This window comes from Gymnodraco acuticeps, unplaced genomic scaffold, assembly GCF_902827175.1.
Source record: "Gymnodraco acuticeps unplaced genomic scaffold, fGymAcu1.1, whole genome shotgun sequence".
NCBI classification, from domain to species: Eukaryota; Metazoa; Chordata; class Actinopteri; order Perciformes; family Bathydraconidae; genus Gymnodraco; species Gymnodraco acuticeps.
In genome coordinates this window covers 1,429,287-1,485,399 of record NW_022990652.1, presented here as the reverse complement: position 1 = coordinate 1,485,399, position 56,113 = coordinate 1,429,287, and the positions used below count along the sequence as shown (strand labels likewise).

The window sequence follows — 56,113 nt, the reverse complement described above, 5'->3', positions numbered from 1 at the left end:
TTACAGATTTGTGAACAATATTTGAGAGAAATGGTTATTTTGTGTATATAGAAAATGTTTGAGATCTTTGAGTTCATCTCATGAAAAATGGGAGCAAAAACAAAAGTGTTGCGTTTATATTTTTGTTCAGTGTATGAATGAATGAAGATCAAAGAGGACCATCAATCATATCCACCATGGTAAAACAAAAGGCTCATAAATAAGTTATCTCAAGCAAACAAGAGGGCAAAATCCTGATGCCAACTCCTTATTAACATTTCTATATTAGTGATCCAAAGCATCCTGACTGGAATGCAAACATAACACACTGGCATGGGCATATTCCGAGCACAAGTGATACAGATGAGCCCAAAGGATCATAATAGCCAGTGCCTACCCATCTGTTCACCCTGCTGCCGTCTAGTGATCCAGCCTCGTACCACTGGAATACAGAGCAGCTCCTGATTTGAACTCGATGACCTCCGCTGAACACCACCATGAATAAATGACTTTTCTCTTAGACGTCACCTCTACGTGTTATACATATTCAAGGTTTCATACTGTTCTGCAATTACATTTTCTATAGTAGTTCTCTGCACGTTTAACTGTAAATCTTCCTTAGAAATATAATTATCTTTCCTTTTTCTTGTTCTTTTATATCTTCCTGTCCTACTACGTTTATATACTTTGTTCTAAGTCATTGTCTGTTTTATTAAATGTTGCAGATACTTTTAGGCCAACCTTGAAGTGTTAATGATACCATTACACTTTGCCAAGAAAGCAGATCATCTTCACATTCCTATGATTTATTTAACCTTAAATGCAAGTCCCAAATTAAAAATACAAATTGTTATACGTCAAAATATCCAATGTAGCATGACTCAGGACGCATGATGAAGTTTAGCAGTTGTATCTATGTTGTCTTTTGAAGACACTATAACATGCAAAAGAGGGGTATTTACTGACATTTACTATGTCATTTAATAAGAATGTTAACATCCATTTAAGCTTGAGACTACCAGACCATTTAGCAGGCTTCTAACCATAAACCCAACATACAAATTATTTTTCACTTATGGACATGGCAGAGGTCTCTGCTCCCTGCCCTTCTTGAATAACATGTTTTCATTCATTATCTGTGTGTGTGGCTTGGAGGGGATTGAATAATTGTGCATTCTTTTATTGTTTGATGACTCAAAATCGGAAAACATTACATTTGCCATCTTTATAATTGTAAACTTCATATTTGCCACATTAGACTGGTAAGGTGACAGGCATAACTCTAAACTGCTGGGATTAGCAAAAGGTCAGTAAAGTAATAAAGTAGTATTTCAGTTAAACATGTTTCAAATACAGACAGTTAATAGCCCTTTGTGATGGCCTTTTGCTCAAGTGGATGGAGCAGAAAACATGGCGTCATGATATAACTGCTGCATCGTCAAGTGCGATTGCACAGATAAAACATTCCACAGAGGGCAAAGGGCTCTGAAAAACCTTACCCATGCAATCACGGTATAAATGTCAAGAGATTTGTAGCCAATCAGAAGTAATTGTGGAGCACATATGAGCCAAGTGAGTGTTTAAGCTTACATTAAGAGTTCAGAAGCTGCTCTTGGAGCACCATGCCACTGGACCTTTCACCTGCCTACAATTAAAATTAAAAAATAAACTCAAAGCTCCAAAAGGTCACCCAGTCACTAAAAGGCTTTGTCAGACAAAGGGGTGGACAGAAACTAAAGATTGTGCTTTGAAGCTTCAAAGGCTTTGATTGCTGGAGACTTTTACTTTACTCGGTTTAGAATCCCCATTTACTATTTCTGCAGTAACTATTCTTCCTGGGGTCCGAATAGAAGACAAGAAATCTAAATATCTCAACAGTACATGATTATATCAAATAATAGATATGGTTAAATATATTAAAGTATGTATTCTACTTGTATAAAGCTAGCTCTTCATCCTTTAGTCCACCCAATCGCTACCCCTTACATAAACTCTTCAGAGAAACAGCCTCAACTCACCTAGAAGCAATGTGTTAAGCTTTCTGGTATTGTTCTACAGATACAAATATTGTAGTAACATCAGTGTACAAAGGCATGCATGCATTTGTTAATACACATGGCAGATCGTTTGTAAATATGGAATACAGGAGAGGCCCTAGACAGCTGCCCTGAGGAACCCTCGCATTCCAGTTTATTTGTTTCATATTTGACAGGATAAGAATCATTCCAAACATTGTTGTCTCTTTGATCAATACAATTTCATTCAATTGATTTTTAACAATTTAAATTAACCAGGTAGTCCCTTATGTACTATATATACAAAGCTACACTGAATCCTCAGCGTAGCCGTACCGTAAATTAAGAAAAACACAACACAGGTAGAACGACACAGATACAAAGCAGAAGAGGAAGAGATAAAAGACACACATAATTGAGAAGAGTGTGTGTGGGAGAGAAATCATTTATATGAGGATGTTATGTAATTGTTTCATAACAGATTTGATGATGTGGTTCTTGACCGGGCTAGTTGCTGCATTAAATGCTGAGTCAAAAGTGAAAGCTGCACTGTGAAATAATCCAAGATTGTCCCACCCAAACAGCCTCACAAATGACTTGGATGATATGAAATACTTTTTTAAGCTCCAAGAGGCAGCCTTCCTGTCAGATGGGATTTCCAGCTTATGATCCGCTCTGTATGCCTCAGAAAAGGCCTAGTAGACTTTCAGAGAGCGGAGACAACAGTTGAAAAGGGGTGACATTTAAAGTTGACTTGACAGTTTGATTATAGGCCATGTATTTAAAACAGCAGCACATAAAACAGTGGAAGCAGTGTCACCACTTTTGTGTCAATTGTCTTGCTCTGTTCTTTAACATAACATATATTTTTTAAATAAACCCTTACTGACTGTATACATAATAAGACACACATACAGAGCAATAGTATTTTGGGGTAAGAACATTTTAACATTCAATCTTTAACCTGAATTTACTGAGGATATTGACTTGAGACTGGTTTCACGGATGTGTCAGTGGAACTATCCATACAACAAAAGTTCCAGTTATTTAAAACTTCTATTAGACCACAGCACATTTCTACAAGATGCAATTTATATATCAGGCTTTAAGCAAGCAGTGTGAAATGTTCATTTCCTGCTGAGTAATAAATGTCTAGGGCTTTGGATGTGACAGGTAAATAAATACTAGTGAAGTTACGTACTGCGCCAAGGCTTCTGAGTGTGGTTAGAGTAATCCAGGATGTTTTTGGTGAAGCGTGTATCGAGGCTTGTATCGAACCTTTTGCGAATCAATTGGCTGGAAAGCTTCATAAGGCTTCATCTCGCCATCACTACCATACAGGCCGTCGGTGGGTATCCTTACTAAATGTTCCCCCTGATAGCCAAGCTTATTGCTAACCAATCCCTGTAAATAAATGCTTAATGAAGTTGCAGACCACCATCAATGATTCTACTATGCGTTGCCTTTGTCAAGGTTAAAGTCAATAAAATGTGCCTTCTGGACAATAGAGCCTCTGTGTTGTTTTACGTGCTCAACCCCCTCTCAAAAAACGTGATTAGTTGAGCATTTATTTGAAAATAGATGTAAATAAATATATTTTTAAGGAAAATACAACAAATGCCCCCAGTGTTTCCCATTCATTTCAAATACCAACAGTAAATCGATCCATCTTTAATTAGTTGACGTGAAAAAGGTGGACCCAAGACTAAAGGCTACAAAAACTGGAAGTAATAACTTTATATTCAAGGTTTGTGGAGGCAACAGTTATCAGAACAAAGCCAAGGATCAAACAAAGACTGAAATGTAACCAGCAGGACTTAAATACAAACACATCTGATGAGGGGATGAAGTGCAGGTGGAGATAAGGGAGAAGAAGCTCAGATGAGGGGTATAAGGTGATAAGACAGGAGAGCAGGCACGAAGCTGATTGGCTGTGAAAAACTCTGGGAGTAAGGCGGGACTAACGAGACTGATTGGAAACAGATGTGTAGATGAAAAAGGTATCAAGGAGCATATAGAAATGGTGGTAGGACAGGATCAACAAACACACACACACACACACACAAACATACACACACACACACACACACACTGAGCCTTCTAAAAAATAAAACGTAATATTTTCTATCCTGTAGTTCTTCTTTTTTCCAGTGTGAACAAATTATTAACCATTTCCCCAAAATTAGCTATGGATCTGGAGCTAAACCTCATAGTTAACTATTTTACCGTGATCCTGGAGTTCTATAGCCAACGCTGTGCTCTGGAACCCATTTCATGTTGGTTAAAATGCTTAGAAGGGTTCAAAATAAGTAGCATGGACCAAAACCTGTTTCATGTTGTTGGGAAAATAGGGAAGATAATGAAATGTAAGCACTTGAATTAAACATGGTTTTATTCAGTGTTTGACAGAGGAACAATTTCATGAATTCAAGAGCGTCAAGTGTGTTGCCTGCACAGATGTGAGCCTGTAAGAGTGCCAAGGCAACAAGTGCTGGTTTGTGAGTCATCGCCCGCCCATGTGTAATCATCCAGAGGAGCACAGAAAGGTTATCTGGCGTGTCCTACAGAGAGCATATCAGGGCTAGCTGTTGGCTGAGGTGCTGTTGGCGGCTGCTGTGTGTTGTCTTTTCTCAGCAGGGGAGGAGTGATGGTAAACAACTGTGACGGTGGGTCATGGCTCTGCGGAAGCGTGCCAGAAAGCAAAATGTCAGCACATCTGTCACATCACGGAGTTCATCAACCGGTCCGTTGGCCAATCTAGGATTTCTAATGAGGCTTTGAGAACTCTCCAAGTTTGGGCTTTAGGGTTATGTTTCGGCTTTGGAGTGAGATTCTATCAAAGTGTGAATTCAAGTGATAAATATTGAAAATCGCATTTGAAAACGATGTCTTGCACATAGCTTTTGCCCAAGCCACGATCTTCTCATAAACCTACAAAGTTGTTTTATGACCTGGACCAAACCAAGTAGTTCTTTAGCCTACACATATTATGCAAATTGTCTCAATGACTAAACATAACCAGGTAGTTTAAATCAAAAAACATTGCCAAGTTTCTTGATTGTCTAAATATAAATGAGTAGTTTCATTGCCAAAACATAATCATGTAGTTTGTTAGCCTTAACATGACCAAGTACTTTAACTGCCTTAACACAATACGTTTTTCAAGCCTTTACAAAGATTTCACTTTCACAACGATAAATAGAACAGTGTTATGTGTTGTTTTGGGAGTCAGTGTCAATTTATTTATTCTAATAGATAGGTGGAATGTTAATGGGGGCTCTATTCACAACCATTAAAAACCCAGAAAAGACAGCTTTTGAAGTAATAAAGTAATCCAAGACAGGGTTAACGCACTCCCACCTCAGTTCTTGTTCTACCATTACCAACTGTTTATCAACATGCCTTACCATCTTGCCAATACATTTTTAGATCCACCTCCACATGCAAGCAAAAAACATCACATCCCACCAGCCAGGCTGACCTCATTCTTAAAGCCCACTCTCTTCTGCTGTCGTGCCCCAAGCACAGCCGTCTGGTTTGTTAATGGCCGTCTACCATTCCTTGCTCTCGCAACCTAAGAGCCCTTGTTAAAGTTCATACTCTAAAAACATGCACATATACATTTTTATCAAACATGAACTGACCTCTTGATTGCTTATGTCATAAAAGTGCTTTTTTATCCCAGATAAGAAGCCATCTGAGGTGAAATAAACAATATAAGCTGGCTATTACTAAGCATAAAGGCTGTGGAGGGAAACATTACACCTCTATAATTGAACAGCTGTCGTGGTATAACATTTGCGCACTGCAATCGACTGTGACCATGCCCATCATTTGGGTCTGTGTTTGCTCTGACACATCGATAATAGGGCCTTGTGAAATTTAGTTTCTTCTGTTTTCAAATGGTCCAGTGGAATCCAACGGCCATGCAGTGCACATATCTCTGCTGGACACATTTTAATGTAGCTCCTCATTATGTGCCAGAATCAAACTGTGCCTGGAGGTTGTTGGAGTGCCGTTTGGGGGGTGAACATCATTAGTTGAATACAATCTGTGGCAAAGTTTGAGGAATAGAGAATCGGAGCAGTTAGTAAGTGAATGGTGAGGGAACAAAAAAAAGATAAAAAATACATTGCTGCCGCTCAACACGACTCTGCAAGCTGAAAACACAGTCCACACGTTCCCAATAAGCTGTTAAGAGAAAATGCTGGTGGCTAAGCATTTAAATAGAGCAACAGCTACGTGTCGTGTGCAGTCTTGCACTTGACTTAGGATCAGATTTAGCTTCCTGACATAAGACTAAATAATGTGCTTCATCATCTTGTCTCTAGAGAGTGTGATATTTCAGGAACTCATCGAAAGCAAAGTGTGGCCTTATAACCTTATAAGGCATTGTTACAGCTGGACCTCCACAGTTTAAAGGCCACGTAGAGACCTTTTATGTGAATGGCAACATGCTAAATGTCAAGACTGACGCAAAGCTGTTGTTTTTTCTTTGTCCATCTGCAGCCTTAATTAGGATAAAAGTACTATCGGTAGCTCAAATAAATCATTAATGAGTGGCATGACATTCAGAACTACAGACCCTAATTTCAAATAATTGTTCAACATTACTATACAATTGTGTACAATGTTTTAGCCCTACATAACACACAATAACCTATAATATGTACAGTATGGGTATAAATGGATATTTACAGGCATACCATTATCTTAATTTGTCTATGTTCTTCATCCTATGCCAACATTTTCTTAGCAGAATTGACACATTTCCTGACTGATTTTTGTGGCTGCATGGAGATTACATTAAGAAAGTGTGCCAATATATCATATACATTTGTTTGGATGCTATTTCTAACAATGGCATTATTTTCTTTGAAGTATCTATATTAGAAATGAAGGCTTTTATCTTCACCAAACACAAAGAGCTGTACATCATCACTCTACTTATCCCATGCATCCACCTAGTGGCCAATATATGCAGTTACATGTCAGTGCTACAGCCTTTCAAATATAATCATCATTAAAATACTACAGCCAGATAGCTTAGCTGTTTAAACAAAATCAAGTGCATATGGTGAACAAATATATTGTGTGAGAATTCAGAAGTCACATGTTAAAGTGTATCATGTTTATTTATTGTCAATCCACTGCGCCTGCGCACACCAGGGGGAGGGGTTAGGGTTATTCAGTGTGACATATGTTTTGTTTTCTATCCATAATAAAATGGGACAGTTAAGCTAACAAGGATACTCTCGAAAAGCTTCTCAGGTAAAAAGCTCACCGAATACGAGTATTTATCATTGTGCATTCGTTGTTTTCGTTTGTCAAATGAGAATTAGGCCTATGTCGCAGCTAGTATCAGCAGCTTGTATGTTTGCGTTAGCAGGACGTCCAGCCGCTGCAGAACACACTGAGGCTAGCTGCTAGCTGTTGTTAGCTTTAGTAAACAACACGGTACCTCCTATTGCCTCAGATATGAGTCAAACTAAACAACCTACCGTTTAGTAGTTACTTGCTAATAAAGCTATTATTCCCAACCAGGTAGTAACGTTTTCTTTAATATAAGGTTTAAAGATGAGCAAGTGTAACGTTAGCCATCCGGGGGTCCCTACCTCTAGGGGCTAACGTCAACATCATTTTGCGTTGCATGTTCAATTGAAATGCAGTCCACCAAAGCACTATACAGGTAGATAATAATAGTAATTTAAAGGCTGCATAATACAACATGTGGTTATATATTATCGTCTCACTCACTAAGGTTGTTATTACACCATTACTAGTGGTGTAAACAGTACTCACAGATTATATCAGCAGTGGAAAATAGCCTTCATCAACAGGAAGGCAGTTAAAGCAAAGCCGTTACATATTCTTAAATTTGACTATTGCCTCAATGTTAAACCTTTAATTGACTTAACGCCACTATATAAGGGCAAAAGAACATTACAGGAGGAACTAAAAAAGGATAATTAAAGGCAGAACTGTCTTTGATTGTACTAAATTGTACATATGCACCTTATAAAGTGGCCACTAAGTGTATACTGTATGCATACAGTGTTTGAGCCAGATTAAGACACTGAACTCCATTTAGGCTCACATTTAACTGATTTCATGTAGTGACACATTGATCACATGTTAACCTATAACTGAACAAAATATATCTCAACAAGTGTGTGTAAATATCCTGTTGCTGTTAAACAGTGCACCTTCCAGTGAGTTTTCAATGTCACCTACTTGGTGTCGGTATGAAACTGAATTCCACTGACTTGAAACGTCCTGGAAATAGGTAATCCATTACTTTAAAAAACATGTCTGCCTCTTTTTTTGTCAAGGTCATGTTACCATCGCTTAGTACCGCAGCTGGTAGTGCAGCAAGACGTTTTACATGGAGCTGAAACACATAGAATACACATATAAGCAATATAAGAATAATAAAGCCAATTCCCAGTAGGAGTCGATTGTGAGATATGTTTTTTTTTCTCAAAAAAGGTTTTTAGTATAGAGATATATGTCTAAAGTGTAAATCACTTCAAACTTATTCTCTGTCTTATTTATCTTTTATGTATATCATTCTATGCGGAAAATAAATGATATGTGAGGATAACCTTGAGCCTTACACAACCAAACAAAAACACATTTCCACACTACTTTTCAGTTTCCTGTTATTTATAAAGCCCCATCCTGCAAACAAGTGTTAAAGGTAGCTGTCAGATGATGTAGGGGAGTAAAAAGGGCCACGTCTCTGAAGTGGAGTAAATCATAAGCCTGTCAAGTCCATTTGACATGGTTCCGACCCACTGCTGCTTGTAATTTGCTATCCACTCATTTGACTGAACCTATTCTGCTGTTCCACATTGTAAATCACTCTAAATAGTGCCCACGGTGTAAAACACTTTTTATCTTTCTTATGTGAGTGATGAGGTCTTAAAAATAAGCGTTTGTAGCTGGTTCTCCAGCAGCAGCTATGAATGATTAATAACCTTATTTTAAAAAAGAATGTGTTCTCTGTTTCTTCCCCACACAGTGACCTTGCTCCAGCCTCCTAGAAGACACATCGCCATGGGGAATACAAGCAGCGAGAGGGCGGCCATGGGCCATGGGGAGAAGCGGAGGGACAGCCGGGGAAACAAGGAGGGAGGCGGGCCAAAGATCCTGATGGACAGCCCGGAAGACGCAGATATTTTTCATGGTGAAGATATGAAAGTAAGTTGTTTGAATAACCTGTTGTGAGGATTTTAGAAAAGGTCATATAGCGGCGCAGTGTTGCCGTGTTTTTGTAAACGAAGCCGGAAGTTAGCATTGCAAGAAAACAACAAAAAGCCAATAGGAGTTTGGACTATTGCAGAAAATAAGATCTATGGCAAACACACATTTATGAGTCTTACACATTTTGTTCAGCAGGAAAATCTTCACATATGAACACCTCTTGTATAGTTGTTAAAGTATAAATGCAATAGCCAGAAGAAAAGAGCTATAGTAATGATATTAAAGTCACCACCGCTAAGATAAAGGCATGTAATGTTCAGCGTTATTACAGTTAGTAAAAATCTCATTTGGTCACTTTTTAGCATCCGCCTTTTTTAAGACACTTAAAGGCTTCAGGTAAAAAATCTTGTATTTAACTACTTTCATGCATCTGATAAAAAACATTGTTAAAAAACACGTTGACTTCAATACATGGGAACCCGGAAGTATACCAATGCTAACTCAGGTCCAGGCTAAGAACTCATTCCTGCACCACTCTATTAACAATGGTGGTTTTATGGGTATTTTAGGCTCCGTTAGAGAAAGAGGAGTTCCTCGCATGGCAGCAAGACTTAGAAGCAGATGACAAAGGGCCAACTTTAGACCGACCGACAGTGTTTCGCTGGACCGGAGACGGCAGGGAGGTGTACATCTCTGGATCCTTCAACAACTGGGCCAACAAGATTCCCCTCATCAGAAGGTGAGGGGGCGTCATAAACTCCATAGTGTAGTGTACTTGGGATGTGGTTGAAATATGTTTTACATTTCCTTTATTGTAGTCTATATTCATTACTAGTTAATCAATGGAAAGATCTTTACAGTTTTTAAAATACAGGCTAGCTCAGATTTTGTTGGTGCCCAAAATAGCACATTGTATTGTTACTAGATTAAGTTTGTTGTATTAATAGCGCCTTTATAGTGGTTGATGTTTTAAAGAGAAGTACTGTGTTACCTCACTAAATGTTCCCTCCTGTCATCTGTGTCAAAGTCAGAACACCTTTGTGACTATTGTTGATCTACCTGAAGGGGAGCATCAGTACAAGTTTTATGTGGATGGCCAGTGGACCCACGACCCGACCGAGGTCAGCATTACATAAGAAACTATAATGGACTTGGTGATCATTTTTACAGTCATCAAATAAGAAATTGCGGAGTAGGAGACAGTTAAAATGCCCTGCTTATTTATCTGCTATTGTTCAATGTTAACATGTTATTTGCATGTAAACATGTTTTTATTAAACTAGTTTTTCATCATAGAAATGATATTGTGTCTGGTCGTTGTGTTTCCTCACAGCCTGTTGTAACCAGTCAGCTTGGGACAGTGAACAACCTCATCCAGGTGAAGAAAACAGACTTTGAGGTGTTCGAAGCTCTAATGGTGGACTCGCAGAAATGCTCCGACATGTCAGGTGAGTGCTGAAAAAAACACGTTGAAATTATTAACTGGGTATTACAGAAAAAAGGATATGTATTTCTTTCTAGATCTATTCTATCATTCAAGAATATATTTTAAATGGTCATAGTGCTTATAGCTATTGTTTATGATTTGTAGGCTGGAAAATCTATGCAGCATCGCAATAGTTATTTTAGAACAGCCCTACCAGCCACTATAAAAAAAGGCCCTTTGATACAGTGGATCATGCCTTACTGTCACAAAGACTCTTTCATATCGATCTTTCGGATAGTTGGTTTGAGAACTATCGGGCAGAAGGTATCACTTCTACATCTCTTCATGTACCCAAGGGTGTGCCACAGGGATCGGTTTTAGGGCCATTGTTATTTATTATTCATATAAAGAGTCTTAATAACATTATTTGAAATGCAAATTGTCATTTTTATGCTGATGGTACAGTAATTTACTGTTCTGTATCATCCCCAGCTCCAGACTGCTTTTAACATTGTACAATCTAACCTATAACTAAACCTCATAGTTAACTATTTTACCATGATCCTGGAGTTCTATAGAGATTACACGTTTTCTAATAGGAGTGTGGAAATGTTTGAAAGTTAATATCTTCGGTCTCATTTAAACTTTTCCCCCCTCATTAGACCTCTCCAGCTCTCCTCCCGGGCCCTACCATCAGGACGCGTATGTTCCTAAACAGGAAGAGAAGTTTAAGTCTCCACCCATACTCCCCCCCCACCTGCTGCAGGTCATCCTCAACAAAGACACTGGCATTTCTGTGAGTAACTGTTAAAATAAAGAAGCTTATTCCACTCCGGTACTTTTAGAAATACGTATTCTCTATTTTGTGCTGTTACTGTCAAATCCGTTTAGATCTATAATCTTCAAATATGAACCTTTCCTTTGTTGTTTGCCAAAAAATGATAACAAAAAGCATCTATGGCAATTATTATTATTATGATTACATTTAATTTAGCTGAGTCTTTAATTCATTATAATAAGTGCAATCAGTAGCTCTATAAGGCTTATATAGCTTTTTTATTATGAACTATTAGCTCTCTTTTGTTTGTGCTCTTACTGGTACATCCTTAAAAAATAGATGTACTTGAATGTAATAAAAAAGATCATAGACAATTGCTAAGCATCAGTGTTTATACTTGAGCCACAGGCTACAACAACCAGTATTCAATTCAAAAATAAACAAAAATCTGCGACATCTACAACATCAGAAAAATATCTACAGAATATCAAATAAATGCAAAAATAGCAAACATACATTTGACAAGTGTATACTATGAAAATCACTCATAAAGATGAACAAATATGTTTTCCTTTGTTTTTTCTCATATCCAGTGTGACCCTGCATTGCTCCCAGAACCCAACCATGTCATGCTGAATCACCTCTACGCTCTCTCCATTAAGGTACGTTATTACAAAAAGATATTGCTATCTTCCAGCATTATGTGACTGTTCAAATGTGGCACCACCTTCTGCGGTGACTCAGCTTTGCTAGCGTTTTTTATTTTTGGATTGGAAACTGTGAGCGGCTGCAGCTGTTTGCTTACACAGCAGATTGTATCCACGGCATTCCAACAATGATAACGAGTTCCTGTAAGGGGCGATGAAGGACAGATAAATTACCCTTTTTTCCACATTGTGTCAGGAAAAACAAACTGAACATGCACGTAAGGATATAAATACCAACATCACTGTCAGACTTCATGGGGGGAAAAACAAACACTTGTACCCGACCACACTAGAATCTAGTAGCGTTGGATATTCATTTTCCTCCTCCTTGTTGTTGAGATAAGTGAGTGTTCGTTAGTGTTCTTCCCACTTATGTCTGTGGTTTACAGCTCTGCACTTAGTATGATTGATACCACTCTTCCCATATTTGTCTGAAATGTAATGCATTGTTTGAATTTTCCCATGACTGCTTCTGTTACAGGATGGAGTGATGGTGCTCAGTGCGACACATCGCTACAAGAAGAAATACGTCACCACCTTATTATACAAGCCCATCTGACCGCGCTTCAAATCCTTTTAACGAGTGTAACAAAATATTAGCTCCGTAACATAGAGAGCAGGGAAATCCAGGACTTATCACCTGGATGAGAATCTCACATTTAGCTAATAAGAGGCTAACAGCTCTGAGATGATATTTTGTACACTCAGTTATTGTACACTCCAATCCTACATAATCTGCCTATATTTGTTCACTGAAAACCTTCTCTAGGTTTCTTTTCTGCTATAAGACATTTAGAGGCAGGTTGTTTGTGGTAAAGAGACAGACATGACACGAGGAGGAGTGGTAATGGTTCGAAAATGTGACTGAAAGTCCTCAATTACACGAGGTCGCTGTAGCGTTTCCCATGATTGAGACGACAAAGGTACAATCAAGAATGTGAATGTCGAGGTCAAAGAAGAATTCAATGCACTGCAGCAGTTCTCCACTGTTTATCATAGCGTTTTGTTCAGTGTTAATCATAAAGCACACAGTAGATATTTTATATCATTTGTGAAGTTTTTTTTGATGATGTGGTTTGTTTTTGACTTGCGGTGGTAAGTTAGTTTTAGACCAACACTTTTTTAATTTGTTGAGAACATTTGGTCTAATGTTTATTAGCTTTCCACTACAACAAGGTTCATTTCTAATGTAGAATATGCATACAGTGTATGTACACTTGCAGGACGACGATGTATCAGGAGAAGAATGCCAACCCTTTTTAATTTATTTAGTGGTCTTTACACTAAAAAACATCATTTTCATTCATTTTTTAAAAGTGCATTCCAGAAATCAATTGTCAGCTTTAAATCTGTCTCAGAATGTGATGAAACAGACATATAAAAGAGGGAAAAAAAGATATATTATTAGAAATAGTAGAAAAAAGACTTGATGAAGGGACCAGTATTGGATCTTGTGACAAACCGTTAGTGAAGTTAATAATGCATTTTTTATAGTTAACATGTTTGTACTGTTCATGTATTCCATGAAGTTTGAAGGTCCTGAATGTGTTTTAAGTTTAAGATAGGATTTGTAGCATCTATTTACATCCATGTATCATAAGCTACAGGCCAGTAGAGACTGACAATCTCCTTTGTTTGTTACTTCTGCTTTTGTTTGAGATCTAACATGGTGATCATTTATTAATTTCAAATGCTAGGTTTTGAAATAATTTCATATCATTTAAAAAAAGTGTTGCTTACCCTTTGAACCAAGCTGATGTGTACACTTTTGTATTAAAGATTCCGTTACAAATTCACAAGCAGTTTGTTGTGTTTTTGAACATTACAGTAGCTATTTAGGTTAATAAATAATTGACTCTACATAAGTCATGATTACAAATAAAGTATACATAGAATTAAGTAATTGTCAGACAGTTCCATGTGTAGAAGGTAATGTTTTTTATTCAGTCCACTTTTATGATGGACCAGACCAAGGTTGTTTAACACACATCATCCATAACAAATAGCATTATCCCCCAAGTGCTCAACATTAAAACAAATAACTGAAATAAAAAGATAAGACAATGAAAACACACAGTATACTAAACGGTCATTATGAAGATGTAATTGAATCTTTTCGAATTATGTTCAAAGCAGATTTTTGCCAATAAGTTGAACATTAAAATCAAGTTGTTGCCACTTAAAGCGTTTATTTGAAATATGCCTGGCAATAAAGTACTAAAACACCATGAGGTGCTTGAGTTTATTGCTAGAGTGAGTAGGGATTGGATCATAACGCAGTTGCCGATATAAAGTTAAAATGGCGATAAAAATAAAAGACAAACAATTTCAGTAGGTGTATCGCCTAGAGTCCTCTGCAAACTAATGCTCAGGTAAAAACTTCTCAACACACAGGCCTGCCTCAATTTTGTTTCAGAGTGACAAACAGATCAACCTTTTACTTCCTGTTACCTGATGATTGTGGCCAATCAGGGAAGACCTCTGGAATTAGTGACACAGGTGACATCAATCAGTCCTCGTTTGGTTCTAATTTGAAGTCTATTATGCTTGGCCTGGTTAGTAAAGTTTATTAAAAAAACAAAACATTCCCTTATTTTGGAATGGTTAACATTTTAGCAGAATAAATACCTATAAAATACATTTTTAAGGGAAAGTGTGGTCTTTCTTTTTAAATATTCATACCAACGTTGATTCAAGGAGAGTCCGTTAATTGAGTAGAGAAAATATGCTCCATCAAAGACAGTTAAAATATTCAACATTCAAATGCTTTATTGTCATATTTACTCAGCTTCAGAGTAGTTTGGCAATACAAAGCTTAAGTCCCAGGAGCTCCAACAAGCCGTTTAGGACAGAGTGAATACACATACTATACAGAGATGCTGTATGAGAAACCAATGTGAGTTTGGAAAATTGCACAATGTAAATCTATTTTAGTAGACCTCAACAATGGAATTATGGTCAGTAGACATGACCATGACATGGGACCTTTAAAGGAATGCTCCACTCATTAGATAATTAATCAAAACTTCAGTATTTAGTGAAACATTATGTTTAAACCATACCCTGAAGAAATCAGCGATATTCCCCGGTAAATAATGATTTTATAGCTCTTTTTTTATCAAAACCTGTATATTCCGTCAGGCCGCTGCCATTTTGCCCATTTTCAGTAGTCACGTGATGGCCGTGACGTCATCCATGCGTTCACTTTGTAAACACACGAAAACATGGCGAAGTTTTGAGCAATATGAAGAGATTGGAAGGGGGAATTCAGCCATACAGGTTCGAGCCTACTTAGTACTACTTAGTAGATACAATGATTTTGATTACTAGATATGTATGCATGTAGTACCACCCTTGCTAGCGATTCCCTCTCTAGTTTAGCATACTCAGCCTCGTTGTCCCTGGCCCTAGAACCACGATTTTATGGGGCCGGAAAAACTGGGGGGAAATACCCACTAGCCGGTACTACGCTATATGGAAAGGCCACCAAAGCCTGGCCTGGACGATAAAGGACGTTTAAACGGGGCTACCCGCTGCAATGGAAATGCGCCATAACATACCTTATTCTTACTCCGAGCACTACTTCTGGTCCTCCGTCGCTTCACACTTGCAGAGGGCGATTTCTCAACTGGCCGAACTGGTGTCCTGGTCGGTGATGACACCAGAAATACCGATGGTACTGCATCTCCATTAAGTAATGGTTGTTCAATAAATCCCATGTTATGTTTTATCATACTCTCAGAGTAGTCGTCCGGAAACTTGAAATGTTCGCTGCATACATGCGCCTGTGGATCTTTCGGTTCGGGCCGGCCACATTTCGCTAGCCACTGCCTCCGAACGTACTTCCTACGCTTACCTTTTGGCAACAGATGGAACCGAGCATTCCGTGGATTGTTCCTATCAGAATTGTGGCAATGTTTCGCGATACAATGAGGCATATTTGAAGAGAGTAACTACAGTAAATAACATGAACATCAACGTGTCCTCGAAACCAAACGCATGGTTTACGTCACGTCCGGTAAAATGGCGCCGCCCACAGTGTTGATGTTATTTCGGTAATTAATCAGTTTAAAATCACTGATAATGTCATCGGATTAAAAAAAAAAAAAAGAGAGACTGGCAGAGACTGGTCTGTTTTATCGGATGATAAAAAAAATTAAATGAGTGTCATGAGCATACCATTCCTTTAAGACATCAAAAGAAAAAAAATGGTGGAAGTGACACCACTTGTCAAATGCAGGAAAAAAAACGAAAAAGTAACATTAAATGAGATGTTAAAATAAATGCTTTACAGTTGAATAAATGACTACTATTATATAAATATGTGGACTGCAAACAGATGTATGTTCTACAAGCAAAACAAAAGTATATATATTCTTATAACAGTTCCACATTTAAAGTTACATTGTGATAGTGGCTCATAAATAAAAATAGAAGACTACCTGATGTGAATTCACAGATGTGCGGGGACACTTTCTCCTGCCTCTGTACAGTACATGTACTTCTGAACACTCTGATCCCAGTGCTCATCATATCAGCGTTCATATCACCAACGCTTTTAACTCTGGGATTTTTCACGTCTCTGTACATATGTCAACTTGCAGACCGGTCCCATGATTATCTCTATATTGGACATTAGGGTACACGCTGCTTGCTGTGTAAAATAAGACATTCAGTGACATAATAATGTTAACACATGTTTGAACAGGATTTCTCAACATTTCCTGAGCTATGACACCATGTTTAAGCTACAACCAGCTTGGAGTGGTTATGTGAATTTAAGCATTTCAGATAGCTAAAACCTTAACTAATGATATTAACTTTGAATGCTAGTTTTTTTTAGTATTACAATCTAATAATGAAAACTGTATTTAAATACTTAAAAGTAGAAGTACCCAATGCAGAGAAATGGCCTCTGTGAATAAACATTATTACTAATAAATGCATGTCTATAAGGGATTTTATATTTGATTTGGCATTGGTTGAGGCTGGGCTCATTTTAACAATGTATTTCCACTCATTTTGCACAAAGAACTGCAACCAATGTTAACCTGAATTAAGGCTTAGTCTGTAGATTTCAATGTTTATCAAATGTACAATAGTGAGACATTATATCATAATTAGCTACAGACCAAAGTTACAATGCATATGTATGTCTGCTTGCTTAAAGACCTACTATGGTTGCAGGAAAACAATTCAATAAATGTATTGTCAATCGGTTAATCTGCTTATTGTTTCAGCTGTTCATTTTAATAGGTTTTATACAGTGGCATGAGAGGAGAATACTAAAGTTAATGACAACCTCCAATCCTTACATTCCTTTATATTGTGCTGTACCAGTCACATCCTACCAATGACTCATCATGTAGAGGCAAAAATACCTTTTATAAAATACAGCCCTCACGAGAAGCTGTTGATATATTTCAAGCCTTTAAAACATAACTAAAACTACTATTTCCATATCTACTGTTCAGCCCTGCACATGGATCCATAAGCCCATGCTGAGGAACTCTAGTATAGGCAAATCACCAATAAACCAAACATGGCTCAGGGTTCAATAAGTGTGAGAATTGTACATGCTTTAACATATGCTGTTGGAATCCTAGAGTCCATGGCAGGGCCCCTGCGTAGATTAGGGGAGGAGACCCTATTTACTATATATACGAAGAAGGCCCAATGCAAGAGTAAGTGTTACTCTGTGACCTTCCCGCTGACTGACATGATGAATATCCTCCAGGTTCTGTTTCTCGTGGCGGCCGGCCTCTCTGTCGGTGAGTACGACTCGACATAAGCTGTTCATCTCGCGGTTGTGAATAGATGTCTCTTGAAGTTGATTATTAAGGGGTCTGCTTGTTTTACTTCAGTCACCTCAATGGACTACAAGGCCTTGAACCAGTTCAGGAGGATGATCCTGTGTGTGATGCCCGATAGCTCTCCAATTTTCGACTACACTGACTACGGTTGCTACTGTGGAAAGGGAGGCTCCGGCACACCTGTGGATGATCTGGACAGGTTATTATTCACTTTGCTTTTGAGTCAGACAACACTTACAAAAAACGAGTTGGTTCAGTCTGTTTGAATTTCATCTCGTATGATTTTTTAGGTGCTGTAAAGTGCATGACAAGTGTTACAGGGATGCTAGGCAACACTCTGAGTGCTGGCCCATCTTTGACAATCCCTACACCGAATTATACAGCTACAGCTGTGACAACATGAAGGTCTCCTGCGGCAGTGAGTACACCCAAACAATGTGAATTATCTTCTCACGTGATCTTTTAAAATTCTACATTTACTATTAAACCTGCAGAAATATGACTTCCCCCACCAATTGTATCACTATACTATATGTTATTGTCTTGGGTAATTCCAACAGGGGTCAAATATTTAAATGTCAATGAGAATACATTTTTTTAATTCAATACTTTTTTAATTATTAGTTGGCTTTTTGATAATGTTTTCTTTATTGTCCATAGGCAACAACGACGAATGTGAGATGTTCATCTGTGAGTGCGACAGGAAGGCCGCAGAGTGTTTTGGCAGAACCCCCTGGCTCCCGGAGAACGAGCACCTGCCTAGCGATCGTTGTCAGTGACCACAAACAACTGGAAAATCAGGAATTCATGCTTCATCATGAAATATCAAAATGTCAGTTTTCACAGGTCACAGATCAACTTGCTGAGGAGACTTGGCTGATTAGAAAATGATGAATATAACATTTATGCATTCACAGATGCATGTATATTGATTTCTGTATACATTTGACTTTAGTTACTTATAGACATCCATCATTACCTCAATATACTGAAATGCTGTTGTTTGTTTCTTAAATGTGAAGTTATCCTCTAATAAACACAGTTTGAGCTGCATCTCTTATTTTAAATGCTGTTTACTGATGGCCACTTATAAAAAGGGCTCTAATCAAGAGTCACCCTCTGGGTCTGAAAAGTGAAACCAAAGGGAAAGTGCCCTAAACCTGTATTCTCTCTCAAAGCCAGCAGGAGGCAACTTCTCTAGATCAGTAGTCTGATTTTATAGAAGTCTATGAGGAAATTACCCTAATTGGTATGACCTCAGTAAGCTTGTTAACAATCGCTTGTTGAAAGCCTCTTAACTGATGTTCATTGTATAAATGATGGTGCCATTGAGAGTACAATAGACAATAAAGCAATACATGCTTTTAGGGTTCGGCAGCCTTGTGTTTGACAGGTTGTTACCATGGTGCTGTCCAGTTTGGGTGCTCTCCGTGGGTCTATTTCGTCCCTACTGACCGCCAGAGGCGGTGCTTTAGCACTGGATGTGTCCATCGCGCGCATGCGCAGCTCGAGTACCAATACCAACAAAGTCACCTGTGACCCACGTGACACCGGCTATATCAGCCAGTGTCGTCAGTGGATCTGTTCCTTTCATCTTCTCGCTGCGCGAGAGTACCTTGGCTACATTTTTTGTAGCCTACAGCGTTCGTTCGGTTGGAATATTTGTTAAGGATTCTCTGCAAACAGCTGGCTGCGTGCAGCTTCGCGACTCATCCAGTCGGGGCCGCGGGTTTACCCGTCCTCCAGGAGCTGTGGCTGGCTGCGCAGAGACTTCGTTCGGACAGGTTGGTGTCGGCTTGGTTGGTGATGGCAGTGTTTTCGCTCCCTCTCCCAGCCTAGTTGTCCCGTTACTGTCTGTTTTGCTTTTTGGGCTTCAACTTTTATGGTGACGGAGGTGTTTCCGCTCCCTCTCCCAGGAGTTGCCCTTGCTGTGCTTTTGTACTTATTCTGCGAACTTCATTAGCATTGAGCTAGTTAGCAGTAGCGCTGCAGCCACTCGGCTGACGCCGTGTTAAGCACCGGAGTTTCCCGTGCTGTTTTTTCTTTAGAAGCCAGTTTCCGGTCTTAGCTTGTGTAAAGCTTCTTGATTTGGGGTGTAGCTACATCTCCTTTGTTTGTTCGGCGAGTAGCAGCACCGCTCTACTCTTCCCGTTCAGCAGGTAGGCATTCGTCTTTAATTTAACCAGTGAAGGTAGTGCTCTCGCCCCCGCTCCTGGTAGACGCCAAACTACCTTGTTTATTCCTTTAAGCAGGTAGCTGGTGAAGGTTGTGCTCTCGCACCCGCTCCCGGTTACGCTGCATCTGGCATTCGTGTTTAATTTAACCAGTGAAGGCAGTGTTCTCGCCCCCCGCTCCTGGTAGACGCTAAACTGCCTTGTTTTATTCCTTTAAGCAGGTAGCTGGTGAAGGCTGTGCTCTCGCACCCGCTCCCGGTTACGCTGCATCTGGCACTCGTGTTTAATGTAACCAGTGAAGGCAGTGTTCTCGCCCCCGCTCCTGGTAGACGCTAAACTGCCTCGTTTATTCCGTTGAGCAGGTAGCTGGTGAAGGCTGTGTTCCCCACCCGCTCCCGGTTACGCTGCATCTGGCATTTGTCTTAAATTAACCAGTGAAGGCAGTGTTCTCGCCCCCGCTCCTGGTAGACGCTAAATTGCCCGGTTCCCGTTAAGCAGGTAGCTGGTGAAGGCTGTGTTCCCGCACCTGCTCCCGGTTACGCTGCATCTGGCACTCGCCTCTAGCTCAACCAGTGAAGGCAGTGTTCTCGCCCCCGCTCCTGGTAAACTGCCTTATTTATTAACCCAGCTAGGTGAAGGCAGTGCTCTCGCTCCCTCTGCCGGTAACGTGGGTATACTTACATCCCTCTTTCTGTTTGGCGAGTAGCGGCGCGGCTCTACTCTTTCTGTGAAGCAGGTAGCTGGTGAAGGCTGTGTTCCCGCACCCGCTCCCGGCTACGCTGCGTCTGGCTACCTACAGAATGGCTCATGCATGTAGCGCCTGTATGGCTTCTCTTGAGCCCGAGGATGGCCATCTAAGGGAGGCTCTCACGGTAGGGGCTGCATGAACTGTAGCTGCATGCCCCGGGCACTCAGAATGGCTAGACTCACTGAGGTGGAACAGCTGGCGGCAGCCAACGGACACCTCTCTTGGTCACATCCTCCTCCAGATCAGTTCGGCCGTCCCCGGCGACTTGTGCACCCCCCCAATAGGAGGACTAGAAACAGGCTGTCCTCTAAAGTGGATCAGCTGGCTACCGACATGAACATAATGAAGTCGCTCCTCTTGGCCCTTCAGCCAGGGCCCGGTATAGGTGCTGCTAGTGTGCCGCCTGCCCCTCCTTCGGTTGCCGCCCCTCCTTCGGTTGCCGCACCTCTGTATGAGGATGCCTTGTCGCTAGCGGCTTCGGCTAACCTCTTCAATGAAGAGACGGAGGACGAGGTCCCGCTCGAGGAGGCTTCCCTCTCCTCTGCTCAGGGGTCTCGGCAGGGCGTGGATGACGACTCCATGGCGGTCATTATTCGTACGGCCCTGGCGCACCTGAAGATTCCGGTTCCGCAGGCCGACTTAGTTCAGGCTAGTGCCTTCTTCAGGCGTAGCCCAGCCCCTGTCCCCCTCACCGTTCCTCCTTCAGAGGAGTACCTGAGGGAGCTCCAGGCATGCTGGAGGAACACCAGGGCCCTCGGCCACGCTGGCTCCGATGCCCGGACCTTGGCTGCCATGCAGGACCCGGCGAGGGTGGGGCTGGGTGGCATGCCACCCATTGAGCCTGCCATCGCCTCCCTGATTCTGGCTCCTGACGAGGCTCTAAGGCCTGTGGTCAGGTGCCCTCAGCCTCAGTGCAGGGTCACAGATGGGCTGCTCTGTAGGGCCTACGACGCAGCAGCACGAATGGGTCGTATCGGGAACTCCCTCTCCCATCTAATGCTGGCCGTCTCCGCCTCGCTGCAGCAGGCTCCGGCCGAGCCTTCTTTGCTGGGCCTCAGTGATGCATCACTGCAGGCCTTTGCCCTAATGACTAGGGAATTGGGACGAGTTATGTCCTTTCTGGTACAGACTCGTCGCCAGGTTTGGCTGGCTCAGTCACCACTGACGGAGACATGTAGGAGAGTCCTCCGTAGCGTGCCAGGGGAGCTGTTTGGGTCAGCTGCCCTGGAGGCGCTGGAGCGCGCTGCCCAAGCTAGGCAGACCAGGCAGCAGCTCTCGGGTCTTCGCAGACCCGTGGCCACTCCCAGCAGGCCCAGGGGCCGCTCTAGCAGCCGCACTCAGCCACCGGCTTACAGGGGTGGTCTGCAGAGGTCCCAGCGGCCCACTCAACCGGCCGATGGCTTTCGTGCCCCAGGTCGCCTGGCTTCCAGGCGGCCTCGTGCTTCAGAGCCTTACCGGCGCCCCCCAGGGGCCGGGGGGCTAGGCCCTGAAGTCCCGAGGCCGGTCGTCGGCTGTTTTTCCCAGCAGCAGCTCAGCTACTGGGCTGCCTGTACTTCCGACCCTTGGGTGATTTCCACCCTAACCCAGGGCTACGAATTGCAGTTCCGACGCCGGCCCCTAGCCTTCGGCCGGGTCAGTATGACAGTTGTCAACGACCCGGCGAAGGCCTTAGCTCTGGCCCAAGAGTTGTCCATCCTCTTGGCCAAGGGCGCAATCGAGCCAGTGGACCCCCTGCTTCAGGGCGGGGGGGTTCTACTTGGCGTACTTTCTTGTGAGCAAGAAAGTTGGCGGATTCCGTCCAGTTCTGGACCTCAGAGGAATCAACAGATTCTTGAGGGTACTGCCCTTCCATATGCTAACCACAGCAGACACCCTTCGTGTTGTCACACAGGGGGAGTGGTTCACAACCGTGGACTTGAAGGACGCCTACTTCCACGTGCCAATTGCATCCCATCACCGGAAGTTCTTGAGGTTCGCCTTTCAGGGCCGACATTATCAGTTCCGGGTGCTTCCCTTTGGTCTCTACCTCTCTCCAAGGGTGTTCACCAGGGTTGTAGCGGCAGCGCTCGCTCCCCCGCAGGCACAGGGCATGAAGGTCCTGCCATATCTGGACGACTGGCTGGTTTGCGCGCCGTCCCGGGCCCAAGTGGCCCAGGATACGGCGCGCCTCTCATCCCATGTAGCCCGGTTGGGCTTAACAGTGAACGCCGGGAAGAGTTGCCTGGACCCTTCCCAACAGGTCACTTACCTCGGTCGCCATGAGGGCCTACTTGACACCTCGTCGTGTGGACGACATTTCCCACCATCTTCGCATCTTCAGACTGGGCAAGAGGGTGCCTTACATCCAGTTCCTCCGGCTCTTAGGCAGACTGACAGCTGCCTCAGCCGTTGTGCCCTTGGGCATGCTATCACTGCGCCCCATGCAGATGTGGCTGAACAACTTTCGCTTGGACGCCAAGCGGCACAGGCACAAGAGAGTCAGGGTGTCTCAGCGGTGCCTCCACTCTCTGTCCCGCTGGAGGGACAGGGCCTATCTTCTGATGGGTGTGCCTATGGGCGCCATCCCATCCCGCCGGGAGACGGTCACTGTGGATGCATGTCTCTCGGGGTGGGGTGCGGTGTGGCAGGGCAGGACTGTGCAGGGGCAGTGGTCTGCCCAGGAAGGTGCACACCATATCAATGTGCTGGAGCTGCGGGCTGTGTTGCTCGCACTCATGCACTTTTTACCCCAACTGGCGGGCAGGCATGTGCTCATTCGTTCGGACAACATGTCTGCCGTTGCCCAAATCAACCACCAGGGGGGCACCAGGTCCACACAGCTGCTCCGTGTTTCACAGAGCCTCTTGCCTTGGGCGCTCCCCCGCCTCGCCAGTCTGCAGGCAGTCTTTCTGCCAGGAGACCTGAATCAGGTCGCAGATTTCCTCTCACGGCGCAAGCCTCCACCGGGGGAGTGGAGGCTTCACCCAGAGGTGGTGGAGACAATTTGGAGCCTTTTCGGCAGGGCCGAGGTGGACCTCGTTGCCTCAGAAGAGTCGAGGCACTGCCCCCTCTGGTTCTCCTGGACGGAGGTGACCAGCCCGTTGGGTCAGGATGCCCTGGCGCACAACTGGCCGGACACTCTCCTGTATGCCTTCCCGCCGCTGCCTCTGATACTGCAGACGCTTCAGAAGGTCCTTACTCAGGGGCACAGGCTCCTTCTGGTCACCCCCCGCTGGCCGGGGAGAGTCTGGTTCCCACTGCTGCGCAGTCTCTGCTGCAGCCCACCTTGGCGTCTCCCCGACAGGAAGGACCTTCTGTCACAGCTCAAGGGTCAGATCTGGCGTGCCGACTCTCACCGCCTTCAGCTCTGGGTTTGGCCTCTGCAGGGCCCAACCCACTGTTGAGCGGCGTCACGGCATCAGTCAGGGAAACTATCCTGAATGCCAGAGCTCCATCCACTCGGGCACAGTATGAGTGCAAATGGAAGCTCTTCTCCCACTGGTGTGTGAGTAAGGCTGAGAATCCGGGGCATTGCTCCGTGGCCACCATTTTGGAGTTCCTGCAGTCCCTTCTGGAGAGTGGACGTTCTCACTCCACTTTGAAGGTGTATATGGCTGCGATCTCTGCCCGACATGTCGGAGTCGATGGCGCCACAGTGGGGCGCCACAGGTTGGTGTCCCTCTTTCTAAGAGGGGCTCTACGGCAGCGTCCCCCTAGCACCCCAAGGGCCCCGGCTTGGGACCTGCCCCTAGTGCTGAATGCCCTATCATCTCCGCCCATCGAGCCCCTGGCCCAGGTCGGGCTTAAGTGGCTGTCCCTGAAGGCAGCATTTCTGCTTGCCGTAACCTCAGGGAAGCGAGTCGGAGAGCTTCATGCCCTCTCCGTAAGCAGTACATGCCTGAGGTGGAACTCCGATGACTCGGGCGTTACCCTCTGGCCGAATGTGGCGTTCCTGCCCAAGGTGCTTCCACTAGCCCACTCCAATCGGCCTATCCAGCTGGCACGCTTTAACATTCCACAGGAGAGCGGCACACCTGAGTTGCTGTGCCCTGTGCGTGCCCTGAGGGCGTATATTGATGCTACAGCCGGTATACGGCAGTCAGAGCAGCTCTTCGTTTGCCATGGCGGCACTAAGAAGGGTCGTGCTCTCTCTAAGCAACGGCTGTCCCACTGGGTGGTTGATACCATCACACATGCCTATGGGGCCAGTGGCCGCCCCCTGCCATCAGGGGTGAGATGCCACTCTACAAGAAGCATCTCAACATCGTGGGCTGCCCTAAGAGGGGTGCCCCTGGAGACCATCTGTGCCGCGGCATCATGGGCGTCTTCTGGCACATTCTCCAGGTTCTACCGAGTCAATGTCGCCACTCCTCACCCTCTGGGTGTGGTCCTGTTGCCAAGCTCCGCTGCTTCCAGCTAGGTGAGTAAGTGCTTGGATTCTTCATGACATGGTTGGTATAGGTCATCCAGTGCTAAAGCACCGCCTCTGGCGGTCAGTAGGGACGAAATAGAACCATAGTTACGGCTGTAACTATGGTTCTATGAGTCCCGGATGACCGCCAGAGTATCCTGTCACTCAGAATTCTTGTGTGCTCGCGAGAAGATTCTGGGAACAGATCCACTGACGACACCGGCTGATATAGCCGGTGTCACGTGGGTCACAGGTGACTTTGTTGGTATTGGTACTCGAGCTGCGCATGCGCGCGATGGACACATCCAGTGCTAAAGCACCGCCTCTGGCGGTTATCCGGGGACTCATAGAACCGTAGTTACAGCCGTAACTATCGTTTCGTGTTAGAAATTTGAATTTCAGTTTGTAGTATATGAAATGTAATGGTACATTAATGGTCACCTTAACGTTTTTAGTTCACTGTTTGTTAGGTGATATTGATCCTCACTCCCATTTGACTCATCTGGTTCCAAAATAAATACACTGTCATCACCAAGATTAAGAAGAAAAATGACAAAGCAAAACATACAATATATGTTAACCTAACACTAACCCTAGAAACACAATTTACATATTTCTAAACTTTTCTGACCCACGACCCCATGTTTAGGGCGGAAGTTGAAATTAAAGTTGTCAAGTGTTTTATGAAGCAAAGCATTGATTTAAAGCATGGAGGCAGAGCAAATATATTACATAAGGGACAAGAACGTTCTCAAATAGCACATTTTTCAACCAAGATTTATTTAGAAACCTTTTTTTGAATGAGTCTTGAAGATAACAACAACTAGTATCCCTATAGGTTATACAAGCTCCCCATGGATCCCTCACCCCAAGGCCGAGCAACACTAGTTGTAGGAGCCATTTTGTGGGTGATGTTGGTGTGTCAGTTTATTTAAGTTATATGTATAGTGCAATATTATTTATGAACACTGGGTGGCGGGGTTTAGCTGCACCGGGTGTATATAAGGAGGTCATAGGTGACAGGAGAGGGGTGGACACAGTAGGAGAAGAGCATACCGATTCCACCAGCCCGGCAGATGCTCATAGAATCACTAGAACGCTAAATTAACCCTGGTATGTAAAGACGAATAAACATCATCATAAACCACAACTAAGGACCGGAAAATCATCTGTTTGTGTCTGCGTCTGGATCACTTTTCAACCCTTCTGTGAAAGTAACGGCAAAAATATATTCTTTCACACACACATACGGGTTTTGGGCCGAGGGCAACACCGTACTTCCGGTATCAACCATTTCACGCGAGGTGCATACAGAATATCATAGTCGATTGCCTTAATCAATATAGTCAACTCTAAAATACCACATATATGCATTGGCATGATAATATTATTGTGACAAGTGGGGTATTCACCTGGTGTTTCCAGAAGATAGACATAGATGCAGCCAAAATCGACCGAAGGCCACTTTTGAGGGTCGTAATTCCATACATTGTACATCCAACAACCCACACAGCTCTAGTTTACGCTGGTAACGACCTAGAGCACACCCCTCAAGTCCAGAGATGTAATCCGAAGACATGCAGCGATTTCTTCGGTCGTTAATTCAGAAAAAAAACCTAGTGCGCTCTGCCTGGCTACATAAGCTAACTGTTTATATTAGCATTCCCAGGATTTTTGCACCTCCAGAAAAATGGCGTCTTTATAAAAAAATATATGGCGCGCGTTGCATTGTGGGTAGCTGTGACGTCACTGTGTGTGAAAGAATAGGAAAAGGAAATTGCCATTACATTAAGTGGAATCGCACTTTTGAGTGAAACTGGACAATTGGATTCACTTCAAATTGGATTAAGGATCGTTTTCGGGGAAAACAAATAATTGGATTATTGCACCATCGATTTCTCATCACGGATCAGCTGCACACGGCACAATCAGCTGGAGATTGTTCCCACCTGCGAGGACCGAAGAGGCTGAGAGAGGACTGGGAAAGCGGCCGGGTATGTGCACCGTGCAGCGTGATAAGTAGATTGTAAAAGAGATATTAAGCTGTATTGGACAATGGCTTAGTAAATGGATGTGGTGCTGCAACATTGTCAGCTGTTTGAAACAGCGCGCTGTCAGCTAACGGACAATTCCTGAGAACGAAACTTAAAGGGACAGTGAACATTAATCATGTCTGTGACATCTGACGTCACGTCACAAGAAGGCGCTGTTGGGCTGCAATCTGTGAGAGAAAAAAGGATTATCACTCACACTGCCAAAGGATTGGAATTGTTTATTGCAAACTGCCAAAAAGCAAGAAACTTCAGTTACAAACAAGTAAAGAAGTTAATGGAAGTACTGAAAGAGCTTATGAGCTCAGAAGACAATGCAAAGGAAATACAGTTGAAACTGGTTGAATTTAAGAAGTTGTGTGATGAACTAAAAGAAAATCACAAATCATGAACTGACCTTCAACTGCCTGAAGAAGAAATGGGAAAGCAAAGGCAGTGGCTGCAAGAAAAGATGCATATATTTGATGGATTTATACAAGATGCAAATGTGTGGTTATCTGAGAGTGGACAGGCAATTAGACACTCTATTGTGGGAAGTGCAATAGAACAAAGTGTCAGCTCAGATGACATCGGACCTGATGACAGCATTTCAAATGCATCACACCCTCAGTCAAAATACAAACCTGGTTCATCACACGCATCATCTACCTCTTCTGCTCGAATTAAAGCCCAGGCAGAAAGGGCGGCTTTAATCGAAAGGGCGGCAGCACTGAACAGTCAACATGAGCTTGATGTAGAAGGGGAACAATTAAAACACCAGAAACAACAGTTGGAACAACAGGAAGAACAGGTGAAACGGAAAAAGGAACAACTGGATATACAAACTAAGCTGGCAGAAGCCAATGCCAGGCTAAACGTGCTCAGCATGGGATCAAGACACACCTCTAGAGCATCAGATGGGATGAGCTCTTACTACAGAAACCCTACAGCAAGATGTAACGTACAGGCCACTGAATTCTTGCCTCATCAAGCCCAAACCTCTATTCCCAGACAAAGTATACAGACACATGTGCAGGGACATGTTGACATCACACCACCTGTAATCAACAATGGTAATCAAGGTGACATCTATAACCTAATTCAGAGGCAAAATGACAACACTGCTATGCTGGCTCAACAACATCTCACTTCTACTTTACCTCCAAGAGACATTCCTGTTTATGACGGTGACCCATTGCAGTTTGAAGCTTTCATCCGTGCATTTGAAAGAGGAGTAGAGCGGAAAACTAATGATGAAAGTGACTGCCTGCATTACCTAGAGCAATACACTAGAGGACAACCACAGGACCTAGTGCGCAGCTGCCAACATCTGCCTCCAGCTCAAGGTTATCAGAGGGCAAAACAGCTGCTTAAAGAGCACTTTGGTAATGAACATAAGATCGCCACTGCATACATGAACAAAGCATTTACCTGGACAATGATCAAAGCCGAAGATGTGAAAGCACTGCAAGCCTTCTCTTTGTTCCTAAGAGGTTGTTGCAATGCAATGGAACATCTCACCTATATGGATGAAATGAATGTTGTTTCAAACATGAAACACATACTTCAGAAACTACCCTACAAATTCAGAGACAAGTGGAGGAATAGAGCATGTCAGCTACAGGAAGAGCGTGGGCATCGAGCTACATTTCCTGACCTTGTTAGCTTCATAGAGAGGCAAGTGAAGATACTGTCAGATCCTCTGTTTGGAAGCATCCAGGATGATAAACCAACTGCTCTATCAAAACTGTTATCTCTACCTTTTCAAAGGGAAAACCAAGCCTAAGGGGAAGTAGTTTTGCAACAATTATTACCTGCCCAAGAACACCAGTGCTAGAACATGTAACAACGAATGGAATGAAAATACCTCCATCAAGCCACAACTCCCTACATTTGTGTTTGTTCTGCAGAATAAGTGGTCACTCATTGGAGCAGTGTCCACACATCCTGAAGAAAACACACAGAGAAAAAATTGACTTTTTGAAAGGAAAAGGGGTGTGTTTTGGATGCCTAAAAATAGGACACATGAGCAAACACTGCCACAGTCGTTTGACATGTTATGTGTGCAATCAAAGTCATCCTGAAATACTCCACATTGAACAAAAAGGCAAAAGAGAGGAAGCAGAACACACAAAACAGAATGGGAAGCCAATGGAAAGTAATAGTGTCATCTCACCTCATACATGTGGTCACATTGGGGCCGGTGATGAAAACTCCATCTTCTCCATTGTACCAGTACAAGTAAAGAGCCACAAAGGGGACAAAGTGTTACAAACTTATGCATTTCTGGACCATGGAAGTTCATCCACCTTTTGCACAGAAAGTTTAATGAGGAGGCTAAACCTTACAGGACAAAGGACTAACATTCTCCTAAAGACAATGAATCAGAGAAAGATTGTGTCTAGTCATCATATCTCAGGTTTGGAAATATCGAGTCTGGACGAAAACAATTTCCTTCAACTATCCGATGTGTTTACACATAAAACCATGCCTGTTTCCAAGCACAATATTCCTCTACAAGAAGATCTGGAAAAATGGCCTTACTTAAAGGACATCAAAATTAATGAAATTGCTTCTGGCATTGACCTACTCATTGGGACAAATTCTCCTAAGGTATTGGAACCTTGGGAGCTGATCAATAGCCAAGGAGAAGGACCGTACGCTGTAAAGACCCTACTGGGGTGGGTCTTCTATGGTCCCCTAAAAGGAAGCAACGACAGCAGAGATGCTAATGGCCACCCTGTTGCTACTGTCAATCGGATATCCATGGTACACCTAGAGGAGCTATTGGTCAAACAATACAATCATGACTTCAATGAAAATACAAGTAAGGAAACAGAGGAAATGTCCAGAGAAGACAAACAATTCCTGAACATTATGAATCACTCTGCAAAAACCACAGATGGACACTACTGCCTAGACTTACCATTTAGACAAGAAAATCCTAGCATGCCAAATAACCGATGTGTCGCTGAGCAGCGTATCCAAGGCCTGAAACGCAAGTTTGGAAAAAATGAGAAATTTCACGATGAATACACTTCCTTTCTGACGGAAATGATCAACAACGATTATGCTGAAATGGTACCAGTAAACCAGCTAAAGCCAAGTGATAACAAGCGTTGGTATATACCTCACCATGGGGTATATCACTCGAAGAAAGGAACATTAAGGGTGGTCTTTGACTGTGGTGCTGTCTTCAAAGGAACATCACTTAACTGCCAACTGCTTCAGGGTCCACATCTAACAAACTCACTCATTGGAGTCCTTATCAGATTTAGACAAGAACCAGTTGCCTTAATGGCTGACATCAAAGCAATGTTTCATCAGGTTAAGGTGTCAAAGCCATTGACTATCTGCGATTCCTGTGGTGGCCCAACGGTGATGTGCAACGGGATCTTGCTGAATACCGGATGAAGGTACATCTTTTTGGAGCAGTATCATCACCCAGTTGTGCAAACTTCACATTGAGAAAGACTGCTGAGGACAACAAAGATAACTTTACAGCAGATGTGGTAGACACAGTTAAAAATAACTTCTACGTGGACGATTGCCTAAAATCCATGCCCTCTGAGTCAGAAGCAGTAAAAATGGTAGGAGAACTGATTGCTCTCTGTCGAAAGGGAGGATTTATGCTGTCAAAGTGGATCAGCAACAGCCGTGCAGTATTAGCATCCATTCCACAACAAAGCAGAACCAAAGAGACCAAGGACTTGGACTTGGATAGGGACAAGCTACCAATGGAAAGAGCACTGGGATTGCACTGGTGTGTTGAAACGGATGTGTTCAAGTTCAAAATTGCTGCACAAGAATGACCATATACAAGACGTGGCATCTTGTCTGTTGTCGGCTCTATATACGACCCCTTGGGATTTCTGGCACCATTCACCCTACCAGCCAAACTGATCATGCAGGAGCTTTGTAGGAAGAAACTTGGATGGGATGAAAACATACCACAAGCTTTAGTTCAACAATGGTCAGGATGGCTAGCAGACATCAATAAGATGGCAGAGTTTCAAGTGGACCGGTGCATGAAGCCAACAAGCTTTGGTCATGTCAGACATGCACAACTGCACCACTTTTCTGATGCTAGTGAAAGCGGCTACGGCACTGTTTCATATCTAAGACTGGAGAATGATAACAAAGAAGTGCATGTTTCATTCATAACAGGAAAATCCAGAGTGTCACCATTGAAACAAGTTACAATTCCCAGAATGGAACTTACAGCAGCAGTCCTGGCTGTCAAAATCGACACAATGCTGAAGAACGAATTACAGCTGCAACTGGACCAATCCGTCTTCTGGACTGATAGCACTACCGTGCTAAAATACATAAAAAACGAAAACAAACGCTTTCAAACATTTGTAGCAAACAGGATCTCTCTTATAAGGGATGCCACGGATGTATCACAATGGAGGTATATTGGAACAAAGGAAAATCCTGCAGATGAAGCCTCTAGAGGACTAAAGGCAGACCAATTCTTAAACTGTAGGAGATGGATCAAGGGACCTGAGTTTCTCTCCAAGCCAGACAGAGAATGGCCAAACTCTCATGTGGATTCAGATATCCCTGGCAATGATCCAGAAATCAAGCAGGACATCACAATGAACGTCATTGTCAAAGATTCATTGAGCCCCACAAACTCTCTGATAAACCACTTCTCATCATGGAGAAAACTGAAGACTGCTGTAGCCTGGCTTCTTAAAGTAAAAATGACACTCTTGAAGCTGAGACATAAAGAACAGCAAAGACCGATGACCCTTAAAATAAGGGAGAAGAAGAAAATAAACTACAAATTATTTAAGAATTACATGCTAACACATACACACCTTTTGTATAGCTCCTTTATTATTTATTGGTAATTGTCTTTTTTCTCATACTAAAGCCAATTAGGGGCCGGTGTGTAGGAGCCATTTTGTGGGTGATGTTGGTGTGTCAGTTTATTTAAGTTATATGTATAGTGCAATATTATTTATGAACACTGGGTGGCGGGGTTTAGCTGCACCGGGTGTATATAAGGAGGTCATAGGTGACAGGAGAGGGGTGGACACAGTAGGAGAAGAGCATACCGATTCCACCAGCCCGGCAGATGCTCATAGAATCACTAGAACGCTAAATTAACCCTGGTATGTAAAGACGAATAAACATCATCATAAACCACAACTAAGGACCGGAAAATCATCTGTTTGTGTCTGCGTCTGGATCACTTTTCAACCCTTCTGTGAAAGTAACGGCAAAAATATATAGGACATAGGAAAAGGAAATTGCCATTACACTAGTTACACAACATCAAACACAGGCACAGAGTCCAAGGTTTAGAGGGTGTGAGAATTGTACCTGCCTTCGTGTTTGAAGGCGTGAGACCCTACGTAGTACAAACAGCTGACTGAGCAGCCCCCGAGGTCCCATACTTGATATAAAAAGAGGCACTGATGTAAGACCGAGAGCTTCTCTGTGACTTACAGGATGAATACCCTACAGGTTATTTTTCTCTTGGCTGCAGGCCTCTCTGTCAGTGAGTACAACTCTACAAAAGTTGTTCCTCTTGGTGGTTGTGAACAGATAGAGCTTGTTGTTGAGTAAAACTGTGTCTTTTTGTTGCGTTTTAGCCCACTCACTGGACTACAGGGCTCTGACTCAGTTCAGGAGGATGATCCTGTGTGTGATGCCTGATAGCTGGCCTTTTTCCGACTATGCTGACTACGGCTGCTTCTGTGGAAAGGGAGGCTCCGGCACACCTGTGGATGATGTGGATAGGTCACGATTCACTCTGCGTTATACTCAAGAGATTGAAAAAACTACGTTGTCCAGTCTGTTTAATATTCAACTTGACCCATAGGTGCTGCCAAGTGCACGATCTGTGTTACAACGAAGCAATGCAACACCCTGAGTGCTGGTTCATCATCAATAACCCGTACACCCAGTTCTACAGCTACAGCTGCGACGAGCCAAACAATAAGGTCTCCTGCGGCAGTGAGTACACCAAAACAACAGGACCAAAATTACTCTCTGGTACTTTAACTTTATAGGACTGTTTGTCTGCCTTGTGGTACTCAGAATGCTCTCTGTTTCATTATCCTTAGGCGACAACAACGCTTGTGAGATGTTCATCTGCGAGTGCGACAGGAAGGCCGCAGAGTGTTTTGGCGTATCGCCTTGGAACCCTGAGCATGAGCACCTGCCCAGCGACCGCTGTCACTGAACAGAAAAAGTGATCCATTCGTTAATTTGTTGATTTCTTACTATAAATATTCACCTTATACATTTTCACGTAAAGTATATGGTGACGTATACCAATCCATTTATCCCAACCTGTGCTGATTACTGTAATTGTGTATGTAATTGTAAGGATATCCTGAAAATAAAGACACATTCATCTGGATCTCATTATAACATCACATGGTATTTAGGGCTCTATAGTCTACCTTTGGTTTTCAGCATTAAAACAGCAGTACAGTACAGTACAGCATAGACTCAGAACATTTGACATCTTTCTGTAAAAGTCCCAAAATGTTATATTGGCTTGTATATATATAACAAAATAGCATTTTTTTAAAATAGTTTTTTCACCCAATAAGCTTTTTCATTTTTTTAAGAATTCATATTTAGATACTTCAATGCCTTGTAAACTTTGATTATCTTGAACATAAGACATTGCTGTATTTTCAGATAGCATGTAGAAAGATTCTTTCCTCCAACTACTTGAGGGAACGGTTTTCTCCAAAAATATCAACAAATATACCAAAAATAATTTTTTGTTCAAAGCAGCTTTTTGCCAATAAGTTGAACATTAAAATCAAGTTGTTGCCACTTAAAGCGTTTATTTGAAATATGCCTGGCAATAAAGTACTAAAACACCATGTGGTGCTTGAGTTTATTGCTAGAGTGAGTAGGGATTGGATCATAACGCAGTTGCCGATATAAAGTTAAAATGGCGATACAAATAAACGACAAACAATTTCAGTAGGTGTATCGCCGAGAGTCCTCTGCAAACTAATGCTCAGGTAAAAACTTCTCAACACACAGGCCTGCCTCAATTTTGTTGCGGAGTCAACCTTTTACTTCCTGTTACCTGATGATTGTGGCCAATCAGGGAAGACCTCTGGAATTAGTGACACAGGTGGCATCAATCAGTCGTCGTTTGGTTATAATTTGAAGTCGATTATGCTTGGCCTCTCAAAAATACATCCATATTGTTAGTAAAGTTTATTAAAAAAAAAGAACATTCCCTCATTTTGGAATGGTTAACATTTTAGCAGAATAAATACCTATAAAATAAATTTGTAAGGGAAAGTGTGGTCTTTCTTTTTAAATATTCATACCAACGTTAATTCAAGAAGAGTCCATTAATTGAGTGGGGAAAATATGCTCCATCAAAGACAGTTAAAATATTCAAATGCTTTATTGTCTTATTTACTCAGCTTCAGAGTAGTTTGGCAATACAAAGCTTAAGTCCCAGGCTCCTCCGACAGTCCAACATACAATTTACTTAAGACATCAAAAGAAAAAAATAGTGCAAGTGGCACAATGGTGCAAGTGAAATGCAGCGACAAAAACATTAAGTAATATTAAATAAGATGTAAAAATAAATACTTTAAAGTTGAATAAATGACTATACTAATATACAGTATAAATATGTGGACTATAAACAGAAGTATGTTCTACAAGCAAAACAAAAGTATATATTCTTATAACTCATACTAAATACAGTCCCACATTTAAAGTTACATTGTGATAGTGGCTCATAAATAAAAATAGAAGACTACCTGATGTGAATTCACAGATGTGCGGGGACACTTTCTCCTGCCTCTGTAAAGTACATGTACTTCTGAACACTCTGATCCCAGTGCTCATCATATCATCAGCGTTCATATCACCAACACGTTTAACTCTGGGATTTTCCACGTCTCTGTACATATGTCAACTTGCAGACCGGTCCCATGATTATCTCTATAATGGACATTAGGGTACATGCTGCTTGCTGTGTAAAATAAGACATTCAGTGACATAATAATTGTAAGGGAAACTTATGTGTAGCAGCAATGCAGTGGGAGTCACCGACTCAGGAAACATACTAAACTAACATAGAATCATAACACCTCTATCAGCTGGAACAGGGAGACAGAACACTGAGAGCACAGCAGCCAAGGTTACGAGGTGCGTGTGCTCAGTCAGGACAGTTTGAACAGATAAACTGGGTCAAAGTTATGGGCCTTGGAAAATATTCCCCAACAATAATGTTAACACATGTTTGAACAGGATTCCTCAACATTTCCTGACCTATGACCCCATGTTTAAGCTACAACCAGCTTAGAGTGGTTATGTGAATTTAAGCATTGTAAACATTTATATTTTCCAGAGAATTAAAGCAGATCATATACCAAATTTCAGACAGCTAAAACCTTAAAGGTGGGGTAGGTAATTTTGGAGAAACCAGCTCGAGTGCGCTAGAATTTGAAAATACACAGCCGGAAAAAATCTGCCACTTCCTTCCAGAGCCCCTCCTCCAACACGAACGCGCACATGACCAATGAGGGCACGAGATAAGTTTGTGCCCAGATGGAAGGCTGACAGGCAGGTAGGCCATCCAGTTATTTTAACCGGGCCGGCTCAGATGATTGGTCGTGCTTTTTACAGTACTACGGCTTCCATAGATGACATTTTTGTATGGATATTTTGTCAAAGCACAAGATATTCATTGCTATCAGGATGTTAAGAGCATTCCATGGAATATAACAAACAGTGTATCTCGAGCCGGTTTCTCAAACTTACCTACCCCACCTTTAACTAATGATATTAACTTTGAATGCTAGTTTTTTTAAGTATTAAAATCTAATAATGAAAACTGTATTTAAATACTTAAAAGTAGAAGTACCCAATGCAGAGAAATGGCCCCTGTGAATAAACATCATTACTAATAAATGCATGTCTATAAGGGATTTTATATTTGATTTGGCATTGTTTGAGGCTGGGCTCATTTTAACAATGCATTTCCACTCATTTTGCACAAAGAACTGCAACCAATGTTAACCTGAATTAAGGCTTAGTCTGTAGATTTCAATGTTTATCAAATGTACAATAGTGAGACATTATATCATAATTAGCTACAGACCAAAGTTACAATGCATATGTATGTCTGCTTGCTTAAAGACCTACTATGTTTGCAGAAAAAATTGTTGGTTTTGCATACAGAAGAATTATCAAAATATTTGTTCAATAAATGTATTGTCAATCAGTTAATCTGCTTATTGTTTCAGCTGTTCATTTTATTAGGTTTTATACAGTGGCATGAGAGGAGAATACTAAAGTTAATGACAACCTCCAATCCTTACATTCCTTTATATTGTGCTGTACCAGTCACATCCTACCAATGACTCATCATGTAGAGACACAAATACCTTTTATAAAACATAGCCCTCACGAGAAGCTGTTGATATATTTCAAGCCTTTAAAACATAACTAAAACTCCTATTTCCATATCTACTGTTCAGCCCTGCACATGGATCCATAAGCCCATGCTGAGGAACTCTAGTATAGACAAATCACCAACAAACCAAACATGGCTCAGGGTTCAATAAGTGTGAGAATTGTGCATGCTTTAACATATGCTGTTGGAATCCTAGAGTCCATACATTGACAATCCCTACACCGAATTATACAGCTACAGCTGTGACAACAAGGTCTCCTGCGGCAGTGAGTACACCCAAACAATGTGAATTATCTTCTCACAAGATCTTTTTAAATAGTACATTTACTATTAAACCTGCAGAAATATGACTTCCCCCACCAATTGTATCACTATACTATTGTATTGGGTAATTCTAACAGGGGTCAAATATTTAGATGTCAATGAGAATACATTTTTTTAATTCAATACTTTTTTAATTAAAGGATTTTTTTGTTGGCTTTTTGATCATCTTTTCTACGAATGTGAGATGTTCATCTGTGAGTGCGACAGGAAGGCCGCAGAGTGTTTTGGCAGAACCCCCTGGCTCCCGAAGAACAAGCACCTACCTAGCGATCGTTGTCAGTGACAACAAACAACTGGAAAATCAGGAATTCATGCTTCATCATGAAATATCAAAATGTCAGTTTTCACAGGTCACAGATCAACTTGCTGAGGAGACTTGGCTGATTAGAAAATGATGAATATAACATTTATGCATTCACAGATGCATGTATATTGATTTCTGTATACATTTGACTTTAGTTACTTATAGACATCCATCATTACCTCAATATACTGAAATGCTGTTGTTTGTTTCTTAAATGTGAAGTTATCCTCTAATAAACACAGTTTGAGCTGCATCTCTTATTTTAAATGCTGTTTACTGATGGCCACTTATAAAAAGGGCTCTAATCAAGAGTCACCCTCTGGGTCTGAAAAGTGAAACCAAAGGGAAAGTGCCCTAAACCTGTATTCTCTCTCAAAGCCAGCAGGGGGCAACTTCTCTAGATCAGTAGTCTGATTTTATAGAAGTCTATGAGGAAATTACCCTAATTGGTATGACCTCAGTAAACTTGTTAACAATCGCTTGTTGAAAGCCTCTTAACTGATGTTCATTGTATAAAGGATGGTGCCATTGAGAGTACAATAGACAATAAAGCAATAAATGCTTTTAGGGTTCGGCAGCCTTGTGTTTGACAGGTCGTTACCATGGTGCTGTCCAGTTTGGGTGCTCTCCGTGGTTTCGTGTTAGACATTTGAATTTCAGTTTGTGCTCTGATTGGTCAGCTCACCCACTCTGTTCTGATTAGTCAACCACCGTTACAGCTGAACATCAGTGTTTATGTTTTACAATGGCAGTTGTTAGCAACTAGAAAATGACACCAATAATGACAAACAGATGAGAATGCTGCGTGGGGTCTGGGTGCCGTGTTGGCGGTACGTTGCGGGGCTCGCTGGTCCGCCCTGTGGGGCTCGAGGAGTGGACAGTGTGAGGTGGATTACTGGTGTTGTTTCCTGGTTGCTGCGTCACACTGTCCGCTCCGGGGGCCTTGCAGGACGGACTAATGAGCTCCGTAATGTCCCGCTAACGATGGCACTTAGTCTATATCCAGCATCCAGGGAAACACAGCGGGAAATCCACCTCACACTGTCCGCTCCGGGAGCCTCGCGGGGCTGAGCTGCTCGGGAGTCCGCCCTGGCAGAGGGTGTGCCTATTGTTCTATAGCTGTGTGACAATTGGTCCAGACTTAATGATGTCAATAGGCCCCGGAAGAAAATCTACAACGAGGCGTTCTGGGGCAGCAGAGACACGTCTTTTCTGTGTTAGAGTTTTACTCGCTAAAGGGTGTAATTTGAGGGTTTGTGACTTTGCAGACCTTTTACATGCAGACGAAGCTACATAACACACAAGGGGACGGGAAATAACCAGAAAAGCATATGATGGGACCTTTAACCCTAACCCTAGAAACACAATTTACAGGTTTCTAAACTTTTTCCGACCCACAACCCCATGTTTAGGGCAGACCATTGAAATTATAGTTGTCAAGTGTGTTATGAAGCTAAACATTGCATTTAGAGCATGGAAGCAGAGCAAATGTATTACATAAGCGACAAAAACGTTCTCACAGAGCACCTATTTTAACCAAGATTTATTTAGAAACTTTTCTTTGGATGAGTCTTGAAGATAGTACTAGTATCTAGTATCCCTAATGGTTATACAAGCTCCCCATGGATCCCTCACCCCAAGGCCGAGCAACTCTAGTTACACAACATCAAACACAGGCACAGAGTCCAAGGTTTAGAGGGTGTGAGAATTGTACCTGCCTTTGTGTTTGAAGGCATGAGACCCTGCGTAGTACAAACAGCTGACAGAGCAGCCCCCGAGGTCCCATACTTGATATAAAAAGAGGCACTGATGTAAGACCGAGAGCTTCTCTGTGACTTACAGGATGAATACCCTACAGGTTATTTTTCTCTTGGCTGCAGGCCTCTCTGTCAGTGAGTACAACTCCACAAAAGTTGTTCATCTTGGTGGTTGTGAACAGATAGAGCTTGTTGTTGAGTAAAACTGTGTCTTTTTGTTGCGTTTTAGCCCACTCACTGGACTACAGGGCTCTGACTCAGTTCAGGAGGATGATCCTGTGTGTGATGCCTGATAGCTGGCCTTTTTTCGACTACGCTGACTACGGCTGCTTCTGTGGAAAGGGAGGCTCCGGCACACCTGTGGATGATGTGGATAGGTCACGATTCACTCTGCGTTATACTCAAGACATTGAAAAAACTACGTTGTCCAGTCTGTTTAATATTCAACTTGACCCATAGGTGCTGCCAAGTGCACGATCTGTGTTACAGCGGAGCAATGCAACACCCTGAGTGCTGGTTCATCATCAATAACCCGTACACCCAGTTCTACAGCTACAGCTGCGACGAGCCAAACAATAAGGTCTCCTGCGACAGTGAGTACACCAAAACAACAGGACCAAAATGACTCTCTGGTACTTTAACTTTATAGGACTGTTTGTCTGCCTTGTGGTACTCAGAATGCTCTCTGTTTCATTATCCTTAGGTGACAACAACGCTTGTGAGATGTTCATCTGCGAGTGCGACAGGAAGGCCGCAGAGTGTTTTGGCGTATCGCCTTGGAACCCTGAGCATGAGCACCTGCCCAGCGACCGCTGTCACTGAACAGTAACAGTAATTGTGTATGTAATTGTAAGGATATCCTGAAAATAAAGACACATTCATCTGGATCTCATTATAACATCACATGGTATTTAGAGCACTATAGTCTACCTTTGGTTTTCAGCATTAAAACAGCAGTACAGCATAGACATTTGACATCTTTCTGTAAAAGTCCCAAAATGTTATATTGGCTTGTATATATAAAAAAACCAGCATTTTTTTAAATCGTTTTTTCACCCAATAAGCTTTTTCATTTTTTTAAGAATTCATATTTAGATACTTCAATGCCTTGTAAACTTTGCTGCATTTTCAGATAGCATGTAGAAAGATTCTTTCCTCCAACTACTTGAGGGAACGGTTTCTCCAAAAATATCAACAAATGTACCAACAAATATTTTATATAGGTTTGTAGAAGGGCTGGCACAATGTTATTAACCACATATAAGTTATTTCATATCATATAACATGTTTTCCGGCCTAATTTGTGAAATGAACAAAGCAGTTTTGCAGTGAACCTTTTTATATATTGACTAAGTTTATATGCACAGAATACATAAAGGTTGCAGAAGCTTTCGAGTAGGATCCAGTTTGTTAATCACATTCAGATCTGGATGCTATTTTGTTTCAACAAAATATTTAGATCACCTTTGTAATTTTGAATCAATATATGTTTATTATTGTTATCAATTTAAGTAATGTAATGTTTCACCTCAAAATATAATTTCATCATAAAAAGGTTCCATTTGTTCCATTGAAGGACAGTGAATCATCATATTGAGTTTTGGCCCAGCCCTACTTTACAGTATGCAAATCAACCATGCAATGGCTGCCATTGTACAGTTAGGGAGGCTCTCTTTTAATCATGTACTAATCCTGCCAGGAGCTACAATTTGTGGCAATAATTCAAGCCATGTTGGCTAACAAAACAATCAATTTCAACTGCGTGTACACTTGTAATTACTGTAATTATTTCCATAATGTGTCCTTCGTTGCTTCACACAACTGATGTTTACAGGTGGATTCAGTCTCTGCAGCTTAGTGTCTTATTTGGAGCTAGCCACCACTGTGTGCTCGTACTTTTAGCCCCCTCTTTGTGTTCACAGCTGTGGCTGCAGCACACTGGATCGGTCTGCAGGCTATTGTGCAGACAGCACTCAGCAACAGCACTGTGAGCACCAGCAGCTGGAAGCTGGGAGCTGGCTGTTGGCCGCACGCCAGCTGTGGCTGCTGCTGGAAACAAGATAAAAACCAGAGAAACGACAAGTGCGGAGACAAATAGTTATTGCCCACGAAAGGGTTTTTCCCCCTTGTGTGTTTATATATGTGTGATTATATGTACATTGCTGTTGTTATGATTGGTAACACTATGATGCCAAAAATGTGTTTAGGGGGAGGATGAGTGAACTGATAACCCTTATTCAGCAAGGTATAACTTCTTTAAAATTGATTTACTTTACTTTATTATTTTACTTACTTCTGAAATCCTCCTCCTGCTGCCTTGATATTATTCCAACAGGATTTTTCAAAGATGTTTTGCCTTGCATGGCCTCAGATCTACTTCATATAGTAAACAAATCTCTTCACTCAGGTATTTTTCCACAGGCCCTGAAAACTGCAGTCATTAAACCGCTCTTAAAAAAGAATAATCTAGATGCTTCAGTAATGAACAATTACAGGCCCATATCAAACCTCCCATTTCTAGGCAAAATCATTGAAAAAGTTGTTTTTCAACAGTTGAGTAACTTCTTGCATTTAAATAACTGTTTCGATGTGTTCCAGTCAGGCTTTCGTCCAAACCACAGCACTGAGACTGCTCTTGTAAAGGTCTTTAATGACATCCACTTCAACACAGACAGTGGCAGAACTTCAGTGTTAGTATTATTAGATCTCAGTGCTGCGTTTGACACTGTTGACCACAGCATATTACTAGACCGACTGGAGAACTGGGTGGGACTTTCGGAAACAGTTCTAAATTGGTTTGAATCCTACTTAAAGGACAGAAACAACTTTGTTTCTATAGGTAAATACACATCTGAGTTGACAAATATGACATGTGGGGTTCCTCAAGGCTCCATCTTGGGGCCTCTTCTCTTTAACATCTACATGCTACCACTGGCTCAGATAATGAAAAACAACAAAATAAGTTACCATAGCTATGCAGATGACACACAAATTTACGTAACAATTTCACCAGGAGACTATGCTCCAATTCAAACACTGAGTAAGTGAATTGAACAAATCAATGACTGGATATGTTAGAACTTTCTCCAATTAAACAAAGATAAAACTGAGGTAATGGTTTTTGGAGCCAAGGCAGAACGTATAACAGTTAGCGCTGAGCTTCAGTGTGCAATGTTCAAAACAACAGATAAAGCCAGAAATCTAGGTGTAGTCATGGACTCTGACCTGAGTTTCAACAGTCACATTAAAACAGTTACTAAATCAGCCTACTATCACCTAAAGAACATATCTAGGATTAAAAGACTAATGTCACAGCAGGATTTGGAAAAACTTGTCCATGCTTTTATCTTCAGTAGACTCGACTACTGCAATGGTGTCTTCACAGGTCTCACTAAAAAATCTATTAGGAAGCTGCAGCTGATTCAGAACGCCAGTGCTCGAGTCCTCACTAACACTAAGAAAGTGGATCACATCACTCCTGTTCTGAAGTCTTTACACTGGCTTCCTGTGTGTCAAAGAATAGATTTCAAAATACTGCTGCTGGTTTATAAAGCACTGAATGGTTTAGGCCCAAAATACATTTCTGACCTCCTGCTAAATGATGAACCATCCAGATCTCTCAGGTCTTCAGGGACTGGTCAGCTTTCTGTCCCCAGAGTCAGAACTAAACATGGTAAAGCAGCGTTCAGTTATTATGCTCCAAATATCTGGAACAAACTCCCAGAAACCTGCAGGTCCACTGCAACTCTTACTACTTTTAAATCCAGGCTGAAGACTTTTCTTTTTGTCGCTGCTTTTAATTGAACTATTCATATCTTAAACTGCACTGTAACTTTTATCCATGTATTTTTTCTTTTAATGTTTATTTTATTAGCTTTTCTTTTTAATGACTGATTTTAAAAATGCCATTTTCTTAATGTCTTTCATTTTTTGTAATGCACTTTGAATTGCCTTGTGTTGAAAAGTGCTATATAAATAAACTTGCCTTGCCTTGCCTTACTTTTTAGATATTGTTAAGAGTGCATTTGTTACTTTGTTACAGTTCATACGTACACATATTAGACATAGTTGCATAGTTATTTTGCATCCACAATAGATCAAATAAATCATCAAACATTCTTGCAGTAGTATAAAAAAGCCACTTTGCTTTAACTTTTGCTCCAGATGATTTTATGATTTAAGATTTATGATTGTGATGCCTACTTTTGTCAAATTCCTCGTGCGTGTAAACCTACCTGGTAATAAACCTGTTTCTGATTCAGATTTCTGATTATTTTGTTATTGTTTGTAACTTTTTCTCATGTGTTAATTAAGATCTTGATCTTGATGTGGCTTTATTGACATAAAAAAGTAAAGCATAATTGGTTTGGTTAATTTGTTTTTCAGTTTTTTAAAAACGATTTTTTTTTTACATGTGCTTCCATTTATGGTGCATCAACTTTAGTTCACAAAGGGCGGTCCAGGGCGGACTCCCTGGAGAGTAGGTTGTGGACAAAGAAACAAGTTTAACAGAAACATGACTAAGACAGAAAGGAACAGAAAAAGCGGACAGACCAACTTTCTCAGTGTCTAACAATGATGACTCCACCCTTGGGCGTGTAAACACAGGCCCACGCTTTTTTTCTGCCATGGATATTCAATATTTGCCATACCAATCAAAAACAGTTTGAGAGTAACAGTTCCCAGCATGTTATTCTAGCTCTCACAACAGATAAGGGAGTGTCTAAAACAGAATGTTATATGCAAATCATGTAGCACATGAAAAGACGCATCAGACATTTGAGCTTGAGCCAAGAGAAACAAAGTTTGCCGGGATATAGTGTAGTTCATTTTCTACTTTCGCTCCATGGCCTTTAAAATCACGGACTGAATGTGTTCATGCAAGACTGCAAAACATAACATTGTAAACTATAAGCTGTATTTCTAAAAGGCCATGTGTTTGATGATTAGGATGTAACCTCTGCACAAGGAAGAGAAGAGAAAGAAAGGTTTCTTTACAAAAATAGATTTATTCAGAACAATATTGCATGTATACTTCACATTTCAACAGGGTAGTTGATCTCACAGAAATGACCACAACCTCTTGACACAACTCATTGTTGCTGGCACGTCATTTCAACCCGTGCCCCCGCCACAGTTACTGAAAATGCAAATGGAAGATATTTAGGATCTTATTTCATGGTGAACACAAGAAATCCCAGGTACGATATGGGTAAAGTTGGGTAGGATGAGTCAAACAAGGGACTTTTAATCAGGGAACTGCTGTTTGTTTCACGTCTAGAACCAAAAGTCAAACATACATTTCATGTCATTCATAGAACAAAGATATTTATTTTATAATTTATATTATTATCCTTTGTCCCTTCATCCGGTTCTGTGGTGTTAAGAGGTTGTGGTCATTTCAAGTAATTATTTGTGATCAACTGCTTGGCTTTAGACCAACCAACGCTGGAGATTTTAGAAAGTCCATGTATGCTTAAAAAATGTAACTCTAAATAAATATGAAATAGTGACATTATTTACATGTTGTCAAAGTTCTGTTGAGGGGTTGGGCTGATCTCACTGCCTGGCTGAACCCTTTGCTCTCCACTATCTGACTCTGCCTGATAAACCCCTCTGAAGAGACTGTGAATCTAAATAGTTCTGGATGTCGATGGTCTTCCTCTGTGAATCAGTAAAGTTCTGATTACTGAGGGTCGTGTGCATAGGCCGATATTGTGAAAGTGTGGTGTAACCACGGAAAGCATCCTCTTGGTGACCATTGGATCCATCCGTTTCCACGAACACCCTGTAGTTCTGTCCCTGGTTATTATCCCAGTGTATTGTTGCGCCAGGTCCAGCCTTGAAGTACACAAAAAACTCAGCTCTCTCCTTCAGATCTATGTTCTTTGGCAAGCTTAGGTCAAAGGTGAACAAATTCAAATCAGAACCCCCATAGCGCTGCTGCTGCAGGAACTTGCAAGGGATGTCATGGTGGCTTCGCCAAGAGTCAAAGGTCACCCTTACTTGTACAGCCTCATCAATGCCGACATGGGAGACGAGCACTTTGCCGCTCAAGGAGTTCTCTGAGATGTTGCAGCTCTCCAACTGCACACGCATGCCTCGTGTGAGGAAGGCTTTGTGGTCGAACGCTGGCTGAGGGAAACACAGGCGCAACTTGCAGCGCTGCAGATTGTTTGATGGCGACTGTTGGCCTTGCAGTCTAGCGAAGGTGGGCTTTATCAGCACTTCTGAGGAAAGGGAAGATGGCTCAGAGATAAATAGACGTACAGCAGTGAGAGCCAATCCAATGGCATCTGCGAAGACCACGCGCTTCTTGTTCATATAGCCGCTGACCCTGCGGAAGCAGCTCCGAGGCTCTGAGGACAGAGGAGAGGGGTGCTGCGAGGAGGATGCATGGAAGGGGGAAGAGGAACAAGGTGAGTTAAGGCCGCTCCGTGGAAGAGAGTTGGCCGGCTGATAACGGTGCTGTGCGGGATTCAGAGGAGTCTTGGACAGCAGCTGATAAATATGTTGGCGATGGCCGAGGGTCAGACATGCGGCAAGGTCTGCTGGCATCGCAGGGGGCTGGGTATGACTCCCAAAAGCATGGAGAGCTCTGAAGAAGAAGACATGATGAGGTTAGTATAAGACTTATAGTCAGAAGTACTCAGATCTAGTACTTAATTAAAATAAGTTATACTACACTTAAGCGAATGAAAGCACGGGAGCTTACCTTGCACACTTCATCTTCAAAGGACTGAATGTGTTACGCTGTGGTGTAGTTTGTTGTCGTTGCCAAATGGCTGTGGATAATTCAAGATTATCTGTAAAAGGAAAATAATATTTAATGAGTAAGTTAATATGATCTCTGAATTGAACACAAATATATTAAAATACAGATGTCAAGGTGATGTTTCAATGCAAAGTATACTTACAGGCTGGAAGCTACCTTTGGTTTAATCCGATCAGTGAAAGAAAGAAGGATTGTGATTCTGATCTGTCTCTGTTCTCTCCGGAGCTTATCTAAGGAGTTTAGAAATGGGGCTGAACCTTTTGTGAAATATGTGGATAGAGTTCAGCCAATCAGGTAAAGCTCCTTCGTTTATGTCCAGCCCCCAAGGAAAATGTGCATGCAGACTTGAAGATTTCCGTTCATGGAGCACTGCTTTCATGATGATCAGGAAGTACTGAATGTTTTATTCACAACAAACTCAGAGCCCTTAATAAAGTTGAACACAAACACAAATTGTGCAAACATTTCAGACATGCTTTTTTCATTTTTATGATTTGTATTGACATGTATATATTTCTGGTACACACATGCCCCACATGTATGTACCACACATACAAGTCAATACGAATCATGCATTATGACAGATTGTTATTCTGATTAACGTCACTTTTTAAATCGAATGAGAGCATTTGAGTAAAAGCAATATGCAATGCAATACAGAAATGCTTAACAAACTGGCATGACAAGTCAGAAAATGTAATACATGTATTCCCTGAAAGGTCAAATGACTGCTTTAACACATTAATGAAGGCATATGAAAAATGCTTAAAATAGCAGAAAACTTTAACCTATTAATCCAGTATGATCAAACAATTGCCAACACAGCTTTTCAAGTTGCTTATTAAATACTGCATTGTAATGGTCATTACAATGCAGTATTACAAAGCAAAGTTGCACATGGCACTATAGAACAAACAGGCCTTGTGATATATTTCAAAATGATGGACTTTATTTTTGTGGTATTGCTATTGTTCTAGGAATCATTTGTATTGCCCCGGTCCGTAGACAGGCTAGTGGTTGAAGCGGTGTAGGAGTTCTCGTCTTGCTGCACCCCATGCAGCTACAACGGATTATTCCTGATTTCTGTAACATTGTAAATAGATGTACCGGAGATATACTTTAAACGTGCCGACTTAGGTTGTTTTCAAACTGGTTAATTCAAGACTTCCGGAAATAATCACGTTTTGTGGAAGAGATACAGTTCATGTAAAGGGCTCTGAAACCGGAGCTCACCCTGGCTATTGTACAAGAAACAATCTTTTTGATAAATTTGTTCCGGATGTTTTGTTTGAGCACTTACTGTGAACGTGTGGCCTTACAGTCAAATCGTCACACATACATTTTGTGTTTTTTCTTATTAATTAAAATATATGTGCTTTGTGCTGCACAGTTGGACTTGCCTCTTCACAATTTTAAACCATTTTCCATATTTCAGGGATCTGAGCACATAGTAAATCTGAACATGATTGAGCTGTCATGAGATAAAAAAGGTGGAGAGGCAGATAGGACAGTGTTTTTTTTAACAATGCTTTACATTTGTTTCCAATCTTCGTCAAATGAGAAAGCATTTAAATGAGATTTGCAATTTTTTTATTACCAAATTGTGCTTTGTAATGTTCTTCTTTTGGAAGAGATATGATAAAACATATATATATATATGTTACAGTTTTTTTAGGAAACGTTTCTAACATCTCAGTTATTCTAAATATATAAAGACCTTTTTTCTTCTGTCTTTCAGGAGGAGTAACTGGTAGACATACTTGTTTGTTCAGAATGTCTGGTGTGCTCTTCATACAGACTTTCACACAGAGGTGAGGTCAGGGCACAACGCAATGACGAAGACACATTCCTTACTCTGCAGTCAGTGTACCTACCCTCTGTTCGATCTGTACGCCAGCCTCATGGGGGGCAACATATAAACCAGCTTCTAGCGACAGCAGACAAATGACAATACAAGCATATGGCCCATGGGGTAATGTTTTTTTTATTTGGTGTTTTTTTGTCCCACATTCTCTCTTTCAGGAGGCTCTTTCACTGCTTAGTGAGGGTTTATATTGAAGTGACTGTTATGATATTGAAGTAACTGTTATTTTATTGATTGTTGTGTTTTATCGTAATGTGTCTGTTGATTGTATTTATATAAGGATATACATATTTTATACATATTTGTATATTTGTATTTTTGTATTCGGGATTGTTGGAAATGTTATTTCAATCTTTCTGTACACAAACTGAAAGATTGACATTAAATTTGACTTTCCATCCATCCATCCTCTCCCGCTCTCCGTGGTCGGGTCGCGGAGGTAGCAGTTCCAGCAGAGAGCCCCAAACTTTCCTTTCCCTGGCCACATCAACCAGCTCTGACTGGAGGATCCCAAGGCGCTCCCAGGCCAGCGAAAATATATAATCCCTCCACCTGGTCCTAGGTCTACCCCATGGTCTCTTCCCAGCTGGACGTGCCTGGAACACCTCCCTAGGCGCCCAGGTGGCATCCTTACTAAATCAAATCAAATCAAGTTTTATTTATATAGCACATTTACAAGCGATTTTTGGTCGAGCCAAAGTGCTGTACATATAATAAAAATAGCCTACAGTAGAGACACTTTACAGCAAATACAACAGCACAGATTGTTCAGAATATCAGTATGAGTAAAATGACACCCTCTATCCTTAGATTACTAGGTGCCCGAACCACCTCAACTGGCTCCTTTCGACGCGAGGGGGGAGCGGTTCAACTCCGAGTCCCTCCCGGATGACTGAACTTCTCACCTTATCCCTAAGGGAGACGCCTGCCACCCTGTGGAGAAAACCCATCTCGGCTGCTTGCTCAAAGTACTCAATGAAATACAGGTCATTCAAATAAAATGAGGTGGTGCACAAATACTTAACCATCCATTGTGTATCTAAGGTTGAGTGTGTGGTTGTGAAGGAGTGTTTGTGTTCATTCCAATAGGCTGGACACAGGGGTGTGGCAGTGAGAGTGGCCTAATAATAATAAGGGGCAAACCTTGTAAACGAATTCCACCATGTCCAAACTAATGAACCGGTTTGTCATATACTCTTGTTGGAAACATCCTTGCAATCTTTGAAATTCCGTATTCATTAGTAATAGTTTGCCTTGCTCCTTACACTTTAGACATGATTGTTGTACACTTGTTGGACGTGTATGTATTACGGATGGGAACGATTAATCGAATATTCGAAATTATTCAGGTATTCGAATAATTATTCATGTATTCGAATATGAGTTATGAATATTTTTAAAAATTTATTTTTCTTTTTAAAAAAATGTTGTTTGGAGTGATGCCTAAGTTGATTACATATTATAAACCTCATATTATGCTTATAACAGTTCATGAGCGTGCTCCCCCGCCCCGTCAACACTCGCGACACATGAGTGGCCAGTTTAAACAACAATAAGCGCTGCTTGGCAGCCGTGTGTGGCGGCAAAGTTCAAAAACATTTTGACAGGAGTGATTTAGTTTTGCCGCTATTCAACAACGGAGACAACAGACATGGCGTCAAAAAGAAGTAATGTGTGGAAACATTTCGATCAGGTTAGTGAGTGCGGTGTAGAGTGCAAACTATGCAAAGTCAAACTTGTGTATCATAAGTCAACTAGCTCAATGCTCAACCAATTAAAATTAAGACATAAAACAGTGAATTTGGAGCCCGAGAGTGAAAGACAGGAGCAGCTACTCATCACCTCCTTCACCAGCGCAAGACGGCACTGTGACCCCGCAAGAAGAGAGATAATTACAGCCCTCATTACCCGAATGATAACCAAGGACATGCTACCACTGAGCTTCGTTGAGGGAGAGGGGTTCCGAGAACTCATGAACTTTGTTGAACCGGAGTATAGGGTGCCCACCCGTAAGACTATCGTTTCCAGGGTTGAACTAAAATACGAAGAGGGTGTGAAAAAGCTGAAAATGGACATTAGTCAATCAGAAAAAGTAGCCATCACCACAGATTCATGGACCGCTCTCACAACAGAATCATACACGACCATCACCTGCCACTACATCACTGATGACTGGGAGATGAAAAGTGCTGTGTTACAGACACGCAGTTCAGACGAACGACACACAGCACAGAACATAGCAGCTCAGCTACAAGCTGCTGCTGAAGAGTGGGGTTTAACGGAAAAAATCATTGCATGTGTCCATGATAATGCCAGTAACATGGTGCTTGCTAATCGCACAATTGCGGACTGGGAGTCCCCAAACATAAACTCATTCAGTACTCTCGTACGAGATGGAACTCGATTTGTGATATGTTTGAAAGGCTTCACGAGCAGAGATGGGTAGTGTCTGCCACCCTTTCGGACAGGACCATTACAAAACTGAACGACGCAAGGACCCTGGAACTCACAGATCAGAACTGGCAGGTTATCGAAGACATTCTGCCCGCACTCCAGTCTCTCAAGTGCGCAACCACAGCACTTTGCAGCGAGACCCATGTATGCATCAGCTTGGAACAGCCTGTAACAAACAGCCTGTTGACAAGGCACCTAATGTCCATCCCCGGAGAGTCGCGAGTGGTTGGCGAATTCAAGGAGGCTGTTGCAACCTCACTGAGAAAGCGCATAATCCCAGAATCAGACGACACCTCAGCAGCTAATGCAGGTCATTATTGTAATAATTAGTAAGAAAGAATATTTAATTGAATCGACAATATTAGGCATAAATAATAAATATGCCTAAATATTTGATATTTCTATTTCCCTGATAGGCAAGAAGCCTGTGTATATAGCAAGTGCGCTGGATCCCCGACACAAACACCTGCGTGTTGTAGCGCGATCGTGAAAAACCTGTCTGAAATGTTTAGGCGAGTGCCCGACAGGAGGACCAGTGCTACCACCAATGATACCAGAATGAGTGGCCATGAGGCTGAGGACACCAGCACAGCAACAGAGTCAGACAGCGAGAACCAGCCGGCCCGAGCTGCCGCAGCGACCGGCTCCGACACATGGGCCGTGTCGTTAAACACCCTGTTTGGGGAGGACTACTTCACTCAAGACCCAGACCATAATGAAGTGGAACTCTATTTCAATGAGCCGGGCATCCCACCACAGGAAAACCCACTACAGTGGTGGAGGAAAAATGAAGGACGGTACAGAAAACTCAGTGTCCTGGCGAAGGAATACCTTGCTATACCCGCAACCTCCGTTCCAGCTGAGAGGGTCTTCTCTACAGCTGGCCTGATCGTGAATCGCCTCCGCACCCGCCTCTACCCTGAGCATGTAGACATGCTCATAATCTTAAACAAGAATGAGTAGCCTATTGAATAGCTGCATTCTGTGCATAGGCCCTGTTGTAGGTTTTTAATGTTTGAATGTTTTAAGCATGAAAGCTGTAGGCCTATATCACCAGTTCAATACATTTGACAAATTTGACTTGGTTTCTATACTTATTTGAACATGTATTTATTTATTTATAAAATGTATTAAAAAAATAAATTGTGAAAAAGTTGTTTTAAAAAAAAATGTGTACTCACATTTTTTTTATAGGATATATACATTTCGGTTAACCGGTTAACCGTTTTTTTTGGGGTCGAATATTCGAATATACATTTGCTTTCAAATTCCCATCCCTAGTATGTATTTGTGAATCGATTTGCAAACATGGTCACAGCTATTGAAAATCGACACTTTAAAAAGATAAATAATACTTTAACAGTAGCAGGGGACATATTTCTGCATTCAATTATTATACCTTTCATACTTTAAGTAAATTGTAACTTATTATTTCACCATAGTCAGTGGCTTTGCAATCGGCATATTAATCTGTAATTACGATGTAACTTGAATCTTCCCTTTATCTATGAGGGCTCATTTCAGAGTCTCTTCTAGGGTCAGATCAAAATATAAATCCTCTTTAGCATTTTGGTGAAATGCAGGTCATCATGACGACCAAAATAATTTGAGATGGTAACTGGGGGTTGGCGTTTACCTTTACCACGCAAACAAGTAGAGTAAGTCTTAACCCAGTGGTTGGCTACAAACCGATTTCTTTAATTCTGTTTTCATACAGACAGCCAACGTGAGAATCATTTGAAAGAATACAAGAAATAAATGGTAAACAAATGTTTTAGCTGGTTAAATTACCTTTATCAGTTTTCGTTGTTAGCATAGCTTTGAAGTGGTTTAGCAGGCCGTTATCATCTATTGGTGAGTTGGACCTCCAAAGGTGACTTAAATGATATAACAATCTTACTTGTTTTGACCTAAAGTATGATATTTTCCTTAACCTAACCAAGTTTGCTCCTCTAAACCTAAAACATTTGTTAGTTTTGATTTACAATGTTTGCCATGTGTTTTTAAACTGCAACCTTTTTACCATTTGGTGCATTTGGTGCTTTTTGGCGATACAAGCCATTTAAGGCAAGGCAAGTTTATTTATATAGTACCTTTCAACACAAGGCAATTCAAAGTGCTTTACAAAAATGAAAGACATTAAGAAATTGGCATTTAAAAACAGTCATTAAAAAGAAAAGATAATAAAATAAACATTAAAAGAAAAAAAAAGACATGGATAAAAGTTACAGTGCAGTCTAAGATGTGAATAGTTCAATTAAAAGCAGCGGCAAAAAGAAAAGTCTTTAGCCTGGATTTAAAAGTAGTAAGAGTTGCAGCGGACCTGCAGGTTTATGGGAGTTTGTTCCAGATATTTGGAGCATAATAACTGAACGCTGCTTCTCCATGTTTAGTTCTGACTCTGGGGACAGAAAGCTGACCAGTCCCTGAAGACCTGAGAGTTCTGGATGGTTCATAATTTAGCAGTAGGTCAGAAATGTATTTTGGGCCTAAAACATTCAAAGCTTTATAAACCAGCAGCAATATTTTGAAATCAATTATTTGACACACAGGAAGCCAGTGTAAAGACTTCAGAACAGGAGTGATGTGATCTATTTAAGGGGGTGATACGACTTAAAAAGCTGTTAATAGATGCATTTAGTATAGTTTGAGTTAAAGAGTCGTTCAAATCACCAGATGTGCAAATAATAACTTTGTCTCCATTGTCTGCATCTCCCCTTCCCCCCTTTTAATATAACACATTTCATACTGTAGCCTGGTATCATAATAACCTATAATTAACAGTCTGTAAGAAGAGCTTTCTTTTACTGTAGTACATGGCACTCTTGTCCTGACAAGTATTAGAAATTAACGCTGCAAAGTTCTGCCAATTCAGCATTTCTAGTAAAAAAGCACAGCTGTCAATGCTGCGATAATCTTTCAGCCACAATTATCAACCTTATTTGACTGTCTGGATTTGTTTTTCTCACGTGACATGTCTATGATACGTATAAACATCATGTCATGAATCCAGTAACCATGTGATGAAATAAAGTGATGAAATAACTTCTCCAGCCGGGTCCTCCCCCCAGTCTATGAGAGAGTCACAACGCATACCGATTGTGTAGTGTCTGCTGTGTTCAGATGTTCAATGATCTCATATAGTACAGTCATATGTCATGCATCATTAATCTCAGTTTATAGTGTCTGTCTGCTTGTATTCCTGCTCCGTCTGTCTAGATTTCCTCTTGTGATATCTGTCATTACGTCAGGCTCAAATTGATTGGAGGAGGACATTGGTGCTATATTTTGACTTTTAATGGGATCAGATATTTATTTTCAAATTTCCCTCTCCTTAATTAACACTCCTCCGGTTACTAATCGGCAGTAATGTATAACATATCAGGAGTACATGATAGCCAAGCTAAACTGTTTGTTGGAGTACCTCAGGGAACCATCTTAGGTCAACAGTTTATTTTTGAGACTAACTAAATGAGTTCCCTGTTTTCATGCTTTAAAAAGACGTTTAAATAATTATAGTATGATCATGAAGGCATAGATGATTGAAAATGGGTTTTTCAGTCGTGTCTCTGCATTTTTGCTATATGAAAGGAAGGTATTGAGAGTCGGCCATATTGGAGGTGAGTCAACAGTGAGTATTCACACTTTTACCAATGAGCTCACTCACTTGTTTTAGAAAGTTACTCCAGTACTATGAAATACTCATCTTGAGTACTTTTGTTTCATACTTCTACTCCATTTCAGCACATTTAATGAGCTAATATGGTTACTTTGTTGATTCAGATGAATAAGACAGTTTAACTCTTAACATTACATTACATTACATTGCATTTAGCTGACGCTTTTATCCAAAGCGACTTACAATAAGTACATTCGACCAGGAAGACACAACCTTGAAGAAAACAGAATCATATAAGTACATCAGGTTTCATAGAGCCAAACATTTCAGGTGCTACTGAACTGGCTATATATAAGCCAGTCCTTTATTAGTATATAAGTGCTCTGTTAGCAGTTATTTGTTAGTAATTCTATCGCTCGAAGTGGAGTTAAAAGAGATGAGTTTTCAGTCTGCGCCGGAAGATGTGCAGGCTTTCTGCTGTCCTGATGTCAATAGGGAGCTCATTCCACCATTTTGGAGCCAGGATAGCAAACCCACGTGTTTTTGCTGATGGGAACTTGGGTCCCCCTCGCAGCAAGGGTGCAGCGAGTCGTTTGGCTGATGCAGAGCGTAGTGCACGCGCTGGGGTGTACAGTTTAACCATGTCCTGGATGTAGGTCTTAAGCCCCACGGACCCGGTTCCGGGGCTGAAATCACGTCATTTGCAGGAAACAACGTCTAAGGAACCTTAATATTTAATAAACTATGAATATTTTATATAAAAACTAATTTAACTGATATTTTTCATTTTTAAAAACACACAATGCTAACAGTGAGCCTCTGAATTAGCCCCGAGCGAAATATGCTAACCTGTTACTGCACCGAAAATCACTCCTAGCTCCCTTATTACTTATCCTAGCTTCACAACCAACACATCGTTTATGAACGTAAAGACACATAATCTAACGGTGCCCACCTCAACACTGAAATATACAAACTCGCGACGTTATCAACAAAAACGTACATCAAAACATGTGGCGCTAGGTAGCCTACAACGCTAACATGGCTTACCCTGGTTTTGTATGGTCAAAACGGGTCTTCAATGGCATTAAAACGATAACAACGATGCTGTAGTTAATCCATAGGTTAATATCCAATGTGGCTGTGTCCCCTTTGAAATGTTCTGATAATCTATAAGCAATAAAACTGCAATTCCGTTTTCAAACATCAGAGCAGGCCATTCCTACGCTCTGTAGCAAGATTGAATGCGGGAAGACGCAATCTTTTTTTAACATGAGTGTGTGCGGGACGATTTCCCTTCGATTCTATTGGCTCTAACGGTCAGAAAGTCAAAATCGAAGTAGGGGGGGCCAGAGATAAGGAAAATCCACCCAAATGGCCCCAGCAGAGGTTGTTTTTGCTAAATCTGTCTGAAAAGGTCAAATATCACTTGTTTTGCATCAATCTTGATACAGGGTACTTATTATAGACCCTCCAGAAAAACGCGGTCACAAATCTTTAATTATGCGGGCTAAAATCCTTGATTATGCGATTAAACATGCAGGGTTTTTATGTAATTTTATGCGGTGAAATTGCGGGAAGTTGCGAAAAAGAATAGATTTTTTTTTGTAATATTGGGCTGTCTTATTTATTCTCTCTCACACACAACCTGCCACTAACGTTAAACCCCTTTCCTACTCAATTAAACACATTCAATGTTTATCTATTGTAAAAGCAATTGGACTATTTTAATCACTCTCTCTTTCTCTCACACACACACACACACACACACACACACACACACACACACACACACACACACACACACACACACACACACACACACACACACACACACACACACACACACACACACACACACACACACACACACACACACACACACACACACACCACTTCTCCGCCTCATTCTGTTTTCATTTACTCGTTCGTTATCTGACCAGCTTCAATCTTGGCTACTCACTTCGTTTCTTGTAGCCCTCGAAAGGATTTTGGAGGTTGATGCCTCGGTGAACGTGAGTTGTTTGGCTTTCTTGTCCGCAGCAGCAGAAAGCATTTTCGAATGTTTGAATGAATCAAAATGGGTGCAGAATAGTTTCCCCCCACTGTCATGTAAGACATCGGGGTACTGCTTTGTCTTTAGCAGAAATGTTCGTCGGTAAATGAGATGGATTAGATTTTTTCATCTTGGTGTTTTCTCTCTCGTGTGAGTTCCACACGTTCACTCTACGGTGTTGGTTACCTTCTGTGATGCGCGAGCTGATGACGTCGCGTCATCATCATCACTACTTCACGTCAAGACGAGTTAACTTTTTTTTTGCTCAAC

The 56,113-nt window shown here is 41.6% G+C and overlaps 5 protein-coding genes across 5 annotated transcripts; 4 read left to right on the top strand and 1 right to left on the bottom strand.

The window, feature by feature from the left end:
• The first annotated feature begins 7,162 nt into the window (after positions 1–7,162).
• prkab1a (protein kinase, AMP-activated, beta 1 non-catalytic subunit, a) lies at positions 7,163–13,907 on the top strand. The gene is made up of 8 exons (XM_034229525.1): positions 7,163–7,265; positions 9,019–9,197; positions 9,770–9,939; positions 10,228–10,321; positions 10,534–10,648; positions 11,289–11,422; positions 11,998–12,066; positions 12,593–13,907. The coding sequence occupies exons 2-8, from the start codon at positions 9,054–9,056 to the stop codon at positions 12,668–12,670; spliced, it is 804 nt and encodes a 267-aa protein (XP_034085416.1). The 5' UTR covers positions 7,163–7,265; positions 9,019–9,053; the 3' UTR covers positions 12,671–13,907.
• Positions 13,908–17,237: 3,330 nt separating this feature from the next.
• Positions 17,238–19,220, top strand: LOC117554927 (phospholipase A2, minor isoenzyme-like). Its single transcript, XM_034229524.1, has 4 exons — positions 17,238–17,882; positions 17,976–18,123; positions 18,215–18,342; positions 18,585–19,220. The coding sequence occupies exons 1-4, from the start codon at positions 17,654–17,656 to the stop codon at positions 18,701–18,703; spliced, it is 624 nt and encodes a 207-aa protein (XP_034085415.1). The 5' UTR covers positions 17,238–17,653; the 3' UTR covers positions 18,704–19,220.
• A 13,285-nt stretch (positions 19,221–32,505) lies between these two features.
• LOC117554926 (phospholipase A2-like) lies at positions 32,506–33,465 on the top strand. The gene is made up of 4 exons (XM_034229522.1): positions 32,506–32,778; positions 32,873–33,020; positions 33,103–33,236; positions 33,347–33,465. The coding sequence occupies exons 1-4, from the start codon at positions 32,730–32,732 to the stop codon at positions 33,463–33,465; spliced, it is 450 nt and encodes a 149-aa protein (XP_034085413.1). The 5' UTR covers positions 32,506–32,729.
• Positions 33,466–39,128: 5,663 nt separating this feature from the next.
• On the top strand, positions 39,129–39,967 carry LOC117554923 (phospholipase A2-like). Its single transcript, XM_034229519.1, has 4 exons — positions 39,129–39,210; positions 39,305–39,452; positions 39,535–39,668; positions 39,779–39,967. Exons 1-4 carry the CDS (start codon positions 39,162–39,164, stop codon positions 39,895–39,897), a joined length of 450 nt encoding a protein of 149 aa, XP_034085410.1. The 5' UTR covers positions 39,129–39,161; the 3' UTR covers positions 39,898–39,967.
• A 4,097-nt stretch (positions 39,968–44,064) lies between these two features.
• On the bottom strand, positions 44,065–46,069 carry si:dkey-242g16.2 (uncharacterized protein LOC336380 homolog). Its single transcript, XM_034229520.1, has 3 exons — positions 45,993–46,069; positions 45,791–45,881; positions 44,065–45,673 (listed from the first exon to the last, which is right to left on the bottom strand). Exons 2-3 carry the CDS (start codon positions 45,802–45,804, stop codon positions 44,665–44,667), a joined length of 1,023 nt encoding a protein of 340 aa, XP_034085411.1. The 5' UTR covers positions 45,805–45,881; positions 45,993–46,069; the 3' UTR covers positions 44,065–44,664.
• Between the last annotated feature and the right edge of the window lie 10,044 nt (positions 46,070–56,113).

Coding starts and splice junctions, on each gene's coding strand:
- prkab1a (XM_034229525.1), top strand. CDS start 9,054: ATGGGGAATACAAGCAGCGAGAGGGCGGCCATGGGCCATGGGGAGAAG. Junction 9,198..9,769: donor TTCATGGTGAAGATATGAAA/GTAAGTTGTTTG, acceptor TGGGTATTTTAG/GCTCCGTTAGAGAAAGAGGA. Junction 9,940..10,227: donor AAGATTCCCCTCATCAGAAG/GTGAGGGGGCGT, acceptor TCTGTGTCAAAG/TCAGAACACCTTTGTGACTA.
- LOC117554927 (XM_034229524.1), top strand. CDS start 17,654: ATGGCTCAGGGTTCAATAAGTGTGAGAATTGTACATGCTTTAACATAT. Junction 18,124..18,214: donor CCTGTGGATGATCTGGACAG/GTTATTATTCAC, acceptor ATGATTTTTTAG/GTGCTGTAAAGTGCATGACA. Junction 18,343..18,584: donor CATGAAGGTCTCCTGCGGCA/GTGAGTACACCC, acceptor TATTGTCCATAG/GCAACAACGACGAATGTGAG.
- LOC117554926 (XM_034229522.1), top strand. CDS start 32,730: ATGAATACCCTACAGGTTATTTTTCTCTTGGCTGCAGGCCTCTCTGTC. Junction 33,021..33,102: donor CCTGTGGATGATGTGGATAG/GTCACGATTCAC, acceptor CTTGACCCATAG/GTGCTGCCAAGTGCACGATC. Junction 33,237..33,346: donor CAATAAGGTCTCCTGCGGCA/GTGAGTACACCA, acceptor CATTATCCTTAG/GCGACAACAACGCTTGTGAG.
- LOC117554923 (XM_034229519.1), top strand. CDS start 39,162: ATGAATACCCTACAGGTTATTTTTCTCTTGGCTGCAGGCCTCTCTGTC. Junction 39,211..39,304: donor GGCTGCAGGCCTCTCTGTCA/GTGAGTACAACT, acceptor GTTGCGTTTTAG/CCCACTCACTGGACTACAGG. Junction 39,453..39,534: donor CCTGTGGATGATGTGGATAG/GTCACGATTCAC, acceptor CTTGACCCATAG/GTGCTGCCAAGTGCACGATC.